The sequence below is a fragment of the Rattus norvegicus genome, chromosome 6, assembly GCF_036323735.1.
Source record: "Rattus norvegicus strain BN/NHsdMcwi chromosome 6, GRCr8, whole genome shotgun sequence".
Classification (NCBI taxonomy): Eukaryota; Metazoa; Chordata; class Mammalia; order Rodentia; family Muridae; genus Rattus; species Rattus norvegicus.
This window is the reverse complement of record NC_086024.1, coordinates 119,193,119-119,265,207: the sequence shown is the minus strand read 5'-3', so window position 1 is coordinate 119,265,207 and position 72,089 is coordinate 119,193,119. Positions and strand designations below refer to the sequence as shown.

General features: G+C 36.4%; 1 pseudogene; it reads right to left on the bottom strand.

Moving 5' to 3' along the window:
• Positions 1–53,871: 53,871 nt before the first annotated feature.
• On the bottom strand, positions 53,872–53,954 carry LOC120093496 (U4 spliceosomal RNA; annotated as a pseudogene).
• Positions 53,955–72,089: the final 18,135 nt, after the last annotated feature.

Sequence of the window (72,089 nt, the reverse complement as noted above, 5' to 3'; positions counted from 1 at the left end):
TGCAGCAAGGTAAATTGATTTACCCTGGTAGTACAAACAAAAGGAGAAATTTGAATAAAGATCTAAGGTGAAAGATAAATAAAGATCTGAAGAATAGATACTAATGAATGAAATATATTAATGAATTATTTATTAAGATATTTAGGTGGAGCTGTTGAATAGATATATTGATAAATGAGCCTAGGCTTTAGGGAAATATTAATGTTTGTTATTAATTTGAAAGTCTTTGGCATATTATAATTAAAAAGTGACCATACTGGGTAAAAATCTTGAAGAAGATACTACAAGGAAAAGAGAAAGGTTCCTACATGTTAACAGCCTATTGCAACTTGATATGCTATGTTTGGCTGATATCACTGGGAGGATTGCCCTTTTCTACAGGAACAAAAATGAAGAATGGATCTGTGGGAAAGGAAGTTGGGGGGAATGTGAGAAGAGAAGGAGGGAATTGCAGTAAGGATGTCATATGTGAAAGAAATTAAATTTTAGAAATGTCAGCAGTACAAGGATGACCACTCTTCCTATATCTATTCAATATAGTACTCGAAGTGCTAGTTAGACTAATCGGACAACAAAAAGATCAAGAGGATACAAATTTGCAAAGAAGAAATAATATTTGCAGATAATAAAATAGCATTCATAAGTGATCCTAAAAATTCTACCAGATAACTTCTCCAGCTGATAAAATTAACTTAAATACATCATGAGCCTTCCTTCATACAAACAATAAACAGGCTGAGAAAGAAATTAGGGAAACAACTCCCTTCACAATAGCCACAATTAATATAAAATACCTTGGGGTAATACTAATCAAACAAATGAAAGATCTGTATGACAATAACTTCAAGTCTCTCAAGAAAGAAATCGAGGAAGATCTCAGAAAATGGAGAGATCTCCCATGATCATGGATTGGCAGAGCTAACAGTAAAATGGCCATCCTACCAAAGGTGATGTACAGATTCAATGCAATTCCCATCAAAATCCCAACACAATTCTTCAAAGACATGGAAAAAGCATTTCTGAAATTCATCTGGAATGGAAAAAAAAGAACATAATAATAAAAACAATTCTTAGCAATAAAAGAACAGCTGGGCGAATCACCATCCCTGACCTCAAGCTCTACTACAGAGCAGTAGTGATAAAAACTGTATGCTATTGGTACAGAGACAGACAGGTTGATCAATGGAATAGAATTGCAGACCAGAAATAAAAACACACACTTATGTACACTTGATCTTTGACAAAGAAGCCAAAAATATGCAATGGAAAAGTAAAAGCATCTTCAATAAATGGTGCTGGTCTAACTGGATGTCTATAAGCAGAAAAAATGAAACTAGTCCCATATTTGTCACTTTGCACAAAGCTCAAGTCCAGTGGATCAAGAACCTCAACATAAGACCAATTATACGTAATCTAATAGGAGAGAAAGTGAGAAGGAGCCTTGAACTCATTGACAAAGGGGTAACAGAACTCCAATAGCTGAAGCTCTAAAATCAAGAACTGATAAATGGGACCTCATGAAACTGGAAAGCCCCTGTAAGGCAAAAGACATAGTCAATAAGACAAATCTGCAACCTATAAACTGAGAAAAAAACTTTACTATTTTCATATCCAATAGAGGGCTAATATCCAAAATATAGAGAGAACTCAAGAAGCTAACCACCAAAAAATCAAGCAACCAAATCAAGAATTAGGGTAAAGAACTAGAAAATTCACACCAGAGGAATCTTGAACTATTGAGAAGCAACTGAAGAAAAGTTCAAGGTCCTTACTGATGAGAGAAATGCAAATCAAAGCAACCCTGAGACTCCACCTTACACCAATCAGAACACAGGTGAGAACACATGTTGGCGAGGAAGTAGAGAAGAAGAACACTCCTCTATTGCTGGTGGGATTGCAAACTGGTACAGCCACTCTGGACATCAATTTGAAGGTTCCTCAGAAATTGGAAATAGACCTAGAGACCCAGCAATACTACTCTTGGAAATAAACCCAAAGAATGCCCCACCATGCCAAAGGAGCACATGTTCTGCTCTGTTTATAGTGGCCTTATTTGTGACAGCCAGAAGCTGGAAACAACCCAGATGTCCCATGACAGAAAATGGATTCAAAAAATGTGATTCACGTAAACAATAAAATACTACTCAGCTATTCTGAACGAGGACATCCTGAGTTTTGAGGCAAATGGACGGAATTAGAAATTATCATCCTGAGTCAGGTAACTCAGACCCAAAAAGACATCACTGTATGTTCTCCCCAAGTGGATATTAGCCAAAGTGAGGGGAAAAAGTCCAGAATACTCAAGATACAGTAGACAGAACTCAAAAAGGTCAACAAGGTAAAGGGCCCAAATAGGGATGTTTCAGTCCCACTAGGGAGGGAGAAGAAAGCAATCACAAGGGGGAGGAAGGGAGGGACTGGGGAGGGAAAAAAGACAAGGTGGAAGAAAGGAACATGATCTGGTATTGGGTGAGGGCAAAGAACTGGAGCCCTGAGGGACAGCAGAAAGAATGGAAACAGGTGACCTTGGGAGGTAGGTGGTTGGAATTGCATCTGGGACCTGGGAGGTGAGAGACTCTCAGGACTCAAAGCAGGGGGTTGGGGGTTAGATGAAATGGCTTACAGTGGGGAGAGGGAACTTGTAGAGCCTACCTCCAGCAGAAAGACAGGGTGTCAAGAGAGGGATGGAGTTGCTGTCTGTCAGTCAAAACTCTGACCCATAATTGCTCCTGCTTGAAAGAACTGCAGGGATGGAAATGGAGTAGAGCCTGAGGAAAAGAAGGTCCAGGGACAGGCACAAAGGAAGATCCAGCTCAAGGGGGTTGGGGGTAGGCCTGACACCCTTACTGAGGCTATAGAGCACTCACAAAAAGGGACCTATCAAGACTACCCCGAAAGACCCAACCAGCAGCTAAAAAGAGTCAGGTGCAGATATTAGTACCCACCAAATCAACAACAGACGCTGACCCCCGTGGTTGAATAGGGAAAAACTGGAGGAAACTGAGGAGGAGGGTGGCCCTGTAAGAGGACAAGCAGTCTCAATTAACCTGGATCCCTGAGATCTCTGACACTGGATCACCAACCATGCAGCATACACCACATGATACGAACCCCCCAACACTTATACAGCAGAGGACTCTTGGGTCGGGTTCAGTCAGAGAAGATGCATCTAATCCTCAAGCGAATGGAGGTCCTAGCTAGAGGTCTGGTGGGGTGGGTGGGGTGAGGACACATTAATGGAGATAGGGATGTGGGGAGGAGGTATGGGATGTGGACCAGTAGGAGAGTGGACCAGGAGGGGAATAAAATCTTGAGTGTAAAACTAAAAAAAGGAAATTAAATAAATTTTAAAGAAGAATATAATACAAGATAATTTTAAAAAAAAAAAAAGCGTCAGCAGTAGGAAGAGGAAAATATAAAGACAAAGTCTAGCCTGTGAGGAACAAGCAAACCCCAGAGTCAGCTGATGTCTAGAAAGCAGCCTTTTGCTTTTTGCTATTACATAAAAATCATATTGCACATGCCTTATAAAAGGAATAAAAACAATCATAAAATCTTTAGCATATTGTATTCTAAGGCTGCAAGACTAATTCTGTGTGTAACTGGTCAGTCTCTTACGACCGCTTAGTAAGATAAAGGAAAGTTCAATGACCTTCATTTTTCTTTTTTTAAGTTTAAATAAAAAAGTTTGCTTTTAATTCAGTTAACTTAGATATACTTTATTGTTCTCTCAGATCAAAATGGCATCAGTGGATAAGATAAAAATATAGTAACAAGAGTGTGTTATCAGAAACTTCCTGTGGCTGGATTTTCCCATCTCCTTGTAAGAACAGACTCAGGCCCTGGGACACCAAAAATGCTATCTAAAGAGGGTGGAGTGGAAATAAGAAAATGAAGAATTGGTAGAAGATCTTTCGTAGATATCCTAAACACAGTATCGCACAGTAATGCTGTCCAGCTTCTGAGGCTACCTTTTCTTTTCTTCTCTTTATTCTCTTTTCTTTTGCTGCTTTCTCTTTTTTCTTTTTCTTTTCCTTTACCTTATATAGAAATTGTACAAGGATTCAGTTTGCTGTCTATAGTCAATAACAGTGCAATCAATCAGGTCACATGTGCAAAAGTAAGATTATAAGAGGTAGGAATTGAAAACAAAAATTATTTTCTAAATGGTTACCTTATAATGATACAGTAACGTTAGGAATAAGTGGTTCATGGGTTATAGTTATATGAGGGGGGGAGATACAGAGAGCGAGAAGGATGGGGTGGTTATATCTAAAGGGGTAAGGGAAATTACAGAGTCCAAGATCCTTAAAGATCCTTAGTTGATGTAATTGTGCAGCTTATTCTTATAATAACACTAAAAAAACAACTTAAAGAAACCTTACAAGAAGGAAGAGGGAGGACTGCAGGGCACTGTTCTTCTCTTCTTCTCTAGAACCCATATCAAATATCAAAGCTTTGGGTGATTTTAATGTGACTTCTGTAGGTTTTATTCACCTGTCCTATATGGAAGAAAGTTTGAGGAGGATAGAAGGAAATGACTAGGAAAGGGTCAAAGCATCCTTCCTGATACACTGCATTGATGCCATGTATGTGTACTTTCACTCACACATCAGAGAGATATTCTCTTTTTCCATTGGTTCCATAATGTCATGAACAAAATACATTATCAAGTGAAAATCCCTGTGCCTTGTTTGGGATATCTCTTTTAGACATTATTTTTTAGAAGCCATAGCAGCCCAACAAATAAAGTCTATTTCTCTTTGTTGCTCATATGAAGTAGACACTGAGCCCACCCTGTTCAAAGGTCCCACACAAACATCACAGAACATAGAGAAACCTGTGTATGAATAACTTAGATAGACACTCCCTACTCTCTGCCTAACTGTCCTAATGCTAGAAAATGTAGTGCAGGATGCTGGGGGATAAAAATCAATAGCTGTGTGTCTACTTTTGAATCATTAAAACTACAGTAAATCAATTTCTAGGAAAGACATGCTTAATAGTGCAATAGTGATTTGACTATTATCAGAGTTACTACCCACTTTGTGATTAGATTTAATGGCCATTCCACAAGAAGAAACCATACCTACTTTTGGCTTCCTGGTCAAGAGCCTGTGGCTGGAGCGTTCATAGACCCAGTGATGGAAAGTACCACTATTATTTTGTTAAATAAGTGAATGGTTTCTTGAATACATTAGTGCTGCTGTCAGGTGGTTTTGGAGAAGTCTCGCTGCAATGAACAGGGAATAACAAAAACGTGCAAATGGTCAAAGTGCCAATAATAAGTGTAGGTGGACTCCTTGTGTCTAAATTGGACATGAGCATCATCCCCTCAAAGACTCAGGGATAACAGCAGAAAAAGGAATTGAAAGAGTGGATAAGCTGGTAAATGAGAGGGTGTGCTACAAGCAGCTATATTTTGGTCACAGCATAGCCACCACTGTACTCATGAGGAATAGCTCACAGTGGTTGCTGGGAAGGCTGTATTATTTTTCTCCATGGTTTAGACACTGATAAATTGTTCATACTTTAGTAAATATTTCACATTCATGCCCCTGCAAGCAAATCTGATTAAACTTAGTAGGACTAAAGAATAATCTGGTAAAATTAATGTTATAAATTATTACTGTACAATGATTGAGGCCCCTTCTCCAGTCAATAGTATATCTGGGAACAGTAAGCTCTTGCAAGTTAGTGAGACAAAAAAATGATCAATTTTATAAAAAAGAGTTGATTTTATTAGTAGGGATATAATTGATTTAGAAGGAATTCAATCATAGGAACCAATCTGGAACAAGCAAAAAAAAAAATTAAGGAAAGAAGTCACTGCATAAATAACAGACAAATGTGACATTTCTGAGAATTACTTATGCCAAAATTTACTATTAAACCTCTATCTTAAGATGCAATATCCAAAGACAGTGAGTATGTGAGATGGCAATTTACAGCAATCCCCATACTACCAAAAGGCTGCATTTGTCTTAGTTTCAATACTAATATCAGAAGAAGAGGAGGAATAGGGAGAGGAGGAGAAGGAGGAGGAAGAGGAGGAGGAGGAGGATGAGGAAGAGGAGGAGGAGGAGGAGGAGGAGGAGGAGGAGAAGGAGAAGGAGAAGGAAGTGTAAAATCCACAGTTTCTATGAAAGACCTCATGGAAATGTGTACATTTCCAACCTAATATGTTCATATTTTAAATATTTTATCAGTTATCTTACTCATTTACATTTTAAATGTTAACACACTGTGCTCATTTTTTAAAATTTAATTTATTTAATACTATCATAAATTTTCAGACTAGTCTCAATCAATAGTTTGGATTTTCAAAACATTCCATTCAAAATTCCGGTGCGAAAACTGTAAGCCAGGTTGGTGCCCCTTCTTCCAGAGGAACGTGTCCACAATTTTGGGTTTCATTATTCATGAGGATGTCGGTTCAATAACACGGTCCATGATTTTGTATGGAATGAGCCTTCCAACTGCCTCCATGAAGTGAGGAAAGGAATTAAATTAAAGTTTAATGTCACTTTTTATAACAAGTTGGGACTTGTAGAGAAGATGTATTAGAGGGTGGCCTTTAAAGTCTGGTGTATTTATTAGGCCTGGAGACTGTAGAAATAATGTCATGCACAATGTCAAGGTGGGGCCTTTCCTCCCAGGAAGAGGAATTATCAGGTAATCAGAGCAGATAGCCATTTTCACTGCGGCTATCAGCCTGCATTCAGTTCTCCTGGCTTAGAATTTTCATTACAGTTTAGTTTAGAAAGGAAGTCCAAATTTGTGGTACAGACATGCTGTCGAGATACAAATATAACTCAAAGAATGAAGAGCCCATATTTCCAACCAAATACAAGGTTACTGAACTATGTGAAAGCTCTCTGTAGAGGGGTTAGGTTAAAGGATAAACTATTGTTATTAAAAAGACCAAAGAGATTATTCCCCTCTCAGGAATAACCTGGGGCAAAACAGAGTAATCACTTTCTTTTCACAAAGCACTTTTATCTGAACCTGGATAGGATCACTATTCTGGTGCACACTACTAAATGAGTTTCTTCAGAGCCTACTTTCATCCATAATTTTCAGTTAAAATTTAGTAATGGCTGTTCGGCATGTACTAAAAACCTACCAGAACTTCATGGAGTTACAAAATTTTCTAGTATTGAGCACATATGACACAATAAGAAAAAAAATTAAATTTTACTTTAATCCTTTAAAGTTGACACAATTTTGTGAAAGTTTAATAATTAAGGTTTTAGTGACTTGAAAAAGTTGATTGCTATATAAGTGAAAAATTGAGTACACATACCAATTTTATTGAACTGTTTAATATATTGGTCAGCTCATATAGTCTACTGACTTTCCTATGGGGCTGAGGATATTACCGAAATAATAAATATATTCTAGATGAATTTAAGAACTCTATGCAAACAATATTGGCTTCCCAGTAATTAATTTTTTTAAAAATTGTAGGTGAAGGCTACCTCACTTCATTAATTTAAAACACTGGGCACCCCGGGGTCCAGAGTGCACCCAGATCTAAACTGAACTGGTCAAACAGCTCCCTGCACCCAAATCCCAAGGGTGGGAGCTAGGCCATTATAGGTGTAGACACCCCTGAGAACTCTGCTCACATTCTTGACTCAAGAGGAAAATACCTATGACCACCTGGGCCCCCTGTGCATAGGGACCTAGGAGCAGTAGGGGCAGGGTCCTTCTGGTTGTTGCCCTCATGGAAAGATGAAAGCCAGCAGACAGGAGCAACTACATGCCTGAGAGCAGAACACTCTGTTCTCATAAATGGCTGAAAGAAAACAGAAAAAGAGATCTACAGCAGTCCTGACATACAGGCCTACAGGACAGTCAAGCCATTGTCAGGAACAGCAAGACAAGTTAACACCAGAGACAACCTGATGGCAAGAGGAAAGCACAGGAACCCAAGCGACAGAAACCAAGACTACTTGGCATCATCAAAGCCCAATTCTCAATTCATCAATTCATCAAAGCAAATACTGGATATCTGAACACACAAGATAAGCAAGATCTAGATTTAAAATCACATTATATCATGATGACAGAGGATTTTAAGAAGGTCATAAATAACCTACTTAAGGAAATACAGGAAAACAGAGGTAAACAAATAGAAGCTCTTAAAGTGGAAACACAGAAATCACTTAAAGGACTACAAGAAAAACAACAACACCAACAAAAAAAAAAAAACCAAAAAACCAAAAAAAAAAACAAACAAAAAACAAAAAAAACCAACCAAACAAACAAACAAACAAACAAACAAAAAAAAAAAAAACCAGGAGAAGGAAATGAACAAAAACATCCAGGACTTCTTAAAAATGGAAATAGAAACAATGAAGAAAGCACAAAGGGAGACAACCACGGAGATAGAAAACCTAAGGAAGACATCAGGAGTCATAGATGCAAGCATCACCAACAGAATACAAGGGATAGAAGAGAGAATCTCAGGAGCAGAAGATACCATAGAAAACATTTGACACAACTGTCAAAGATAATATAAAACAAAAAAGCTCCTAGCACAAAATATACAGGAAATCTAGGACACAATGAGAGGTTCAAACATAAGGATATTAGGTATAGAAGAGAGTGAAGACTCCCAACTTAAAGGGCCAGTAAATATCTTCAACAAAATCATAGAAGAAAAATTTCCTGACCTAAAAAAAATGATGCCCATAAACAAACAGGAAGCCTGCAGAACCCCAAATAGATTGGACCAGAAACGAATCTCTTCCCATCACATAGTAGTCAAAACACCAACTGCACAATACAAAGAAAGAATATTAAAAGCAATAAAGGAAAAAGTCAAGTAACATATAAAGACAAACCTATCAGAATTACACCAGACTTCTCAGTAGAGACTATGAAAGCCAGAAGATCCTGGACAGATGTCATACAGACCTTAGGAGAACACAAATGGCAGCCCAGGTTACTGTATCCCGCAAAACTCCCAATTAACATAGATGGAGAAACCAAGATATTCCATGACATAATCAAGTTTATACAATATCTTTCTACAAATCCAGCCCTACAAAGGATAATAAATGGCAAAGCACAACACAAGGCGGCAAGCTACACACTGGAAAAAGCAAGATAATAATCAAAGAGAAGAAAAGCACACAAACATAATCTCATCTTCAAGTATGAAAACAACAGGAAGCAACAATCACTCTTACTTAATATCTCAACACCAGTGGACTGAATTCCTCAATAAAAAGACACAGATTAACAAACTGGATATACAACGAGGATCCAGCATTTTGCTGCCTACAGGAATCTCACCTCAAAGACAAAAAAAGACACTACCTCAGAGAAAAAGACTGGAAAACCACTTGCCAATCAAATGGTCTGAAGAAGCAAGCTGAAGTAGCAATTTTAATATTGAATGAAATCGACTTTCAACCAAAAGTCATCAAGATAAGGAATGACACGTGATATTCATCAAAGGAAAAAAATCCACCAAGATGAACTCTCAATCCTAAATATTTATTCTCTAAATACAAGAGCACCTACATACATAAAAGAAACCTCACTAAAGCTCAAAACACACATTACACCTCATACAATGATAGTAGGAGATTTCAACACCCCATTCTCATCGATGGACAGATCATGGAAACAGAAATTAAACAGAGACATAGACAAACAGAAGTTAGGAACCAAATGGACTTAAAAGATACTTATAGAACATTCTATCCTAAAACAAAAGGATATACCTTCTTCTCTACACGTCATGGTATTTTCTCCAAAATTGACTGTATAATCAGTAAGAAAACAGACCTCAACAACTGCCAAAAGATAGAAATAATCCCATGCGTAGTATCAGACCACCACGGGCTAAAGCTGGTCTTCAATAACAATAAGGGAAGAACATATACATGGAAGTTGAACAGTGCTCTACTCAATGATAACCTTGTCAAGGAAGAAATAAAGAAAGAAATTAAAGACTTCTTAGAATTTAATGCAAATGAAGGTACAACATACCCAAACTTATGGGACACAATGAAAGCTGTGCTAAGAGGAAAACTCATAGCTCTGAGTGCCTGCAGAAAGAAACAGGAGAGAACATACATCAGCAGCCTGACAGCACACCCAAAAGCTCTAGAACAAAAAGAAACCAATATACGCAGGAGGAGTAGAAGGCAGGAAGTAATCAAACGCAGAGCTGAAATCAACCAAGTAGAAACAAAAAGGACTATACAAATAATCAACAGAATCAAAGTCTGGTTCTTTGAGAAAATCAACAAGATAGGTAAACCCTTAGCCAGACTAACTAAAAGGCAAAGAGAGTGTGTCTGAATTAACAAAATCAGAAATGAAAAGGGAGACATAACAACAGAATCAGAGGAAGTTCAAAAAATCATCAGATCCTACCACAAAAGCCTATATTCAACAAAACGTGAAAATCTGCAGAATTACAGGGCAATAGTAATAAAAACTATATGGTATTGGTACAGAGACAGGCAAATAGACCAGTGGAATAGAATTGAAGACCCAGAAATGAACCCACACACCTATGGTCACTTGATTTTTGACATAGGAGCCCAAACCACACAGTGGAAAAAAGATAGCATTTTCAGCAAATGGTGCTGGTTCAACTGGAGGTCAACATGTAGAAGAATGCAGATCGATCCATGCTTATCACCCTGTACAAAGTTTAAATCCAAGTGGATCAAGGACCTCCACATCTAACCAGATACACTCAAACTAATAGAAGAAAAAGGGGGGAAGAGTCTCGAACATGTGGGCACTGGAAAAAAAATCTCCTGAACAAAGCACCAATGGCTTATGCTCTAAGATCAAGAATCAACAAATGGGATCTCATAAAACTGCAAAGCTGCTGTAAGGCAAGGGACACTGTTGTTATGGCAAAACGGCAACCAACAGATTGGGAAAAGATCTTTACCAATCCTACAAATGATAGAGGGCTTATATCCAAAATATTCAAAGAACTCATGAAGTTAGACTGCAGTGAGACAAATAGCCCTATTAAAATTGGGGTTCAGAGCTAAACAAAGAATTCACAGCTGAGGAATGTCGAATGGTAGAGGAACAACTAAAGAAATGTTCAACCTCTTCAGTCATAAGGGAAAATCAAATCAAAACAACCCTGAGATTTCACCTCACACCAATGAGAATGGCTAAGATCAAAAACTCTGATGACTGCAGATGCTGGTGAGGATCTGGAGAAAGAGGAACAATCCTCCATTGTTGGTGGGATTGCAGACTGGTAAAACCATTCTGGAAATCAGTCTAGAGTTTCCTCAGAAAATTTTAGATTGAACTACCTGAGGATCCAGCTATACCTCTCTTAGACACATACCCAAAAGGTGCCCCAACATAAAACAAAGACATGTGCTCCACTATGTTCACAGAAGCCTTATTTATAATAGCCAGAAGTTGAAAAGAAACCAGATGCCCTTCAACAGAGGAATGGATACAGAAAATGTGGTATAACTACTCTGCTATCAAAAATAATGACTTTATGAAATGCACAGGCAAATGAATGGAACTGGAAAATATCATCCTGAGTGAGATAACCCAGTCACATAAAAACACACGTTGTATGCACTCCTTGATCAGTAAATCATGAATTACCCTAAATGCACAGAACACATGAAACTCAAGAAGGATGACCAAAATGCAGATGCTTCACTCCTTTAAGAGGGGAACAAGAATATCCTTGGAAGGGAATAGCAAGGCAAAGTTTAGAACAGAGGCTGAAGGAACACCCATTCAGAGCCTGCCACACATGTGGCCCATACATATACAGCAATCAAACTAGATAAGATGAATGAAGCAAAGAAGTGCAGGCTGATAGGAACTGGATGTAGATCTCTTCTGAGAGACACAGCTAGAATACAGCAAATACAGAGGCAAATGCCATCAGCAAACCACTGAACTAAGAACAGGACCCCAGTTGAAGGAATCAGAGAAAGGACTGGAAGAACTGAAGGGGCTTGAGACCCCATATGTACAACAATGTCAAGCAACCAGAGCTTCCAGGGACTAAGCCACTACCTAAAGACTATACATGGACTGACCCTGGACTCTGACCTCATAGGTAGCAGTGAATATCCTAGTAAGAGCACCAGTGGAAGGGGAAGCCCTGGGTCCTGCTAAGACTGAACCCCCAGTGAACTAGATTGTTGGGGGGAGGGCGGCAAGGGGGGGAGGATGGGGAGGGGAACAGCCACAAAGAAGGGGAGGGGGAGGGGGTTGTTTGCCCGGAAACCGGGAAAGGGAATAACACTCGAAATGTATATATGTATATAAGAAATACTCATGTTAATTTAAAAAAAAAGAAATAGTGAGTGTTTCTACTCATCTTTAAAGGTTACTTTTGCTAATCATCTTTCTATGTTTATAAATTTGATCACCTCCATTATAAAACAATCAAGATTTTGATGTTTCCCTTATTTCCAATAATGTTAATTAGCATCACAATTCTTAGGTTTATTTTGTTTGTAGAATTTTATTGCACTTAATGTATGAAGACTTAATAAATCCACTATTAAATAATAATATATTCCTTTAGATATAATTGCAAGGCTAAAACTATTCTTTAAATTACCATTATACTTTTTAAAAATGAAAAAATAAATCTCCTTAGTAATGATTTCTTAATTCATTCTTCTGTTTTAATTTTAATACCTACTTATATTTATGAGACTTTCAGTATGTACAAAAATGACATAATTTCTAATATGAGATAACTAAATATTTCATTATTGAAAAATAGCTCAAATTTATCAACAACTTTTTACTGAATGCATTTGGTAATATTTTATTGTATATAGATGAGTAGCTTTTAACCTGTGTTTCAAGATCCCTTCAACAATAATACAAGACAGTAGCAAAATTACAGAATCAAAGTAGCAACAAAAATAAATTTATGGTTCAGGTTCACCACAACATGGGAATCACTGGTATAGAGGAAAATCTACTCACCTGTAATTCCCTATAAACTGAAGTAACAATCTGAGACATACCTCTGTTATACAAATCTCTAAGCCTGTGATTACCTTTCTCTGTTTCTCATTGTCCTAAATTACCTTTCTCACCCCCCACAGTGTTTTTCTGCAGAATGACTCTTTGACATTCAATATCTTAGGGTTAAACCAATAACTAATAAGAACATTTCATGTCTAAGTTCATGAGTTTTCTGCAGGAAATAAAGTGAACCAGATATGATCATTTACATTATTTTTATCCAAGATCTAAGATATCATGTGAGACTTTTTCTGGGAGTTCAGGAAACACACATATTCAAAACACCTGCCTTCCATATATAAAATCCATCACAGACTAAACTATGATTCTACTACAGTCCTACTTGGTGAATCAATGATATTTTTAATATGGCTGCTTACTGTAAAATAGCTAGGGTTTTCTTACTGGAGAAGAGATGACTAAAACGAAGCTTCATTAGTTAAAGCTAGTCCTGAAATTTGAGATACTAATAAAAGATGTTGCTTCTGATCTTACTGCCATGTTTGCAATCCCTGATCTTACTGGAATACTTGCCGCAAGCTCAACATATGAACCAGAATGTCCTCTAGGTAACATGGCTTTCTTCAGTTGGTTGAGTTTCCTTTACTGGGTGTTGTTTACCTCTTCCAAAATCATATAGCTCTCAGTTTTCCAATAGACATGAATGTCGTTTACTTCCTGGGTCTTATGAGACTTCTCCCTCATCCTGAAGGAAATATTTCAAAACAGAGGAAACTTTTATACAATATAAATTCTCTGGAGTCATAGCACAAAAATACATTCCAATGCTCAGAGAACAAGACTTATGTAGTATTCAATTGAGTCAGACAAGAAATATTTAACATCTAGACAAGTGATTTTGTGAAATCAAATGTCCAAGTAAAATCAGAAAGTACAAAGTAATATTACATTTTAAAAAACAAATTTAAAGTCAAATTTCTATGTGTGTGTATATGTGTGTTTGTGCATGTGTGTGCAAGTAAAAGCCAGTATATTGTACAAAACTTTTAAAGAACCATATTTAATAAAATCATAAAATACAATTGCATGTATTAACATTTTGTTCAGATTTAATATAAGTTCTTATATTGTTTGATGGAATATAATGTGGGAACTTAGCCATGCATGAGGATAAGCATCAGGCCATGTACAGTCAACAGACTATTATTATCAAAGACACTATTTTTTTGGTAAAAGCCAAATCAATATAGTGAGAGTTTCCTTAGGTTCTTTAAATCATTAAAGGATTTTACAGATTGAATTAATCATGATTCTATGTTCTCTCATATGCTTGAATTATCAGTGCAGAAATGAAGAGTTTAAGTTGCTCTCTATTTGAGTCCTCAAAATCTAGGGGACAACTTTTAAAATAAGTGGTTCTATGGTTCAGGTATGTCATTGCATCTTTTTTATTACAAGCACTACATGTGGGACAAGGGATTCAATTTGGTTCCTTAAACAGCCTTTAGTTTGAGTGCATGTAGTCATTAGCATTAACTTGTGCTTCCCGCTGATGGGAGAGATAATAGAAAAATATAGTTGATATGACCATGACCGCAGCACACATGAATTGGACTCTTTTTATACAGAGAGTTGATCTGGGAAAATTACAAAAGCAGATCAATATTTGAACTGAATGCTTATTTTAAGCAAGTGATATCACTCTCCCTAGCACAAAGGGAGCCCTGGAGTAGCTACAGATGTGGGGCTTGAATACCAAAATGACATCAGAGTCAGTTGTGCTTCTGCGCTAAGTGGTTTTCAGTACATTCAAGCAAGTTGTGTAGCTCACTTATTTAGAAAGTGAAAATCTATAACAGCCTTTCAAATCTTTCAATACGCTTATGAAAAATTACTTTATTTCTGGAAAAAGGAACCCAATTAGTGATTTCTTTTCCCCATGGTCTGAAGTATGTTTAAATCATACTTGATGTCTTGGTGGTTCTTAGAGTCTCCAGTTAGTGCTATTTACCTTGTCACTTCTTGTACCTTAGAGAAATATATTTGTGTAGCTGAATAACTACACAGTGTTGTTGAGAAATAAATTTTTATTTAGAAAAGAATATAAATTTGAAAGTATTGCCTACTCTATGTAAATTTAAATGAACTTTATTTAAAGCGCATGCATTATACTATGTTAGAAGGACATACTATAATTATTGAAATGAACATTAAACTGAGAAGTTGATTACGTTACTCAAAGAGCACATCATTGGATTTATCTTAAGTAACAGAAGTGCTCTGAGTTAATTAAGCTTGCTGTAGGCTAACCAGAAATTATGTCATATTACAGAAAGAGTCCCAAATGCTAAGAATTCAACCTGTTCTGGACAATAAAGCAAGTCAGCATTATAAGGATTGACACAGACACCATATGAACAAAATCATAATATGTGCTCAGTTGCTTCATTAAAATATTGTAAATTCTAGATTTCTAAGTACAAGGCTTTACTATCAATTATAGAAATTAGATGCAAAATTTCCAGGTTTTGTGATGTATGTGTTGGAATTCAGTAGCAGCTCAAGCCTGAAGCTTAACTAAACTGAAAGATGTTTAGTAGGCTTCTAAATGATTGCAAATGGAGGCAGAGGTTCAAATTCCAACTTCTTGGCTATATGCTCAGTTAATTCAGGAGAGAGCTTCTACTTTAATACTTTTTCTCTAAAGAAAATTGTGTTTACCTCAAAGTTCCAAAATAAATAAGATCTCCTTCCCCTCTCTCTCTCTCTCTCTCTCTCTCTCTCTCTCTCTCTCTCTTTCTCTCTCTCTCAACCTGAAATATTTTACTATGTTTGTTTATTTTGAATATATAACAGTTTTCCACCAAAGTGAAACAAATAATGTACAAAAATGGAATTTTATATCTCTGAAATCTGAAAACCAGGAATTCAAGAAAGGGTATGAAAAACTGGCTATTTAACAAAGGCTTATTCCTGATTCTTCTTTTCTGGCACGTGAGAAGGATGAACAATCTTCCTTGGGTCTATTTTAAAAGATTATTAATTTTATTCATATAGACTCTGCCTTTATGATACAATCACCTTGCACAAACTTCTCCTCCTAATTATAAAACATTGAAAGTTGAATTTCTACATATAGTAGAGTGATGGTGAGGAAGCCCAAATTAGAGCTTAGTAATTATACTGTTATTTTTAAACTGAATCCTGATATGCAGTAAATAAGCAGCAATAATTCATTTGCTACCCTTAATACTTTTAACGCTAGTTTGTGGTAAGAAAATAAAGGATAAGTTTTATGGAACAAAGATACACAAACAAAGGTTTGAACCATCTTCAGTGGACTTTGGAAAATTCAAAAGTAAAGGTCAGTCAGACAGCAACAGAAGATATGGTGTTTGTGTGTGTGTGTGTGTGTGTGTGTGTGTGTGTGTGTACGCATGAGAGAGAGAGAGAGAGAGAGGGAGGGTGGGAGGGAGGGAGGGGGAGAGAGAGAGAGAGAGAGAGAGAGAGAGAGAGAGAGAGAGAGAGAGAGAAACACAGACAGAGAGACTGAGAGACAGAGAGCTCACTGAGCTCATCCCAGGACAGCAAGATATATAGCACTATGAGACATACAGTATTATCAAAGTAGTGTAAATGTAACATAGGAAGAATCATAGAGAATGAAAGTGACTCACACACAGTTCATTAAGAAGATGCTTCCTATCTTGCTGTTATGGCTAACATTTAGTTTACATAACAACTGATATGAGCAATGAAATATTTGCTTACCTCAATTAGAATTTGTGGAGTTTTTTTGTATTACTATAGTAGTTAAATCCCAAGACAAATTGATAATTACTCAGAACAGATTGTAGTCAATGTGAACAGATCCTGATCCTTCCAATACTCTGTGAAGCATTTTTGTTATGTAAATGTTCCAAATATCTTGTGTATTTGAAAAAGTACGTGGAAGTCCAGTAAAGTTCATATTTAAGGAGTAGAGTATACTTGCTGGATAGAAAGTAGGTCCTTAAGATCTTTGAAAGGAAATCCTAGTGTGAGGAATAGACTGCTTCTCGATGAGTTATTGGACATGGTGGCCTTAAAGATCTTTCAAACTTTAAGAGTCATCATGGTTGGTTGTGTTAGAAACTGTTGGTAGGGAGGTAAGGCTGAAGATAATACATACTTGAGTAAGGTGATAGAAAACTAAGCTGTGTCTGAGCTGGAAGATCCTTTCCCTTTAGTTAGTTTTAATATGGGTGAGTGAGAATAATGAACAAGTGGCCTCCTTGCTTACAGATTACGTGCGTTACTCCTAAAATGCTAAAAATATTTTCTCACTAATGTAATTACCACACTAATGAAATCATCTGTAATCTGTACTGGTGGTGGACTTAAGTACTACATCCATGCCTTAAACTAAACAGCATATGTGGCTGGGAAGGGTCATAATAGATATAAATCATCTTGTCAAGTTGCCTTCTAAATCTTTATGTCATGTCTATATATAACAGTTTTTGTCACAGGGTGAAACTACTTTTGCCATGTTGGTTATGATGATACATAGATTCATAATCAGTCACTCTACAGAGAACATATGAGTTGCAATGGTGTGGTGATCAAGTGCTCAGTCACAAATGTAAGAAAGTAAACACACATTTATGTCAATTCTTATGTGGTTCAGGAACTGCAGGAAAGAGGAATAGAAAAAGATGAAGAGTGGTCTCCATCTAAGCCCAGAGCTGGGCTGTTCTACAGCCCTTGGACACAAAAGCTGACCTCAGAGAGCTGGTCTTCCATGATCCATCCCACTCCTAAGATCACAGCTCACAGGCTCACAGGCTTATAGGAGGGACAAACTTCAGTCAGAGACAGCAAGACTAATATCCAAGATAATCATATGGCAAGAGGCAAGCAAAAGAACCTAAGCAACAGAAACCAAGATGACTTGGCATCATCAGAACCTAGTTTTTCCACCACAGCAAATACTGGATATCCCAGTACACTGTAAAAGCAAGATTTGGACTTAAAATCATATCTAATGATAATGATAGAGGACTTCAAAAAGGACATAAATAACTCCCTTAAAGAAATACATAAGAACACATGCAAACAAGTAGAAGCCCTTGAAGAGGAAACAGAAAAATCCCTTATTACAGGAAACCACAATCAAACAGGTGAAGGAAGTGAACAAAACCATCCAGGGTCTAAAAATGGAAAGAGAAACAATAAAGAAATCACAAGGGAGCTAATCTGGAGATAGGAAACCAAAAGAAGAGATCAGTAGTCATGGATCCAAGTATCACCAACAGAATGCAAGAGATTGAAGAGATAATCTCAGGAGCAGAAGATACTATAGAAAATATTGACACAATAATCAAAAATAATGTAAAAGGAAAAAAAGTCTTCTAACCCAAATCATCCAGGAAGTCCAGGACAAAAATGAAAAAAACAAAACTAATGATAATAAGTATAGAAGAGAACCAAGATTCCCAAATTAGTAAATATCTTCAACAAAATTATAGAAGAAAACTTACCTAACTTAAAAAAAGAGATGTGCATGAACATAAAAGGAGCTTACAGAACCCCAAACAGATTGGACCAGAATATAAATTTCTTCTGTCACATAGTAGTCCAAACACCAAATACACAAAACATCAACAAAAAAGAATATTAAAAACAGTAAGGAAAAAGGTCAAGTAACATATAAAGGCAGACCTACCAGAATTACACCAGACTTCTTTTTTTTTTTTTACAGGCTTATTTCTGGGTATGCCTTTGTCTGGTGTGTATTTTGTTCCTTGGTTTCTGTTTTCTTTTTCTTTTTTTTTTTATTAACTTGAGTATTTCTTATATACATTTCGAGTGTTATTCCCTTTCCCGGTATCCGGGCAAACATCCCCCTCCCCCCTCCCCTTCCTTATGGGTGTTCCCCTCCCAACCCTCCCCCCATTGCCGCCCTCCCCCCACCAGTCTAGTTCACTGGGGGTTCAGTCTTAGCAGGACTCAGGGCTTCCCCTTCCACTGGTGCTCTTACTAGGATATGCATTGATACCTATGAGGTCAGAGTCCAGGGTCAGTCCATGTATAGTCTTTGGGTAGTGGCTTAGTCCCTGGAAGCTCTGGTTGCTTGGCATTGTTGTACATATGGGGTCTCGAGCCCCTTCAAGCTCTTCCAGTTCTTTCTCTGATTCCTTCAACGGGGGTCCTATTCTCAGTTCAGTGGTTTGCTGCTGGCATTCGCCTCTGTATTTGCTGTAATCTGGCTGTGTCTCTCAGGAGCGATCTACATCCGGCTCCTGTCTGTCTGCACTTCTTTGCTTCATCCATCTTGTCTAATTGGGTGGCTATATATGTATGGGCCACATGTGGGGCAGACTCTGAATGGGTGTTCCTTCAGTCTCTGTTTTAATCTTTGCCTCTCTCTTCCCTGCCAAGGGTATTCTTGTTCCCCTTTTAAAGAAGGAGTGAAGCATTCACATTTTGATCATCCGTCTTGAGTTTCATTTGTTCTAGGCATCTAGGGTAATTCAAGCATTTGGGCTAATAGCCACTTATCAATGAGTGCATACCATGTATGTCTTTCTGTGATTGGGTTAGCTCACTCAGGATGATGTTTTCCAGTTCCAACCATTTGCCTACGAATTTCATAAAGTCGTTGTTTTTGATAGCTGAGTAATATTCCATTGTGTAGATGTACCACATTTTCTGTATCCATTCCTCTGTTGAAGGGCATCTGGGTTCTTTCCAGCTTCTGGCTATTATAAATAAGGCTGCAATGAACATAGTGGAGCACGTGTCTTTTTTATATGTTGGGGCATCTTTTGGGTATATGCCCAAGAGAGGTATAGCTGGATCCTCAGGCAGTTCAATGTCCAATTTTCTGAGGATTCTCCAGACTGATTTCCAGAATGGTTGTACCAGTTTGCAATCCCACCAACAATGGAGGAGTGTTCCTCTTCCTCCACATCCTTGCCAGCATCTGTTGTCCCCTGAGTTTTTGATCTTAGCCATTCTCACTGGTGTGAGGTGAAATCTCAGGGTTGTTTTGATTTGCATTTCCCTTATGACTAAAGATGTTGAACATTTCTTACACCAGACTTCTTGAAAGAGAGTAGAAAGCTAGAAGATCCTGGACAGATGTCATATAGATGCTAGGAAAACACAAATGCCAGCCCAGGGTACTATATCCTGCAAATCTCTCAATTACCATGAATGAAGAAATGAAGATATTCCATGACAAAACAAATTTGTGCAATTTTTCCACAAATCCGGCCTTACAAAGGATAATAGAGGAACACTAGACAAGTAGGGAAACTACAACCTAGAACAAAAAAGAAAGTCATCTTCTTTCAAAACACCCAAAAGAAGATAGCCACACAAACATTTCCACATCTATCAACAAAAATAATGAGAAGGAATAATTATTCCTTAATATCTCTAAGTATCAATATACTCAATTCCCCAATAAAAAGACATAGACTAACAGGCTGGATATTTAAAAATCCTACTATAAAAGCATTTACTTACTTGACAAAACTGGAAAATCTGGATAAATAGACAATTTTCTAGACAAATACCAGGGAGGAAAGTTAAAACAGGATTGGATAAACCATCTTAACAGTCTTATAACTCCCTAAGAAATAGAAGCAGTCATTAAAAGTCTCAAAAAAAAAGTCCCATGACTTTTGGGTTTAGTGCAGAATTCTACTGGACCTTCAAAGAAGGTCTCGTTCAATACTCTTCAAGCTATTCCACAAAATAGAAACATAAGGAACACTACACAATTCATTCTTTGAAGCCACAATTATTCTTTTTTTTTTTTTTTGTTCTTTTTTTCGGAGCTGGGGACCGAACCCAGGGCCTTGCGCTTCCTAGGCAAGCGCTCTACCACTGAGCTAAATCCCCAACCCCCCACAATTATTCTTAAACCTAAACCACACAAATACCCTACAAAGAAAGAGAGCTCCGACCAATTTCGCTCATGTACATTGATGTAAATATACTCAATAAAATTCTAGCAAACCAAATCCAAGAACACATCAAAATGATCATTCCTCATGATTGAGTAGGCTTCATCCCAGGAATGCAAGGATGGTTCAATATATTGAAATCCATCAACGTAGTCTACTATATAAAAAAAAAAAACTCAAAGAAAAAAATCACATGATCATTTCATTAGATGATGAGAAAGCATTTGACAAAATTCAACACCCCTTCATGATAAAAGTTCTGGAAAGATCAGGGATTCAAGGCCCATACATAAACATAGTAAAAGCAATATACAGCAAACCAGTAGCCAACATCAAACTAAATGGAGAGAAACTTAAAGCAATCCCACTAAAATCAGGGGCTAGATAAGGCTGTCCACTCTCTCCATATTTATTCAATATAGTACTTGAATTTTTAACCAGAGCAATTAGACAAAAGAAGAGGACAAAGCGATGCAAATTGAAAAGGAAGAAGTCAAAATATCACTATTTACAGATAATATGATAGTATACTTAATTGACCCCAAGAATTATAAAAGAGAACTCCTACAGCTGATAAATAACTTCAGTGAAGTGGCTAGATAAAAATTTAACTCAAACAAATAAGTAGCCTTCTTCTACTCAAAGGATAAACAGGCTGAGTAAGAAATTCATGAACTGACACCCTCCATAATAGCCACAAGTAATAAAAAATACCTTGATTTGACTCTAACTAAGCAAGTGAAAGATCTGTATGACAAGAACTTCAAGTCTGTCAAGAAAGAAATTGAAAATCTCAGAAGATGGAGAGATCTCCCATGCTCATGAACTGGCAGTATTAATACAGTAAAAAATGCCATTTTTCTGAAAGCAATCTACCAATTAAATGCAATCCCCAACAAAATTCCAACTCATTTCTTTGCAGAGGTAGAAAAAGCAATTTTCAAATTAATTTGGAAAAGTAAAAAAACCCAGACAGCTAAAACCATTCTCAAACATAAAAGAACTTCTGGGGGAATCACTATCCCTGAACTCAAGCTATATTACAAAGCAATAGTGATTTAAGAAAAAAAAGGCATGGTGTTGGTACAGAGACAGGCAGGTAGATCAAAGGAATAGGATTGAATACCCAGAAATAAACCCACACACCTATGGTCACTTGATCTTTGGCAAAGAAGCTAAAACTATCCAATGTAAAAAGACAGCCTTTTCAACAAGTGTTGCTGGTTCAACTGGAGATCAGCATGTAGAAGAATTAACCATTCATGTATTCTTGCACAAATTTCATGTCCACATACCTCAAAGACCTCCACATACAACCAACATTAGTAGAATAGAAAATGGGGAAGAACCTTGAACACATAAGCACAGGGGAAATTTTCCTGAACAGAATATCAATGGCTTATGCTCTAAGATAAAAATTGACAAATGGAACTTCATAAAATTGCAAAGCTTCTGTAAGGCAAAGGCCACTGTCAATAGGACAAAACAGCAACCAACAGATTGGGAACAGGTCTTTACCAATCCTATATCTGAGCTAAAATCTAATATATACAAAGAACTCAAGATGTTAGACTCCAGAAAATCGAATAATCCTACTAAAAAATCGGTCACAGAAGTAAACAAAGAATTCTCAACTAAGGAATACTGAATGGCTGAGAAGTACCTAAAGAAATGTTAACATCCTTAGTCATCAGGGAAATGCAAATCAAAACAACCCTGAGATACCTCTTCACACCAGTCAGATTGGCTAAGATCAAAAACTCAGGTGACAGTAGGTACTGGCATGAATGTGGAGAAAGTGGTACACTCTTCCATTGATGGTGGGTTGTAAACTGGTACAACCACTCATGTAATCAACTAGGCCATTCCTCAAAAAAAAAAAATGGACATAGTACTATGTAAGGACCCTGCTTTACCAGTCCTGGAAATACACCTAGAAGATGCTCCAACATATAACAAGGACACAGACTCCACAAAGTTCAAATTAGCCTTATTTATAATAGGCGGAAGCTGAAAACAACCCAGCTGTCCTTCAACGTAAGACTGGATGCAGAACATGTACATTTCCACAAGGGAAAACTTCTCGGCTATTAAAAACAATGACTACATGAAATTCTTAGGCAAATAGATTGAACTAGAAAATATCACCTTGTGTGAAGTAACCCAATCACAAAAGAATACACATGGTATGCACTGATAAGTGGATATTACAATAAAAGCTTGGAATGCCTAAGAAAATACTCACAGATCTTATGAAGCTCAAGAAGGAAGACCAAAATGTGGATGCTTCATTCCTTCTTAGAAGGGAGAGCAAATTACTCACAGGAGGGAATACAGGGATAAAGAGTTGAGCAGTGATTGAAGCAAAGGCCATCCAGACACTTTACTACCTGGGGATCCTTCCCATATGCAAACCCCAAACCCTGTCACTATTCCTGATGCCAAGAAGTGCTTGCTGACAGGAACCAGATATGTGTGTCCCCTGAGGTGCTCTACTAGAATGCAACTGATACATATGAGAATGCTTTCAGCTAACCATTGGATTGAACAAGGGGACCCCAAAGGGAGGAATTAGAGAAAAGACTGAAGGAGCTGAAGCAGTTTGAAGAAAAACAGTATCAACCAACCAGACTCCACCTGAGTTCCCAGGGACTAAATCACCAACCGTTGAGTACACATGGAGGGACCCATGAGTCCAGCCACATATATAGCAAAGGATGGCCTTGTCCAGCATCACCAGGAGTAAAAGCCCTTGGTCTTGTGAAGGATCACTACCCCAATATAGGGAAATGCTTGGATGTTGAGTTGGGATTGAGTGGGTGTGAGTGGCAGCGTCCTCATAGAAATAGGGGAAGGGTGTGGGGTGAGGACAGAAAGGGAATAACGTTTGAAATGTAAGTACATAAAATATCCAAGAAAAATAAAATTAAGTAAAGAAAAAAAGAAAAATGATGAAGAATATGAGAAGAGTGGCATGTACTTAAGATTTTCTCCAAGTTGAAACATTGCTTTCCGGGAAGACAAAAGAGACTCATTAAGTCTCAAGAAACTATCCAAACTTTCATACTTCAGGAATTCCTTTCTCATGGTTGTACAAGGAGTAAGGAATTGTTGGAAGAGAGGAGACTCTTAGGTAAAGCTGCCTGAAAGCTGGATAGGAAGCTTTGGGAATTTGCTCTTAGGAGAGAACAGATATGTTTCAGGGAGCGCTTGGATTATTAAGTTTCATTTTAGTTATCTATATTGAAGATAACTCCTCGTTCATGCTACTCTAAGTAGCCCCCAATAAACTAGCTGGTTCCACAAGCTAGACTTGGGTAGAATCATTTCTTTGGTGTGTTTTTACTGCCCTATCTGGGCTGAACTGTTATTCACTCAGACCTCTTCAGAAAACTCATTCACTACAGTGTTTTTCATTCATATGCCTTTAACATAGGAATCTCTAATAGGGACAGAAAGAAGGAGCTTTTAAGAGGAAATCCATGAAAGAAAAAACAAGGCTGGGGTAGATAAAAAGTGGAAAATAAATTCATTTTCAAGCTTCAATTATTGCTATCCATCTTGAGGTAGCCAGACCTTGCTTGAATGTACTGGTTTCTAAGTTATAAGGAATGCCTCCTTTGTTGTCTGTGAATATGACCTAATTCAGACAATATGAAAAGTTGGAAACTATTCATTAAACAATTATTCCATTTTATTTGTTATTATATACTTACAACTCATCACCTGAGTTTGCAAATATTACAATATGTATTCTGCACTTGGGAAATTGGAATTTCATCTTATCTCCTCCTTTGACATTATATTTCTATTTAAATATTGATAATAATCATTTGATACTTTCAAGAACTCTTTTCAGCTGCACCCAAAGACATTCATTGAGAAAAGTTGATCATTTCAAGGTAAGTTACAATCTTTTTAATCAATTTTAAAACATGTCTTAGGCCATTATTATATTGGAAATGAAGTTAATCTAATTATGATATGGTTTATGAATACCAGCAAATCCAAGAACACTGTAATGAAAATTCATTTTAATATACTCCCATTTCATATTTTCTAACATTTATAATTTGTTTATTGTATTTATATAGTTCTTATTATACAAATAGCCTGAGACATTGTTCAAAGAATATTAAGACAATGGTTGTTATCTTGGAGGACTGTGAAAAATTGCAGCCAAATCACAAAGAGTTACTTGTACAGAGACAAAGATCCAACTAGAATATTTAGCAAATTATGTCTGTTTAATATGTGTTGGATTACTAAATCCACAAGCAAAGATTTTGATTATTATATCTTGATTTTTAACTCAAAATAAGAAAAAAATAATTAGGCCTGATTTACTCTTGTCCTTAACAAAAATCCCATTGATTTTTCATATACCTATTAATAAAAATAAATAGCTTAGAAGTTATTTTCAGGGTCAGAAGAAAGTCTGGCACACACAACTACAAATTTCCTCTTCATCTCTGTCATGTACCACATTTGGTTTTAGCTGTTATAGATGTATTTTATATGTGGAAAGAGTTTTCCAATTACATTGTTGGCTGATTAGTGTTTGAAATTTAAATTGGAGTTTTCGTTAGTGTTTATGGACACCAGCACAAAGCTTTAAATATCCTGCCTAATCACTGAAGATTTCTCTCTGTCAGCTGTTTTGTCTTGAAAATGGAAGAGCTTGAGATCTATAAATTCAGGTAAATTACCCAAAGTCATCCATGCTGGTTCTCATATGAAAGCCTATATTAATTCTTAGCTTAGCACTTTTTAATCTTTAAGACATTCTGTTTAATAATCTTTTATTATTTACTGTTTCCAAGCAGTGTGGGAAGAGGGTATTTCTTGGGATCCCATCTCCTTTGGAACCTGGACACTATTTCATTCATGGTTCTGTTCCTTGTAAGAAAACATATTTCAAATGTTATTACTTTTCCTGGTTTCCTGTCCATCAGCTCTCTAACCCCTCAACCTCCAGTTCTATATGGGTGTTCCCCTCCCCTTTGAAATGTAAATAAGAAATACCCAATTTAAAAATGGAATAAACAAACAAACAAATAAATAAATAAATAAAGACATATAATGCCCTACAGAGTACAAGTTCACCAATTTTGGGTTTTGTAACATATAGAAGTTATCATGCAGAGGTCTTATGGTGATGAATACCTTATTTAGTTTGTGGTCTTGTTGTTACAGTGAACCTTCTTTATGATGTATAGAACTGAAACAATTTGAGTCCTGTGTTTTTCACTGATGTTGATTCTCTCATTCTCTGTTCTCTGGTTTGGGTCTCCCTATTTGTTTAATTCCAGATCCATTTTTACACTGCAAGGATAAAAGAGTTAAATGTCATACTTAAGATGATCGCCGTTGTTGGCCAGTATTTTGACTCTCTACTCTTTGCTATGTTTTATCGTCTGTAAATAACTTAGATATAAGGTGAGAAAATGAAGAGGATGTGTGGTTTCCCTGACAACAGACCTTAATTCTGATTATTGATGGCTTGAGCTTGGTCTGCCTAATTAACCCTGCTCTGCCTCAGTTAACTCACTTGTAAAATTGAGGTCATTTTCCTGTCTACCTCATAAGAGATGATGATTTATTGATAGTGTTTTTATTAGTTCAACATTAATCATTTTCAAAAGTTCCAGAAGTTAATAAAACATCCACATACACACATACACACACACACAAATGCAAACACACACAACCAAACACACATAAGTATGTGTAAACGCATACTTGCTCACTCATAGCTAAACATATACACAGAGATATACTTGCATATGATACACATACAAATAGACTTCCAGACCATATGATGGTCAAGAAGAAAGACCAATGTATGGATGCCTCAGTCCTACTTAGAAAAGGGAACAAAATAATCAAGGGAGGTAGAGAGTAGGTGGGACATTGGAAGAAGAGAGGAAGGGAAGAGGAAAAAGAGGAAAATGAGGAATAAGTGTGTAAGGACAAGCGTGAGATGTAAAGAGGGTTGGGAAATTGAACAGAGGAGTGTAGCAATGGGAGACGGGTTATTGAAGATAGTCAACAAAAAGTCCTAGATGCCAGGAAAACAAGAAGCTCCCAGGACCCAATGGGGATGACATTAGCTGAAATAGGTGACAAAGGGGAGAGAGAACCTGTAGAGACCATATCTACAGGTTAGGCAAGGTCCCAGGTTTGAGGATGGGGCCACCCACTCATCTCCAAATTTTAACACAGAATTGCTCCTGTCTAAAGGAAATACACGGATAAAGTGTGGAGCACAGACTGAATAATGGCCATGCAGAGACTGCCCCACCTGGGGATCAATCCCATACGCAGTCACCAAACCTAGACATTATTGCTGATGCCCAAAATTGCTTGCTGACAGGAGCCTGATATGGATGTCTCCTGAGAGGCTGTGCCAAAGTCTTACTGATACAGATTCGTATGCTCAAAGCCAACCATCACACTGAGAAGGGGGACCCCAATGGAGGAGTTAGCTGAAGGACTGAAGAAAGTGAAGGATCTTTCCAACCTCGTAGGAAGAACAATAATATTAACCATCCAGACATGCGAGAGCTCTCAGGAACTAAACATCCAACCAAAGAATACACATGGAGGGACCCATGTCTTCAGCTGCATATGTAGCAGAGGATGGCATTGTCTGGCATCAAAGGGAGGGGAGTCCCTTGGTCCTGTGAAGGCATAATGCCCCAGAGTAGAGGAATACTACGGTGGTGGGGATGAAGTGGGTAGATGGATGGTTGGATGGTGAAGCACTCTCGTGGATGCAGGGGAAGGGGTGTAGGATAGGGGAGGTGGAGAAGAAACCAGGAAGTGGGATAACATTTGAAATGTAAATAAACAAAATAACCAATAAAAACTAAAACTAAACTAAACTAAAACAAATAGACACCTACACGAGTACACAACCAACACAGGATTCATATAATAGATATGATAGACAAACAGGTACATACACACAAGAACAAACACACATAGATACATAGACACACATGATCACATACTATATGCACAAACACATGATATACATGCACATACAAACAGAGATATGCTTACTATATATATATATATATAATATACACATATGCACACACATCAGAACATATAACACTGAGATACCTATATAAATAGATAGACACGTATAAACTTTCACAGACAAATATACATAAACACACATGGCTTTGTTTCAAATCGCATGTGTCTTGAAATGTGATAAATCTTGTTCTTTGTCATTCTGACAGGGATTTCAGTACATGGGGTACCTGCCTCACCAAAGTATGCAAAATTTTTGCTTGCCGATGCTTTGTCATATTTCCTAGTATGAATTTTGACGTGTATATTTAGTCAGAAGTGTGTCTGCACTCTCTTCTCCAATAAATATCAGATTTCTGGAAACAAATACCTAGCCTTTAACTACATCATATAATGGTATGTTACGTTCTAGATCATCTGTCAATAAACCTCATTCCTCACACTCAGTCGAATCTATTGGATCTTAACTGTCTCTTCTTCTTTGGATTCAAGCCTTTTTCTTATTATATTAAATTTAATCATTTTTCTAGTTCATGTAAGCATGATAGTTTATCTCATGGCAATGTAGCATGACTGAAGCCTATACTATTCGTGTATTCTCAAAATAATTTTTCAAATTTATATGTATCATCATATAATACATAAGTGCCCTCTGTACCTTTTCAAATACTAAATAATTGCTTTTATTTTGCCCTGTTTTCATCCTCGCGGTAAAGAACACAATTGGTGTGTTCTTTTTAGTACATATATGCCATATAGAAACATTTAAGTGTCCCTAATAGATTTGCATATTCAATGAGAAGTATTAAAGACAGTATAAAATCTTTTAGTGCTAGTTTTGTATTTATCAAATTAAATGCTAGAAAACTCCACTGTTGACTTTGCTAGCAAATTCATGCATTTTTGGTAATAACTTGAATTTATCAGTAAAAATTGGAAAAGAAGCAGGTCCGAGCACGTCTAACTCATAAAAACAGGCAAATTTCATATTTCCTACCAATCTCATCCATCTAATGAATCCCTTCTCACTATTTTATCTACTTGCTGTCTTGACTTCACATTCCTCTGTTAACAAAAATGTGCATGACTCCAATATCAATCATTTGTAATCAGTGATTGACAAGTTGGAAGCTATGTTAGTAGTAAGTATATCCAATATCATAGTCCACATTTGCCCGCATTTGGAGTAATGGCAGTTATGATTAGAATCTCCTGGGAGTTTTAATATTATTTCAATCTAATAATATCTAGGTAGGACACAAAGTGTTCATAAACTGTAAATAATAAAAGCTTTTAGTACTGCTTCATCCTTTCCCCCACCATCGCTCCCTCAGTGCCTCTGCAGGAATAATGAAAGTGAAAATGCATTAATCACTCTGTTAGCTATTTTTCTCGTCACTGTGACCGAGTATGTGACTGAAGCAATTTAATGAGAGAGAATTGACTTAGGCTCATAATTTAAGAGGGATGTAAGAAAGAGTGCTGGAGGTGTTCGCGGCGCGGCTGCTCTCTAACGCCAGTGCCACCTCTCGCTTGCTGAGCTCCTGCCAAAGAAGAAAGTGGGTAAGTAAGGAAGTTCCCACACCATGGCTCATACAAAGCAGACTGCCTGCAAACTCATCATTGGCAAAACACTCAGGGAAAAATTGGCTACGAAAGCCGCTCTCAAGAGTGTGCCCTCTACTGGAGGGGTGAAGAAACCTCATTGGTACAGGCGTGGTACTTTGGCCCTCTGTGACGTCAAATGCTATCGGAAGATCAAAAGTTCACTGAACTTCTTTCTAATTCACAAACTCTCCTTTCAGCGTCTGGTGTAACAAATTGCTCAGGACTTCAAAACAGACTTGAGCTTCCAGAGTGCAGCTATTGGTGCTTCGCAGGAGGCAAGCGAGGCCTATCTGGTTGGCCTTTTTGAAGAAACCAACCTGTGTGCTCTTCGTGCCAAACTTGTAACAATTATGCTAAAAGATATCCAGCTAGCAGGCCACCCACATACGCGGAGAACGTGCTTAGGACTCCACTGTGAGGAGAAACATTTCATTCTCAAAAAAAAAAAAAGTTTTTCTCTTTTTCCTGTTGTTTGTAGTTCTGAATGTTAGATATATTTTCCATGGGGTCAAAGGTACCTAAGTATGTGATTGCTAGTGGAACCACAGGGGACAGAATCCGGCATCAGCAGTTTCTCCACGTTCATTTGTGTGTGAGATTTTAATATAAATGTAAGATGTAAAACATAAATGCAAGCAAAACATTTCAGTGAACACATTTCAATAGTTCAACTTTGTAAGAATTATAAATAAACCTGTTAAAATTCTCTGGACAGTGCCACCATTTGGATTTTTTACAAATAAGTAAATTTCTTAATGATGAACAAAAAAAAACCGCCAAAATTGTGGAAAGGCAAAACAGTGAAGTACAAAATGGCTGATCCCATGATCTCTGCACCCATTCATTTGGGAGAGATGAATGGGTAAATAGTGCTCACATACATGGACTTATACACAGACCTAAATACACACACACACACACACACACACACACACACACACACACACACACATATACATATTATACACATACCCAGAACAAGTACAGAGAAATAATGAAAAATAGAAAGTCTATGATCTAGCCCATGAAAAGAAAAGCATCTCCAAAGGAGTTAGAAAATTTGCATGTGCTCTCTTCTTCTTTTATCTATTTCTTTCATCTTTATTAAATTGGGTATTTCTTATCTACATTTCGATTATTATTCCCTTTCCTGGTTTCTGGGCCAACATCCCCCTAACCCCTCTCCTTCCCCTTCTCTATGGCTGTTCCCTTCCCCATCCTTCCCCCATTACCGCCCTCCTCCCTCTCTTCTGCAGTATTTCATGTCATCATTAGACAAAGAGGAAGCACATTGCTCTGATTGCTCTACTGTTACGCTACTGATTCTACTCTGTGGGAGTAATATTTCAGAGTTTGGTCTACCCTGATTTTCTTGGGAATTGCCTCTCAATAAAGTTTAAAGAATCATCTTCTCTCAAACAGTATTAACTCTAAATAGAAGGTTTTGTTTGTTAATGTACTTGATAGCAAGAAAATTCATGTATCATGATGCTGATATGGGGTAATAAATGATTATAATACCAGGTTATGAAGACAAAGTAAGACATTGGGACTCAAGTCAAGACAAATCCAAATTGTGTAAGTTGAGAGTTGCGTAACAGCCAATGTACTCAAAGCACTGTAACCGGCTTATGTCATTGCTTCGTGGAATTGATTGGAAATTGGAAATCAGAAAAAAAGAGGGTAGTTTTTTTTTCTTGAAATCACATATGCTCCCCAGAAGAAAGAGGGAGGTGGAATGGAATGAGGAACTGTGGAAGGGCAGACCTGTGGGAGGTAATGACTGGAATGTAAAAAATAAAAGTAATTAAAAAACAATAATTAGAGATTTAAAAGAAATTATATTTGAAAAAATAAAGCTAGGTAAGTAAGAAACAGAAGGGGTAGAGATCAAGGTTAGAATACTTGATATTTTCCTAGGGAGAAAATTCCCACTTATCATCAGCATGTATCATGAAGTTTAATTCAGTCACTTTCAGCTGGGGTAATACATGAACTTGCAAAAAACAAGAAAATTACAACTTCTTGCTGAATACAATGCTAAATTAAAAGAGAACTTAGATATGAAGCTGATACCTGAAATATATAGTGTTTTCAAACTTCAAAAGAGTGGCACAACCACAACCTTTTTGTGTGCCTGTATTAGAGTGTGTGTGTGTGTGTGTGTGTGTGTGTGTGTGTGTGTGTGTGTATTTACAGGCTATTTCTCTGTCATTTCTTACTCCATTTATGCTTTTCCTTCATTACAGAACTAGTTTCAAGTCTCAACAAATGCATTGCACCTAGAGTGTCTGTGTTGCAATAGTTTATTAAGAGACTATATACCTGACTTTAGTTTAGTCCTAATTCTGACCTTTTCCCATCTTCCATCATTGTGTTTCTCTTCCATAAGAAAATAATAACAATCAATGTTAATTGAAGTTAATCTTCAACAAGTTCTCAGAATTATGAGACAGTTTTCACACTCTAGGAACAGAACTGTGAAAGGAAGAGATAGTTCTACTTCTGAGAAGCACACAGTCAAGAACTGGTAAGATATTTTCTTGCTTCTCTTTCTTCCCAACCAGTATTTTCCAGGTCAATGCTTTGGCTTTGGACTTGTTCTTTTTGTCTGGAATTGGCTGAACACACAGTGGCCATCAAACATTCATCAGAACAAATGTGATTGTTATGTGACCTTGTTATGTAACTAGGGGAACTGTACAACTTCTTCACTGATCAGTCCAAAAGGGCCAGAAAAAAGAAAAGAAGTAAAGAAGGAAGCAAAAATGAACAAATGAATAAAGACTAGGGTTATAAGTCTTTGACTTAGGTTGTGTGAAAGGCTGGCAGGAATACAGTCCTTTAGATGTTAACCTACCATTTTCTCTCACCTACACCAAGTCTGCCAGATGTTGTTATTACAGGAATCACATTAGAAGCATGTGCCCTTGGAGGGCATCAACATGTAATCTTTATTTTAATAAGTCTTTGCAATGGAGAATGCAGGGGATGAACATATCCCATATAGAAGCACATCTCTTGGTCTGGCAAATGGACATGCACAGAAAAGACTGTGTCCTTGTCTGAAGTATTTAGAAGACCACCCTCAACACACCCTTCATTCTGATAATATAACAAGCTAGTAATACTTTATGCAAAAAACAATCAAACAACAACTACAATAATAATGACAACAAAAGAGTAGGCCAGCTCTGAGGTTTGACTTATAGCTAAAACTCTCTAACCTACAGTGTACTATCTGTACACTGTGTACACTGAGTGTTAAGCCACTAAATTTTATCTGTTTGTAGGCAGTATACTTGGCTAAATTCTATCTGGTTTTCAGGCAGTATACTTGGCTATATTAGGGATATTTAAACATTATTTATCTCTGCAAAGCACGAGAATGGCTCTTCTGCCACGGTTCAGGCAATATATATTACCATGTAAGACAGTACAAAACTCAAAAAATTGGGAATCACTTTAAATTGTAATATACTTCTATTTATCTGGTGCAGAAAAATAAACAGGAAAGGAAAAATGGTGATCTTTCCTCTTCTTCTTTTCATTAAAAGGAAGATAAATGATTCCATCTGAGAAATTGAAAACTTGAGAGTTCATTTAGGTCAACCTCCCATTCCGTGCAGATATGACCAGTGTAATCATTTTGATAGTTGTTCATCCAGCGTGAACTTCAATCTTAAAGTGACTGTCTTCTTTCCTTGCTTATCCCATTGACAGTAGTCCTGATAGACTCTCCTCCAGCATATTGAGAATAAATTCAATTTCCTATAATTTCTAAACTGTGAAGATGATCCTTCTCAAAGAATTGTTCTCTTCTCAGAGAATACCAAATTTGCCTTTTCAATCCGACCCTTAGTTCATTGGAGAAAACTTGTGTCGAAATTATTTCAAGGTTGAATTCCCAAATCTTTCAACGTGCCTTCAAACATTCTGTGTTTTCTTTATGTATGGCTTACTATTTAATCAGGTATCAGACACCATTACGATCAATAATCAATGAAGACAATATTAATGTATAATTTGTTCATACAAAATGCCATTACCTGCTGACTTTGTATTTAAATAAACAGTGTGTTCTTCAGGTTATTTCAAGAAAATGACACATTATCTTTTTTAAGTGTTTTGGAATATGAAGCCAGTAAGGACCATTGGTAAAGAGCTACTTGTTATTGGAGAATGGTACAATAATATTCTTAAGTGTACATTTGGAACATTTTTACTTACTCTTATTGCTGTGCATATATTTCATTTGACACTATAGTAATTTGAAATGTTGCTAATTTGTTTGAGGAACTCCTGTTAACTGATTCTAGTCTTCATTAATTCTGATTTCCTTACAGAAAATGTTTCATGTTGTATATTATATTAAGAAGTAATGTCAAGATCCTGAAAGTTAAGGTTCAATTAAAACAACAGAAATCCATCTAATTATTTCCATCTTTATAATACTTCCTTATTTTGTTTATAAAATTCACTTCTTCTTTTTCAATTTTTCATGAATTCCTTCTATATAATTTTGATCTATAGTATGATATAATATCTATTATCAATAAATTAAAAGATGTGAGATAAAAGTGAACTTTCTGTAAGCTAGGCATGCACAAATATGAAATGACTTTTCTCTGTAAAGTTTTCGTGTATGTGACACTTCCTGACTCTGAATCTTTTGACTTTAGTTTACTAGAAATTCTGAAGTGACTACTACACACACATTGAAATATGGGGGATTCAATTTCTGTCAAAGGACTATCTCCCCTTTCAAATACCTATCTGGGTCATTCTCAATAACAGTACAAATAGAAGAAACAACTTTCTCTATCATTTCTTATCCTCTTGTTCAAAAGGCATGGGTCATTGGCTACCTTTTAATTTTAATTAAAAAAATAAAACCCAAGGCTCTCCCTTATCCTTCTTATTTAAATACATCAGATTTTTATCATAAATTTAGAAGAATCTGCATAATTTCCGTCATAATTATGAATGTGAAGTTTTAAACCAGAATTACATAGACATCATATTTATCTTAAAATATGGAATATTTAAAAGTCTTTTATGCTCTCAGTGTGTTTTTCACAGATCACATCATGGTTTCTACTAAACTAGATGTTTTGAGTAACTCTTTGTCCTATCATAATATTTCTGATGAATATACTGGCATACCTAGACAAATACATAATATGTGCATTGCATAATGTCTTAGGGATACTGTGCCATTTTGTATACTTTTGACTGACTATAGTTAAAATCTTCTGACTTCAGTTTTAAGTGTTATTACTAAATGTATATAATATTCAAATTTTTAGAAATTTATTACTAATTCTCTGAGAGTTGTACATGATGTTCTTTAGATTATCATTACTTCCCATACAACTTTGAGATTTCTTCTTCTTGCCAGTTTTCTTTCCCCATCATGTCCAGTTTGTGTTGCCTATCTAGTCTCAGGAATGGGACCTGCCATGGTGTGTGGTCAACCTAACAGAGGGTTACATCATTAAAAAATTCTGACTCTTCATGTCTCAGCAGCCACCAAATGGCAATAACACTTCAGATACCAGTGATGTTATATGTCCACCTTCTATTGCCTATGTTGGGATTTTTTTAATAGCTGTTGCATGCACATTCCTTGACCAAGTATCAAAAGAATATGTGGTGCTCATTCTTAAATGGGATATTTAAATTGCCTTCCATGTAAGGCTCAGGGATCTACATAGAAGTAGGACAGAAAATAAGAACGAGAGTGCTGTGTAACTTTATAGATGCAGTGTTTCTGGATAAAGCAGGATATATAAACGCGATTATGTTGATAGTTGGCATAGGACCTGACCCAGCTCCAAGAAAACAGTATTCCACAGTAGATATGAGAAGGTGGATGTATAACCCACCATTAGCTAAATACCATTATTGGTATTTAAGAGGTGCCTAAACAGGGAGATTTGATTTTCTTTAATTATATGAGCCCTGGTTTGCCATACAAAGCGGGCTTCATAGGGAGAGAAAAAATTCAATCCCAAAGTTTAATGAGAAAAGATGGGAGCGAAGACAAGGTACAATGGGCGAAGTTGCAGGGCACAAATATGTTCAAATACACATAATTCTCAAAGAACTAACAGTATTGTAAGAGAATATGTCCACATTAAATTTTGGAACTAAACACATTTCCATCAATGAAATTATTTGGATTACGTTGAATTACATAATATAACTACATGCCTTTTTTATATTATGAAACAGTTTCTTCTGACTCTTATGAATCATTTAATACTGTCTATAGAGTTGACCTGGGAAGCAATCTGGGGAGTTGAGTTGCATGCAGTCAGTCCCCTAAGCCCCACTGTCTAACTTTAGGCTTATTCTTCAGTCCACAGGTGTCTTGGAGGAAACCAGCAGTGTCCTGTTCCCCTTAGAAATATTTGAGGGTCCCAAAACCAACCAACTTGGAAGCCTGCTCTATCAGTCCCTTCCCAGTCAGGTCCCCCAGGACATAGCCTGCTGTGATGAGTTGCACACAGTCCTATGAACTCCATTTGCTATCTCTAGGATCACTCTTTGATCTTGAAAACACTTGTGAGACCCTAAGAAGTATAAGAGAGATCCCAAGAACTGCCATCTTAAAATATTTTCCAATTAATCCCTTTCCAGTGAGGTATGCCTGAGACACAGCTAACAGAGTCCAGTACACTGACCTGTTTGTCCGGCCCACAGTTCTGTACACTTTCCTGAAAAGAAGTCCTGCTTTGATGAGGATCATCTAACCATGACCAGAAAAAAACAATATACCTAAAGGACAGCATAAGAAGATAATCAATAAGACCTAGGGCAATATGGCACCACTGGAGCCCAGCTATTCTGCTACAACACACTCTAGGATTGTTAAATCAGTCACATTAGGATTACTATACCCTAATGAAACTGAAGCACAAGAGGAGGATCTTTTATCCAATCTTAGAAAGATGATAGAGGCATCTTAAAAGGACATCAAAAAGTCATTTAAGGAAATATAGGAAAATATGTTCAAACTGAAGAAAGATATGAATAGAACTGTGTAAGACCTACAGGAGGAAATAGAAGCAATAAAGAAAACTCAAAGGGGGGAGGGGTAATTCTATAGGTGGAAAACCTAGAAAAGAGAACAGGAACTTCAGTCGTAATCATCACCCATACAAGAGATGGAAGAGAGAATCTCAGGTGAAGAAGATAAAACAGAAGAATCAAAATATTGGTCAAAGAAAATGAAAAATCTAAAATGTACATGACACAAAACATCCAGGAATTTTGGGACACTATGAAAAGACCAAACCTAAGAATAATAGAAAAAGAAGGAAAAGATTCTGAGTTCTAAAGCTTAGAAAACATCTTGAACATTTTATCATAGAATAAAATTTTCCTAATCAAAGGAAGAGATGCCAGTAAATGTAAAAGGTACTTACAAAACACCAAATGGATTGGACTAGAAAAAATATCTTTCTGATATGTAACAATCAAAACACTAAATATACAGAACAAAGAAAGCATTTCAAAAGTTGAAAGGGAACAAGCCCATCACATATAAAAGCAGACCTCTCAGAATTAGCCTGACTTCTCAACTGAGACTCTAAAAGCTAGAAGGGCCTGGAGAAAAGTGTTACAAACCCTAAGAGACCATAGAAGCCATTCCAGATTATTATACCCAGCAAAAATTTCAATCAGCAGAAATGGAAAAATCAAGATATTTCATGACAAAAGCAAATCTAAGCTGTACGTTCCAGTTAAATACCCCTAAACAGGAAACTAGAAGGAAAATCCACCCCAATGACACTAACAACACTCAAGAAAACACAAGAAATAAAAACTTTCACACAACTAAACCTAATAGAAGAGAACCACACACATATACTACCATCACCAACATCAAAATAACAGAAACTAGCAATCATTGGTCGTTAATATCTCTCAACAGCAATGGATTCAATTCTCCAGTAAAAAGACACAAGTAAATGAAATGGATATGGAAACAGGAACTATTATCCTGCTCTATACAGGAAACATATCTTAGCAACAAAGATAAACACTACCAAAGAGTCAAGGGCTGGGAAAAGGTTTTCAAAGCAAAACGACAAAAGAAATGAGCTGGAGTAGCCATTCTAATATCTTATAAAATAGACTTTCAACTGAAGGCAATCAAAAGAGACAGGGAAAGACTCCATACTCATCAAACAAAAAATCCACTAAGAGGACATCTCAATTATAATCATCTATGCTCCAATTGTAAGACACCTTTTTTTGTAAAAGAAACATTACTAAAGCTTAATTCACACATTGAGCCTCACATATTAATAGTGGTAGACCTCAACACCCTACTCTCACCAAAGGAAAAGTCATTGAGATATAAACTAAACAGAGAGAGAAATAACAAAACTAACAGAGGTTATGATGCAAACGGAACTAATAGGTATCTACAAAACATTTCACCGAAACACAAAAGAAAATATTTTCATCTCAGCAACTCATAGATCCTTCTCCAAATTGAGAATTAAATCGGTCAAAATCCAAGCTTAATCAGTTACAAAAGATTGAAATAATCCCATGCATCCTATCGTATCAACATGGACTAAAGTTGGACTACAAGAGAAACAATAGAAAGCATGTATATATATATATATATACATATATATATATATTCATTATAAATATATATAGTATATATATATATTCATTATAAATATATATATATTCATGGAAACTGAACAACTCTCTACTCATTCATTATTGGGTCAGGGAAGAAATAAAGAAAGAAATTAAAGACTTCCTATAATTTAGTGAAAATGAGGAGTCAGCAATGTTGTGTTCTGTTGGAACACTATGGCAATGGTGCTAAAGAAAATCAATAAGCACCCTCAGAAAGAAATTGGAGAGCTCTCATACTAACAAACTAGAAGTACATCTGAAGGCTATAGAAAAAGAAAATAAGAAGCAAACCCTACCAGAATGAGTAGATAACAGGAAATAACCAAAATCAGGGCTGAAATCTATCAGGTAGAAACAAAGAAAACAATACAAAGAATCAACAAAACCAAGTAGTTATTAAATGATCTCTCCTCCCAGTAAAAAATTATGGGCCAGATGGTTTTAGTGAAGAATGCTACCAGACTGTCAAAGAAGAACTAATGTTAATACTCCTCAAACTGTGTCCACAGAACAGAAAAAGAATACTGCAAAAGTCAATCTATGTGGCCACAGTTAGGCTAATATCTAAACCACAGAAAGAGTCAACTTAAAGAGAATTTTAGACCAATTTTCTTATTAATATGGATGCAAAAATACTCAATTAAATACTTGCAAAGCAAATCCAAGAACACATCAAAGACATCATCATCATGATCGAGTAGGCTTCAATTCATGGATACAGAATTGGTTTAATATCTGAAAATCTAAACATTGAATTGAACACATAAACAAAGTGAAAGAAAAAAAATTTGAGAAATTTTTTTTTGCTAAAATCCTACAACCCTTCATGAAAGAGACTTGAAGAAAGCAGAGGTATAAGGGGCATATCAAAATACAAAAAAGGCCATACACAGCAAACAAATAGCCAACATCAAGCTACTTGTAGAGAAACTTAAAGTATTTCCACTGAAATTGGAAACAAGACAGGAATGTCCTCTTTCTCTTCCTATCCATTCAATATAGTACTTGTCATTCTAGTTAGAGCAATAAGACAACTAAAGGATATTGAGGGGTTACAAATTGAAAAATAAGAAGTCAAAATATTCCTATGTGCATGTGATATAATAGTATAAGTGACCCCAATACTTCTACCAAAGAACTCCTACTGGTGATAAACACCTTCAGCAACGTGGCTGGATACAAAATTATCTGATCAAAGAAATCAGTAGCCTTCCACTACGCAAGATACAAACAGGCTGAGAAAGAAATATGGGAAACAGCACTCTTCACAATAGCTAGAAATAACTATAACCCAGTAAGTGAAAGACCTGTATAACAAGAAGAAAGAAATTGAGGAAGATATTAAAAGATGGAAAGATTTCCCCATGTTCTTTGATCCTTAGTTATAACATAGTGAAAATGACCATCTTACCAAAAGCAATCTACACCGTCAATGCAATCCTCATCCAATTTTCAATACAATTCTTTACAGATCTTGAAATAAGGATTCTCACCTTCATATGGAAAAACAGCAAGCCTAGAATTACTAAAATGATCTTGAAAAATAAAAGAACTTCTGGAGATATCACTCTCCCTTACTTCAAGCTGTATGACAGAACAAGAGTCTGTCGTAAAATAAAAAACTACATAGAGGAGAGCAATAAAATCAATATAATACCTGTACAGATACATACAGGTTGATCAACGGAATCAAATAGAGACCCAGAAATACACACACACACACACACACACACACACACACTCCTATGGATACTTGATTTTTGACAAAGAAGTCAAAACCATACAATGGAAAAGGGAGAGCATGTTTCAAAAATGGTGCTGGTTTAACTGGATCTCTGCATATAGGGGAATGCAAATAGTTACATATTTATCACACTATGCAAAAATCAATTTCATATGGATCAAAGACTTCAATGTAAAATCAGATAACACTAAATTTAATCAGAAAGAAAGTGGGGGATAGTCTTGAACTCATTGGTACAGAAGACAACTTCTTGAACAGAACTCCGATGGTCCAGAAAATTGGAAATAGATCTAACTAAAGACCCAGCTATACCACTCTTGGGCATATACTGAAAAGATGCTCTAACAGTTCACAAAGACATGTGTTCAACTTTGTTATTCATAACAGCTTTATTCATAATAGTCAGAAGCTGGAAATCATTTAGATGTCCCTTAATTGAAGAATGAATAAATAAAATATGGTACATCTACACAATGGAATATTCTTCAGTTATTAAAGAAGAAGACTTCATAAATTTCACAGGCAAATAGATGGAACCTGAGAAAACCATCCTGAATGTAGTAACCTAGTCCCAAAGGATGTGGATAGAAGGTACTCACTTATAAGTGGACAGTAGCCATAAAACACCATGATGTATTCCACAGTACCAAAGAAGCTTAATAAAGAAGGCCCAAGTGAGGAAGCTTGGATCTCACTGTGAAGGGGGAATAATATAGTTAGTTACAGAAGGCTGATCGAGGGAGGGAATTGGGTAGGAAAGGGGATAGTGAGGGAAATGTGATATTCAGGATCAGGTTGGGGGAAGGACAGGAGAGGTAGCTATCTGTCCATGAAAATGCAACTGACAGGGGTGAGGATGTAGGGGCCTTATCCAGGCCTAGACAGAGACCTGGGATAAGACCAGGAATCAATGTGGCTGTTCTTAGCTGTGACTTACTACACTGGAAATATGGATTCTGTACATCTGCCTCCTGTAGTCATGCAGGAACCCCAATGGAGAGATAGACACCAAACCATCCAGAAAATGTTTAGGCCAAAATTTATCCTGTCTACAAGTAATGCAGGCCTGTGGTACTGAGCAGAGACTGAGGAAATAGCCCAACAATTACTAGTCCAAATTGAGACCCATCACATGGGCAAGCACCAGTTCCTAACACTATTAATGATACTCTGTTGTGCTTGCAGACAGAAGCATGTTGATCTGAAGGGTTTCACCCGGCAGCTAACTCAGACACATTCAGACATCCACAGCCAAACAATGGAGCCTGGAGACTTATGGAAGAATAGGAGGAAGGATTATGAGTCCCGAAGAAGGATTATGGGTCCCAAAGAAGGATTATGGGTCCCGAGGGGGATAGGAACTCAAGTAGACCAACAGATTCAACTAACCTGAAGCCCTGGGGCTCTCAAAATCTGAACCCCCAACCATATCACGTACTCTGGCAGGGTCTAGGCCTCTCTCCCCATATGTAGCAGATGTGCAGCTTGACCTTCGTGTGGATCTCAAACACTGAAGCTAGGGCTATCCCAAAAGCTGTTGACTCGATGTGCGATATGTTCTACTAGCTCGGCTGCCTTGTCTGGCTTCAGTGAGAGAAGAAGCACCTAGTTTCACAGAGACTTGGAGTACGGTGCAGGAGGAATAAAAGGGAGACCCATTCAAAGAGAAGGGGATAGGAGATGGAGAAGGATTGAAGGGTTGACTGGAAGAGGGTCAGTGAACAGCATGTAATGTGAATAAATAAATAAATAAATAAATAAATAAATAAATAAATAAATAAATAAATAAATAAAAAATAAATAAGAAGGCATGCTTCCCACGGCAGGTGCCTGGACATCATAGTATTCCGTACAATGTGGTAAATGTTCTTTAATGCAAAAGAGGTGATCATACCCAAGGGACAGAACTTTTTGGAGAATGAAACTCTTTTTACAATCCCAGCTCACACCTATACATTATATTCCTGGACTATAGCAGGGATTTCTTGGGCTAGAAAGGATGAAAGATATTTAATTCAATCTTTAGCCACTGATTTTAATGGTATACATAGCAGGTGAAACTCGATTCTCATAATCTTGAGGTATTTTGTTTGGTCTCTCCTTTCATCTACAGTTAGCATAACGATCTTGTAAAACCCTATTACCTAAAGGTACAGAAAGACTTGTGATGTAGTCTACACCACTTTTTATATAGAAATCCCTGCCATTCTTTTTCTACTTCATGTGCAATACAGGACAGTATATATGTGTTTTTGTTGGGTGAGAGTGAATATATGTGTTTTCCACATCAAATATCACACAAAGGGACTCAAAAGCTGCAGAAAGCTACATTAGTGTTGTTGTGAACTAAATCATTTCAAAATAGACATTAACTAGATCTTTACTTTCTCTTTATCCTTGTATTTCTTTTACATGGAGACAAATAGTACCTTGAATTACCTGAAAAGTGTGGAATCGAATATCAGAAAATACATGCTTTGTTTGAATGATTATGTGCAACGGTGTTATGACAGGTGTTGAATATACAATGAATAGCAAGAAGGTGATTTTCCAAACAGCGGCACACAAAGGACCTTCATAGATCATTCACAATTTTTACTTTTTGAATAAAGATTCACCATATCTTACTTTTTCTGTCCATGGGTGGGAAAATGCAACCTGTCATTAAATATGCTTTTGGTTTTCTTTCTGCTTCCAACAAATGTAAGAGAAGTGACAGGAGCAAATTAGTCAAATGTACAATGTTAGTTGGCATGCAATGAAAATGTACAACTCTGCTTTGCCTAATAGTGGGTTAACATTACCTAATTTAATATTGCAGTTTTGTTTGGAGTTTGAAGTGATAGAATATGTTCTGTTAATTTGTTTATTTGCGGATAATGCATATAACCTTTGAATAATTATTATATGACAACAGCATAACTATGAGAACACACATGAGATCTAGAAGTACCATCACATCTAACTATGTGTTCCTTTTGACCACTTTTCATTTTCTCCCAAAAGTGGTTATAAATCCCTTCAAATTAGTCTTCATTTTTAAATTTTTCAATACAGTTATAACATATCCTATAAGATAAAACACAGGGAGTCTTGCTTTCTAACTGGCTGGCCCTCTCATTGGTCACCTTTCTTTACCCATTCTCAATTCTATTGAGTCTCTGACAACAATTATTCTACCATCTGACTTTTCTAGTCTCCACATATGTGAATATACATTTATCTTCATAGGTCTTATATATAATTTAGCATGGTGTCGGTGAGGTTAATTCATGTTATCATAAACGATGGAATTTCAGTTTTTAGCCAGATAGCATAGGAATCGTGCTGAGTAAAAGAAGATGTGCCAGAGAAAGTGACCTGCTTTGTAATTTGAGATAAAAATACCTTTTTGGTTACGTTCATCAATAGTAATTAATATAGTTTGTTTTTCATTTTCATAATTGATTTACCTCCATTGCTTCTAATTATTCTTTCTGAAAGTTTATGGACTAAACGTTTAATTTCATTTCATTTCATTTTTAATTAGTTAATTCATTACTTAATTCTTCTGCAGTATTTCTAAATTGAGACTATCTAACAATGATTACAACCCACTGCTACCGATAATTCCCTCTCTGATGACTGCAGTACTCTTTCCCACTATTTATAAAAAAAATATAATTTGACATATTTATCTAAGTAGATTTAGCTAGCATTTGCAAATATAATTAGCACAGGACATAATTAAATAAACGATGTCCTTCCAGAAAATGATTTGTTTCTAAAATGGAAACCTTGATAGCATGTAATTAGAAGTACAGCAGCATGTTACATGGGCTTGCAAACTTCAATGATGTAATGCTTTTTCAATATGTTTTATCATGTGGTTTTCAATCCTCACTTCATCCTGGCATACTAAACAGACATCTGACATGGCCTAATATTTCAATTTACTTTATATGATTTGGGGGCAAGCCTATTGCATTTTTTTAAAGATTTATTTATTCATTACATATGAGTACACTGTAGCTGTCTTCGGACACACAAGAAGAGGGCATCAGGTCTCATTACAGATGGTTGTGAGCCACCATGTGGTTGCTAGGATTTGAACTCAGGACCCTGGAAGAGCAGTCAGTGCTCTTAACCACTGAGCCACCTCTCTAGCCCCTATTGTATTTTTTATTGAACATTTTTATTTACATTTCAAGTGTTATTCCCTTTCCTTGTTTCCGGTCCATAAACCCCTTATCTCATCTCCCTCCCCTTTTTTCTATCAGGGTATTCCCCCTCCCCACCTTCTCTCTTCCTTGCCCTGACATTCCCCTACACTGGGTTATCCAGCCTTGGCAGAACCAAGGGCTTCTCCTCCCATTTGGTGACAAACGAGGCCATCATCTGCTACATATGCAGCTAAAACCATGGGGCTGTTCGTGTGTACTCTTTGGGTAGTGGTTTAGTTCCTGGGAACTCTGGTTGGTTGGTATAGTTTTTCTTATGGGGTTGCAATCCCCTTCAGCTCCTTCAATCCTTTCTCTAACTCCTCCAGTGGCTACCCTGTTCTCAGTTCAATGGTTTACTGCTAGCATTCGCCTCTCTATTTGTCATGCTCTGGCTAAGTCTCTCAGGAGACAGGTATATCAGGCTCCTGTTAGCATGCACTTCTTTGCTTCATCAATATGAGTCTAGATTTGATGGCTGTATATGTATGGGCTGGATTCCCAGGTGAGCAGGCTCTAAATGGCCATTCCTTCAGTCTCTGCACCAAACGTTGTCTCCCTATCTCCTCCTATGAATAATTTTGTTCCTCCTTGTAAGAGGGATTGAAGCATGTGCACTTTGGTAATCCTTCTTGAGCTTCATGTGGTCCGTCAATTGTATCTTTGATAATTTTAGCTTTTGTGCTAATATCCACTTACTAGTGAGTGCATACCTTGTGTGCTTTTTTGTGATTGGGTTACCTTACTCAGGATGATATTTTAAAGCTTCTCATATGACATAAAATTGCAGCCAGAGTTAAGATCAACTGGTTTACTAAATTCAGGTATCTAATTATCCATATTAATTTAGGACAGCCGATGAATGGTATCTATCCTGACAGTATTGAATGGATGCCAAGAAAGGAGGAACCATTTTTCTTCAGGAACTAACCCCATGGTAAGTTATCCAATCATAAGCAGAAAGCAATAACCAGTTACACATATGTTCATGCAGCAGAATTAAATAAATTCATCAGTCTCTGTGTGTATATATGTAAAAATAATAATTAAAAAGTCATGAATTAGAGAAGGACTTGGTCAGGATACAAGAGGAGTTAGGAGGGAGGTGGAAGGGAGAAATGATATAGATATAGTACTCATTTATTCAATTTTCAAAATGTTATAAAAATTTTAAAACAATTACAGAAAAAACACAGAGGTTGTTTAAAAAACTGTAGACTCTGAAGTTAAAAAAGATGTCCTCAGAAGACTGAACATGCTGTTTCTATAGCTTTGGTAATATTGTTTAAATTTTCAAAATATTTAAAAGAACATCAGGTTTCAAATGCAATACTAACCTGTAGCAGGATCCGCAGGCTGCCTGTGTAAATGACAGATGCACAGCCTTAAAAATCATCTCCTGCAGGAATACCTAATTGATGACTGCCTGAGAGACCAAGGATTGCTGGTACAAACTGTGCCAGCCAACCAGGAGCTGCTGTTTAGAAGAAATGCTTCCTTGGGACCACAGGGCTCAGACAAGGGTATTAAAGGAGCTTGCAGTAGTGCTCAGAGGAACTTGCTGCTCACCTGCTTCTGGAGCCTGTGTCATTGGCTCTGTGCCACCTCACCTCCAACTGCCAAGGGCAGGTAGGGTCAGTCAGTGAGTAGTTCAGGGCTCAGGCAACACCAACCCTACTATATTATGTTGATGATTAAATGAAATAGCATGCACTATACCTACAAGCTATTTGATATGTAATAATACATACAACACTATATTTGGGATATAAAACAGACTTTCTGGTGATGTGATATGCATCAATTCGTAGAGAGTTTGCTTATCATGAATGAAGCCCTGAGTTTCAAGCTCGACACTATATAAATAGTATATGGTTGCACACAACTGTCATCTTGGTTCTCTAGAGAGGTAAACATTGGAAGATCAGAAGGTCAACCATGTATACTAGGGTGTTAGGTCAACCTGAATAGTATAAATTCTTTTTTTCATTAAATCAAAACCAACCAAACAAAACACACTAAGGTCAAATACTTTAATAAATGATTTCTACTCTTAGTTTATAAAACAAACCAGAAAGCTTATATTAATGCATGGATTATACTCATTTGGAGAAAATGGGGATGCGCTCAGGAGAGGTTGCTCTTGGAAACGGGTTGAGGAGGATGTCTGACAATCGACTGTAACTGTACGTGGTTCTGAGTGTGCTTTATACATGTTCTGAGGAAGTGGGTGCAAAAGCACTCACAACATAGTCACAAGGTGGAAAGTGCCAGTGGGATATCAAAGGAAGGTGCAGGAATAAAGAGAGGTCATAAGCCAAACACAACCATCCATGCCCTAGGACAGGGCTATACACCTCTCTCATCCAAGTATCAACAGGCCTAACCTAATTTAGCTTCTGAGATCAAACAGATTGAACATGTTCACTGGAATGAATATGTTTACTTATACTTTGAGAATTTTGTACACATATATAATGAACTCATAAAGTATCATGTAATTATGAGTCAGCTTTATAATATCTGTGTGGTGGGTGCGAGGCAGGCTGTTGCTATATAGCTCATGTTAGGCCCAAGCACATGTTCCTTCCTCCTCATCCTCCCAAGTGCTAGTTTACAGATGTGCCCACCAATACCACTATATATTGGACTGTGATAACTACAGTAGTATATGATGAATGAATGCAATCCAAGTTGAAGGACATGGCTCGACCAAAACGAAAAGATTTTTAAAGCTACAATAATGTCTTCTAAATGAGTTGAGCTAAGTTCAGCATGAGTGGTCTCTTTCTATACAGAATGTAATTTCAGTTACATTCAGCTCCTAAGGGGAAAATGAGAGAAAGTCTAGACTAAGGACAAGTAAAATATTATGCATTTTCAGCATTTATCCAAAAGGACTTTCCCTGCTGGACCCAGCATACATGAGTCATACTTACAATATGAAATGTAATTTAATTATAAGAAACTGCATCTCAGTCAGATAGACCACTGGAGAGCTTTCCTACCTAGTGCCCATGCCAGGGGAAGGGAACAAGCGTAAAGACATCAGTTTGGATATACAGAGTCATGTAAATTCCTGGCATGCTGGAATATGCTTATACCCTAGAGTTTCAGTCAGAAAGAAAAGGATCCTCAGAGATTAATGGACAAACTATCTACACAAAATTGTAAGTTCAAGGTTCACTGAGATATGTTGTCTATAAATATAAGGCAGAGAATGATAGGAAGAGATACAAGTCCAAGTCCATTGTTGTCCTGTACTTGTAATTGCTTGCTCCAGTACACACATGACACACATGCACACACATACACACACACACACACACACACACACACACGCACACGCACACACACAGCCAGGCACAGTCACACACATATACATATATATATATATAGATATAGATAGATAGATAGATAGATAGATAGATAGATAGATAGATAGATAGATAGATAGACACACAGGCACACACACAGAAACACAGGCACACACATGTACACATATCACATATGCACAATGTACATATACACATTAAAATTTTAGTTCTGTTAATGTAAGCAAAATCTCAGAAATAATATGCAAATGACTTAATTTTGATCTTACATTTATTTTCAAGTCCTTTTAAATACTGTATGCACAGGAGAATATTGTAATGTCAAAACAAGAAGGAAGATATTATTAAATGTGAAGTTTTCTTCATGATCCTGTAAGCATAAGTGTATTATTTCTTTCTTAAACGTTGACTGGATTTGTGCTTGTCATATAAGTACTGTTTGCTCACAGGATGAATTCAATTTCTTTAACAGCTATACTCATCCTGGGACTTCTGATTGCTTTTTGCTTTTTAAGATGTGTTTTCAAGAATTCTAAAGAGTGGTAGAAGCCAAATATTTCTTGTGATGCTTATTGCTTAGGTCTTTAAAATTTTTAGTGATGCAACACTACATTTCTTTCTTTTTTTCCTCAAATATTTGTTGAGTTCATTATGTTATTGGTCTTTTCAAAGGATAAACTTTTAGTTTTGCTGTCTGGGCTGAGTTTTCTTTCTCATTTCAATTTCAATGATCCATCATATTTTTATTTTATTTTCTTCTGCATGTAATCCATATCGTTAACCTTTTATTATCCCAATTTACTTATTCAGAAATTGAATTCATTGATTCTTGTATGAAATTGTTGCTCAAACTATTAAAGTTATATAAAAGGCAAAAGTCATGTGAATATTACAATAATTCTTATTTTTTTAGCCTCCTGTATAATGTCAATCAAAATATTTTCGGTGAGATCTAGAGCATTTCTATTCCTTCTGTTTTATTTTCCATTTAGTCGGTAATATCTCATTAGTCGCTGGTAACCACTATTTAATCTTTCTTTAAAGATTTGTTTTATCTGGAATTTTCCTTCCAATTAATCTACATAACATTGAATTTTTAATCAAATCTGTTCACTTAGGATATATATCCTTAAAATAGGTTCTTGCAGTAATGAATTTCATTTTATTTCTGAATGGCATTGCTGCAAATTGTCCTTTGTTTATCAATTCATTGAATAGATATTACATATTTTTTTAGTTTTTCTCAACTGTGTACAATGCTGCTATGAGTATTCAGGTGTAAGGTCCTATGGGACTATAGTTTGTATTACTTACACATAGATAGCTAAGTGCTTAATTACTGAATGACTCGCTTATACAGTAAGAGTGTTAAATTCTTTATAAAAGTTACAACTTCAAGTATTTTCTCTTTTTAAGGGAATATTTACTTTTAACTTTCTCCACAGGCTAACCAAAATGTGTGCTTGCCTACTACTTTTGGTGTATTTACTGAAATGGACAAATATTGACTTCCAAATGCAATTCTCATTGTAATAATGCAATCTAAAGTTTAATCATTTGGAACATTCTCCTCTGATTTTGTGTGTAACTGAAATTACAAACACTTTTTATGACCTACCCCTCTGGGACCTACAAATGTGACCTACAATACATAGGTGTTTAGGGAATATAATCAAGTTAAGAATGGTCAGAGTGAAAAAGAAGAGTCCTTAACAAAAATGGTGTCAGAGACATTTGCAACAGGAAACCACAAATATGGCGAGAAAAGGATTTTCCACAACCTAAAAATACCAAGGATGGACAGCATCCATATGACATTCCTAGGTAAAAAGAGGCAAGGCGGGGAACTACATATAGTATTCAGTAAGATGGTGGTCCTCTTGACACCTTGATTTTGGACTTAGTACTTGTAAAACAGTAAGTAGCAAATGTCTCCTGTTTAATCCATCTGATATCTGGAGCTGCGATTTAGTATCTATAAGAAACAGCTCTATATGTTGTCTCTTTAAGTTGGAATATTCACTCCCCTTATGAGTTCTGAGTACACTTTGCAGAGTCTAATTTAGCATCTATGCGATTTATAAATATTTTCTTTTCATTTGTGATGCTTGTTTGTGTGTCCATGGTCCAGGTATCTGGAAGAGCAGGCAGTGTTTTGAACGACTGAGCCATGTCTCCAGTTTAAACATCACAGTTTAACTGTGGCTGTGCTCCCATGAGATTAGTAAATAAAACCTTTGATGGAATTTTGGAAAACACAGCATCAGAAACACAGTTTATTCTAACTGGGGAAATCAGTGAAGGAAATATTTAAATTAGAAATTCCACCTACAGCAGTAGTACTCTAGCGGTTCTCATATTCATGTGACAATCTCTGCCTTTGACAGATTCTATCTCATTTGCTTTTAACCCCCTTCATTGTCACAGAATCTCACAATTTCATACCTCCTCTACTTTGACCTGTAAATAATTCCAAATTCCGAAAGTCATCAATTCCACTGTAACAAGTGTAGCTGGGTTTGCTGCTGTTTGGTTTTAAGAATGCTAAGCTCTGGATTAAAAAGATAAAAAGAGAAAGAAAAAAATCCATGCTCTGCCTGGCTTTCCCTGCTGAATAAAAGGCCGGAAAATAAATGTTTGCACCTTTAATGACCTCCATTGTCCTGACTTCACAGAATCCCCAGAGGGCAGCTAATCCTTTGGAACAATACAGTACAGATGTTTCACAGGATAAGAAGGCTAATTCCAGACCAATCAGAGTCACTCCAAATGTCAGCAAACCAAAATAAAGTTAAAATGTGTGATAAACAGACAGAGCTCTGCAGTTTGATCTATGGCTTGCTGGGTCATTCTTCAGGAAGGTGTTCCCTTTCTGCTTTGCTTGGGCCAGGGTTTCTCCTCAGTGGAACCAGCATTGTGCACAATATTTCATATTAACAATGTTCAGGATCTACTGTCGTGTCTTTAAAATCACCACAATCTACCTAGTGAACGGATGTCTAATCTCCCTTCACTCTGTGGAAATTAGCACTGGGAAAGAGTTTAGAAATCAATATTTTATATATGCCTGATAAATACTGCATTTGTGTTCAATGATTTGAAGTTTGGATTGAAGCAAAGTCCTCAAGTTTCCACTGTGATATAATAAAATTCCAAGGTCTAAAGGAAGTAATGTTACACAATTTCCTGGAATCCTCCAGATTAATGTGTAAATCATTGTCATGTTTGTAGAAAAGGGCAATTTCAATACAAATATTAACTACAGGTCATAAAATCATACAAGTAGATATGGTAGTAAACTTGCTTGTTTCTCATACACACACATGTATATATATATATATATGTATATATATATATATACACACACACCATTTTACAATTTCCTGTGTCAAAAACATATAGTGTTTTATTGTAATGTTTTCTTGATCCTGAGAATATTCAGACATAATAAATATGTTTTAAGGGGGATGGAAGACAAGAAATAAAATTCTTTGCTCTTTTAATAAATGTTACACTTAATTATAATCCATAAATATAGTATAAATATAAAATAATCTAGACATTATATTATAACATGAGCAATATAAACTATGGAGAAATGTTTAAGGAAAAACCGAGTAAATGTAGAAGTGATAGAAACTGCAAAAATTATCTTCATTTTCAAGGAAAACTCATTTTTCTATTTCTGGGATTATGATAAATTTAAAGATTTTTCTATTAAGTTAAATAACAGTTATCGTATGACCATATAAGGAAGCCAACAGGTGTAGTCCTTTTATGAAATATTATTACATTTTCTTTGTGAATCTAGAGGCTTTGCTTTTATTCTGTTTTCATTTGTTTCTTATTTTTAGTATTGTGAGCCAGCTCCTGTCTAATTGTGAGTAATGGAGAAGCAGTCCAAAGATTTTGAGGGTTTAATCTAATGGGATTATTAAAATAAATTATGAAAAACAGCTTATTTTACTAATAGCACTGAGAAATTCATGTCTGAAACAATATTTCAATAAGTTTTCAAATTTAAAACAAAGCAAGTAATCATATATTGAAATTATTTAGACATAAAAAAGGAAGATTATGTACCATATAGTTTAATATTATTTCCCTGAAATCAGTCTTAAACTATTATAACAGCTGAGATTTTTATGTAATCCCAGACCTTCTTTCATATTTTCCTGGGCTTTTCATGTAATGTGTCTCTTTAGAAAAAAATTAAGCAACATGTATTTTAATGTTTGTTTGCTTTTTTTCTTTTCTTTTTCTCGTTATAATGGGTAACTGTTTGTGAAAGAAAAAAGAGAAAAATAAAATAATTCTTTGTTTATGTAGATAGTTTACCCTGTAACTTTGTAACAATAGTCTGTTGACAAGTTTAATCATTCGGGTATAAAATAGCTATTAAGCAAAACTAGTGCTATTTGAGTAAAGGATATATATATATATATATATATATATATGTATATGTATATATATATATACATATATATATATATGAGTGTGTGTGTGTGTGTGTGTATCTGTGTGGGTCTGTGTCTGTGTCTGTGTATACAAAAACACACACACTTATATATATATACATATATACATATATACACATATATGTCTCTGTCTCTGTCTCTGTCTCTGTCTCTCTCTCTCTCACACACATACACACATACACACACATACACACACACACATGCACGCACATTCACAAAACTCAAAGAGAATCATAAAAATAAGCCTCATAGACACATCCCATGTTCTTCTCTCTCTAACTTTCTTGGTCTCCTTCCCAATGTCTGTTTTTCAACCACTGCATAAGAGCCTTAAGTCTCTCATTTTTATTAATCTACCAAAGTTTTTCCATTTAGAATTATTCAATGCTGATAAAGATAATTTGTTGTAATGTGGAAGTTAGAACAGAACAATAGAATATTAGAATTTTCTGGTAACTGACTAGTAAGTCAGTTCACTTATTTAGTAGAATGCAATTTGCATAGCATTTCCTCCTTAAATTCTCTTTGTTTGTTTGTTTTGTTATTGTTGTTTTCCAGAGTCTTATGTATCATAGGTTAGCCATGCATGACTTCAAATTTCTGCCATTCCTGACTCAAATTACTGAGTGTTGGAATTACCACAACCTCTCAATTTGTGAGGGTGAAGGAGATCGAGTCCAGAGTTTTGTGTGTGACAGACAGCCATGTACAGACTGAGAAACATCTCAAAAGACCAATGTTTATTTTAAAGGATGTTTTTGTTCTTCTTTTCACATTTTCTTACTTGCTCATTTGTTTCATCCCTTTTCATAAAGATCATTATTGTTACTAATATTATTGTTATCAATGAAACTCTGAATTCAACTTTCCCACTGGAACTATGGCTAGTTTAGTAACAGACTTTATTACTGCTTTTCTCCAACGAGAAAGCAAAACAGTGAGTAGAAATGAACACTAAAGAGATGGTTGTGTTTCGAGCTTGTTTTGCTGCGCGTTATTCATTCAGTCTGACTGCAAATCTCCTGCTGTGTGCCAGGACATACTTGCTCTCAGTATGTGCTTAGTCATCTTCCTGACAGCTGAAAACAAGCAGAAGAAACAAAGCCACAGACAGAGTTGCGAAATGTACCGTTAAGTGATGACATGGTCTTTGTACTTTGAAGATCACTTATGAAACATGGGTGAAGTTTTTAGGTGTCATGTGCATGCTGACTTAGCTGATTATGCTGTTCCCAGAAAAAAAAATTCCATACTATTGGTTAACAATAATAGCAACAGAAGAAATATTACCTAAGCCAAACATTTTGAAACTGTGGAACATTTGGAAGTGAGGAAACTACTTTCATGAATTAATAAACATTTGGATATGAAGATGAGAAAAACAATTTCATGTTTGGCATTTGCTTGTCTTATGCAAAGAACACAAAATAGAACATTCTGGAAAGGACATTTAAGAAACAAAGTATGAGAGCTTTATTAGATTAATACACTTTATTAAGAAATCTGTGATTCATTACCTTTAAAACCCCATTAATAAGGGTGTAGACAAACACTTTAAATACGATAAAGTTCATATGAATTATATTGAGACATTTTTGATTTCCTATTACATCAAATCTTTCCTACTCAAATGTTTTTTGTATTCTGTTGTGGAAAGCGTTTTCACAAATTTGGGGGATTAGGTTTCAATTTGAGCTTTTAAAGTGTTATAGTAAATAACAGTGATTGTTATTTCCTGTAACTTTTATGTTGGTGGTGTTAGTGTGTGTGTATATTAGTGTGTGTTTGTGTGTGCTTCCCTTTTGGTTGGAACTTTTCCTTCTGTTATTTTCTGTAGGACTGGTTTTGTGGATAGATATTGTTTGAGAAAAGTTTTCAATTAGCAATAATCGCGCCTCAGATAAACCTCATTGGCTACAATACTGCCACTGCGCAAAGCTTAGATATTGTTTGAATTGGAATTTGTCTTGAAATATCTTGTTTTCTTCATCTGTGGTGACTGAGAGTTTTGTTGGTTATAATAGTCTAGATTGGCATCCGTACTTTTTTAGAGGTTGCAAGGCATCTGTCCAGACACTTCTAGCTTTTAGAGTCTCTTTTGATAAGTTAGATGTAATTCTGATAGGTCTGCCTTTGTATATCGCTTGCCCTTTTAACCTTGCTGCTTTTAATATTTTCTTTGTTATATAGATTTTGAGTTTTAATTATAATGTGACAGGAGGATTTTCTTTCCTCGTCCAGTCTAATTGGTGTTCTATAAGCTTTTTGTATATTTACAGGCATCTCTTTGTTTAGATTGGGAAAGTTTTCTTCCATGATTTTGTTGAAAATATTTTCTGGGCCTTGGAAGTGGGACTCTTCCCTTTCTCTTCCAATTATTCTGAGGTTATATCTTTTCATGGTATCCAAGATTTACTGAAAGTCTTATGTCAGGAATTTTTTAGATTTAGCATTTTCTTTGGCCGATCAATTTCCTCTATTGTAGCTTCTACACCTGTGATTTTTCTCTTCTAGCTCCTGTATTCTATTGGCGATACTCATATCTGTTGTTCCTGCTCTCTTCCCTAGGTTTCCCATCTCCAGGATTCCCTCAGTTTGTGTTTTCTTTATTGCTCCTACTTCCTCTTTCAGGTTTTGAACAGTTTTATTTATTTATTTCCCTCACTTGTTTAATTGTATTTTCCTGTATTTCTTTAAGGAATCTATTCATTTCCTCTTTTTAAAGGCCTCTGTTATCTTTATAAGATTAGATTTAAGGTCCTTTTCTTCTGCCTCCACTATGTTAGAATGTCCAGGGCTTGCTGTAGAAGGGTAGCTGGGCTCTGAAGCTGTCATATTGCCCTGGCTTTTGTTGAATGTGTTCTTTTGAGGACCTTTCATCATCTGGATTGCTTTGGTCCCTGGATGTTTCTGTTGTAATAGGCATCGGGAGGGGGTTAACCTCTATGGTGCTGGTATGGCAGGCCTATAATGGGTATCCTTGGATTATCTGGTTCTGGATCTGCAGGTCTGTATGGTTCAGGCTCAGTAGTTCTGATGAAGGTGAGAAGAGAGGTGGCAGGGTAATGGCGGTCCTCCCAGGGCAGCTCTGCTTGCCCCAGAGATCTCAGCAAGCAGTGAGCATGGGTGGGGAAAAGGAAGCTTACCTTTTCAGGTTCAGCAGGTCTGATGAAGATGGGAGGATAGACGGCAGGAGCACTATATCTTCTCTTCAAATGTTTAAAATCAACAGTTTCTAATTTGTGAACGTCAATGTTATCACTAGAAATGAACAATATTAACTAACCAACTGGACTGCCCAGAACTCCCAGGGACTAAAACTCCAACCAAAGTGTATACACAGAGGAATTCATAGTCCCAGCTACATATATAGCTGAGAATGGCCTTATCTGGCATCAACGGGAGGGGAGGTACTGTGGAGGCTTGATCCCTCATCCAGAGGGATGCTAGAGCAGTGAGACAGGAGTTGGTGAGGGAGTGGGAGAGCACCCTCATAGAGGCAAAGGGGATGTGTGGAATGGAGAGGTTATGGAGGGCAACAAGTAAGAGGAGATATTATTTGAAATGTCAACAAATAAAATGATCAATTAAAAAAAGAAAAAAAAGTGTTATAGTAATAAGAAAACTATGCAACTAGATAACTATCTGAACACCTGCAAGGCCATCCATCATTGTGAAGAAATATTTTACAGCACTCAACATTTCTGCTTAGAACTACCAGCGGGAGAAAGTCTATTTAAAAGAATAGGAATTTTCTGGTCACGTGCCACATTTCCTTATCCATTGTGTTCCACACCAGGAAACAACTTGGCATGGGCTGCAGAGAGATCCATCAGCAACTGTGAAAACTTTATCACTTCCTGAGCTTATGCATGCAGGAAGGGGATGCAAAAACAATGATTTGTAAGAGGAAAGGATGCTTGGCCATCAAAAAATAGACGGTGTACATTTAACCCCTGCGTGCCATCTCTTTCCAGAGAGCAAACTAGAAACTCATTATACAAAAACACATAAAGCTCATCCTTATAAAGGACACAGATCTTCATAGATAAAATTAAACATGTTTATTCTTTGTCATTCCCATTTTGAATTTTCTGTGTTGGAACTAGAACTCATGGCTTCGTGGGTTGTTTCCACACTATGTTTCATATAAGATTTTAATAGGAGAATCAGACTCTATGGTGTCTGCTTTTCAAATATGAAGTCCTGAGTTTGAATTCTCAGTACCCAAAAAGAGGTAAAGCACACACACATGTATCCATATTGTGCATATAACAAACATATACACAAAGATAAAAATACACAACCTTTAAGTACTTATCACTGTGTATTTCAGATCGAAAAGGAAAAGAATAGGAAATATCATGAATACTTAGAAATGGTGCCAAAATATGAATTTCTAACCATAATGGTTAGTTTATTCATTATGAGGAGATAGGATTTTAGCCAGAATGAAAAATAAATGAGAAAGAATATTCTTGGATTCTGATTTCTAACAATATATTGAACATGTAGGTTGCTTTTCCCATTCTAATGACTGAATATCTGACAGGAAGTGAATTTGTGAAGGTGGGATTTGTTTGGGCTCACAGTTTAAGGATATGCCAGCCCATTATGACAGGGAAGGCATGTTTGTGGGAGTGTCTTGTGGCTGTCGGGATGGGAGCATGAAGCTCTTTAATCACATCTCCAAGTATCAGAAAGCACCTAGATAAGAAGACTAGCAAGTAGGTGTTGGTCTCTGTTTTTACTTTGTTATTCAATCAAGGACCTGAATTCATGGGTTTGTATTACCAACATTCAAAGGAACATGTGCCCTCTCAGATACACAACTCTAGAAATGCTCTCACACTTACTTTCAGAAGTAGATCTTGCAGATATTCTAGCTGTTTCTTAATGATCAAATTGCTAACTAAAATCAACCATTTTTACTTACCATTCAATGTGATTCAAGGATTATATTTGTTAATGTTATTTTTTTTATCTTCACAGTACTCAGTGGAGAATTAAGAAAACTGACCTTAAAAAGGGAAGGTCAGAAGAGCAAATACGTTAGAGGAATCTTTGGTAATACAGTGAACGTCATTGCATCGGCCTTGAGGAGTGGCTACCGTAGAATTAGATGTATCTATCAAAAATCTGTTAACTCAGAGGAGTATATCCATATACACTGCCATGACTATTGTATAATTTATTTGTAACTGTATTTATTAAATTAATCATCCAGTTGGTTTACTGTGTAAAGTGTAGTTTTGACTCACGAGTTTGTATTTTTTGGTGTATATATATACATGACCTTTCAGAACACAGTTGTTTTTATTCCTATGAACCTTACTTTACAGAAGCTTTTAAGACAAAAAACAGAGGGTATAAAGGGCAAGTCCTGATTAACCAATGAGAGCGAAAGTATATTGATTTTGTAAATCATTTAGTTGATGAATTAAGTGAGCAATTGGTTGCTTACTCTGATGTGGCAAATGTCTAACATACATAAATATATGAATCAATTTTGACGATTCTTGATGTTAAGGGATTTTTGTATTGTTCTCTTTCATAATTTATCTTATTGTTGGAATTGTCTCCAGTGCCTTACTTCATCAAGTAAGGCACTTGTCCTTCCATCTTGTCCTACTAAAGAAGAAAGGAAGAGAGCTAAGGAAGATTTATAAGAACCTTGAACAGAGACATCCCATATTAACGTAAGCATAAACTGCGGTTTGTTTCACTTCCTCTGTACCTTATCACCACAACATGGGAAATCTGACCACAATAATTATTATTGGCACTGGAAATAACTCCTATATCAGGAGAACACTATTTAAGGAAGCCCAGAATTACAGGCAAAACCACCACCAACAAAGGTATTAACACCAATGTGAAAAATCAGACATATGACAATATGGTAAATATTAAATTTACCTTGACTCCTAACCAGTTAAAAATATTCTTACAATAAACTATTACTTATCTAAATCTTAGCTATTCATGTTCTATGTGTATTGAGTTCTCAAAAAATATGACACATTGAAAAATGAGGCAAAAGTTTATCTGATAAGCCAAACAGGAATTATGATGAATGTTATATATAATAAAACTGAGCATTTTCACAGCCAGGAGCTGTGTTTGTGGTCTGTTCTGTTGCCAAAAACCATGTGGAGACCCAGGATCTGTGCTGTCACTGACTATGAAGAGCAAAGAGGCTACTTTTGTTGTGATAGTAGACACATAACTGATAGGTAGAGACAGGGAAGGCTTCTGAGAAAACAACTAACAACCCCCCTCAAAAGTAACATCCTAAACAGGAAGTCACTTAAGAGACCTCTTAAATAGTATGATGGGGATGATGGAGAATAATTCTTGACAACTGAAGGCATCTGGCAGAAGTATGATAGGTAAAAGACTCAGATCTATTTAAGATACAAGATACTGAGAATTTGACCATGCTCCAAGCAAGAATATAGATAATAGCAATTGGACTTACTAAAATTACTCTTATTTTTACCATTTGGGGATAGTCACAAGGAAGGGGTGAGCATGAAGGATTGGGAAGTAAATGTCATCTGGGTACATTATGTGAAATTCCCACAGAATCATGTGGGAATAAACATTAAAGGTATCAGGCAGAAAATGTAAAAACAATGATGAATCTCATTAAAGTCTGTAAAAGATAAGAACGTGCTACTAACTTCTTGTTGATAGGTGAAGTATGAGAATCAATAGTCTCGAAGGAACAGTAGTAGACACTTAAAAATTCTATACTCAGAGACAACTAAAATAGAACACAAATAACAACCACAGCTAAAGACAAAGCCAAACAGACAAAATAGCACATGAAAGAATTGCCCAGTTATCACTCGTATATTCTATTTGAAATACCAGAATGAAACTTCAGTCAAGGGGATCTTTGAAATCATGCTAATTGTATGATTTCTAAAATTAATGACAGACACCAAGAACTTTGAGAAAACTAAGAAAACAAACAAAACAAAACAAAACAAAATTACGATAATGCATGAGACCTAGGCAGTTTGCTAGCACTAAAGCAGCATCTGAAAGGAAAACAACACATAAGGAGAAAGGCTTAATTTCACGTACTAAGTATGGAGCTCACTGTAACTTTTTTTAGCTAGATATCACTTCCCCTAAGCTTTTCTGAATAGTGAGAAGATATGTGGATTTGCAAAGAGATAGGAGGTTTATGCATTGATGTATTATTTTTAACATTTTTATTGGATATTTTTATTTACATTTCAAATGTTATCCCCTTTTCTGGTTTCCTGTCCATGAACCCCTCTAGCCCATTCCCCCTCCTCTTTCTTCTATGAAGGTGTTCACTCACCCCCTTCCTGCCTCCCAACCCTGACATTTACCTGCACTGTGGTGGGGGTGGGGGTCCAGCCTTGGGCATGGATGTAATTTGAGTAGAATCATTTATGTTTGAAAAGTGGGGAGGAAGCTAAATTATAGTAACTTAGGTGCCCCCTGTTAGCATTTCTTCTTGGCTCCGCCCAACAGTAACCTGCCAATAGCCAGGTACAAGCCTGGATTTCTATATTAAGACTGTGTGGCCTCTATCTGCCTCTCTCTATCTCTGGCCTGTCTCTGTATCTCTCTGTCTCCCCACCCCAACCCCTGGCCAATCTTTCCATATGTTCCCAGCAGGCGTCTTCCCTTCTTTTTCTTGCCTGTCTCTTTCTGTACCCTTTCTTCCCCATACCCTCTTTCTCACACCCCAAATAAACTTCATTTTATATAGACCTGTCCTATGACTGGTACTTCACAGGATAGAGGCCCATGTGTCAGCACGGGCTTTCTAGAGCACCCCCCTCCAACTGAAACATCCTTCCAAATTTCCAAACATATTACCACCACCCCTTGTAGAATTTTAAAATTCAAAACAAATCATTACATTTTACAGCACAGTAATACAAAGGGTTGCATTCATGGGGATGAAAGGGTTAAGGAAGGATTTATTTCCCGTCATCAATTATCCAAGTCATTGAATGTGAAAACCACTCTTTTAAATCGAAATGTGAATTTACTCTAAATCATGATTTTTGCTTTTTACTGTCTTTGCAAACACCTTTCTGTAATTTGTACAATCTGAGCATAAACAATTTATCTCATTAGAATTGTCTAGGAAATGATCGCACAGGTGTGTGCAATTTAGATCTACAGTTAATAAGCCAGTCATATTTCCATGATAGCTTTTTTCTTCAATTAAATGAAGTTGATTTACTTTCACTTTACCTGAAATAGAATCAATACAATAGCACGACACGACCTTCAGTGGAGGTCTTTTTTTATTCTTAGGTTTGAGAAAACAATAGATCTTTTCCATTATTTGGAAATATACCCAATATTTCCAAAGGTACACATAGCTGTATCTATGTCTGAGATTTTAATGAAATTTCATCTATGCTAACAGACCAACACTTTTTGGGTATTGAACTCTTGGATAAATGTTATTATATATGCCAAGTCTCCATATCAACCATGAACAAAAATATCTCCCTGTTTCTGTCATTACTAAGACAGAAAATAATGGTACATTTTCTTGCATTGTTCTCAATCCCTGTGCCTCACTGTGCCAAGTTTGGAGAGAATAAGAAACAATACTGTTGATTTGAGAGTGGGGACATTCTGGGCAGCAGTATTTGTGACATCAGTAACTAGTTGTGCTGCTTGGAACAAGCAGTGCCACGTGATCTCTCAGTTTTTTCGTCTGGCAAAGATAGAAATCATGTTCATTCACAATGATTCACAGTGACAAGAAATTGTGATTATTATTTTTGACGTGTTTTTAGTTGTTTTTGTTTTGCTTTTGTCAGTTCGACGCAAGTTAAAATCATCTAGAAAGAGAGAAAGCCAATTCAGAAAACGTCTTCATCAAAACAGCGTGTAGGCAAGTCTGTGGTGGTACTTCATTAATTAAGGATTGAAGTCAGGTGACTGAGGCTAGGCCGTTATCCCTGGGCAGATGGTCCTTGTTTTATAAAATGTTGAAAGACCAACAGGTAACAAACCACACTAAATAGTGTTCCTCTCTGGTCTCTGCCGCGGTTCCTGCTTCAGACTCCTGCTCTGACCTGCTGCTCTGACTTCCCTCAGTGATGGAATGTTATATGTGAATGGTAAGATGGAAAGAACAATAAGAACAACAAAAACAAACAAAACATCACGTTTGAAATAGCTGGGACAATAGAGAGAAACCTAGGATAAGAAACAAACAAGTATTGTTTTTAATTGTCTTACATATTGGATACTTGAAGTGTGAATGGCCACTACTCTAATGTGACCTACAGACTATCAAGAGTCAATTCTGTGTGCTCCTGGGGTTAGTGGCCATTTCCTATAACAAGACAGAGAGAACAACTCTTAACACTTCTCGCAATGTCTAGCTCAATCCTGAACATGTGGGTGCTTACTTCTGTATATAACATGCACGCATGGATGTATTGAATGTATGGTGTAGAAGAGGAAGTAAAATAGTAGATAGTCTATTCATCTTTTTTCCTTTACATAATATTATTTTTCACAAATAATGCTTTCTACATCTTTCATTATTTTTCGCAATATTTTTGCTGTTTTAAATAAATACTTGATTTTTAAGTTTCTTTCATTTTTATTTTACATCCAATATCCATATTCACTGCTTCTCAGACTCATCCTTACCTTCTACCCTACTTACCCATCAAATTTCTTGTTCTTTTCTTTTGTTATTGTTATTCCAATTTGTTTTGCACAAATACTATTGTCTATGGGGCCTCTCTATGAATGTGGTCAATTACATAGTAATTTCCGTAAACGATATCATCTCTTTATCAGCAATTATCAATTGCTAGAAGCTTCTTAGCTAGTGCTGATGAATATGTAACTACTTCTAACGCATATACAAGGATTTTGTGTGATTTGAGTTTGTGTGCATTTTTCTCCCTGGCCTGGAAAGTGCCTAGATTAGCAGAGCCTTGAAGTGCCAGGGTGGTGTGATACTCAGGGGGACCTCAACCTCTTCAGAGAAGATGAGGAAGGGGAAGGCCAAAGGATTGTGGGAGTGGGTAAGCAGGAGGGGGACAGTCATCAGGATGTAAAGCGAATAAGTAGGAAGAAAGAAAGAAAGAAAGAAAGAAAGAAAGAAAGAAAGAAAGAAAGAAAGAAAGGAAGGAGGCAGGAAAGGGAAGAAAGGAAGGAAGAAAATTGTGAACAAGAAAAAATTAAATAAAAAAGATTATTAATAAAAATAAGATGTATTCCTTAATAACCTACTAGTAAAAATTCCCTAATAGTCAATATCAAACAAAATAAAGTGTGTGTAACACAATATTAAGAAATCATTTGAAAGTATTCTTCATGGAGAAATTTCTATTAACAAGGTTTAAAATAATCAAGTATATGAAAAAACGTATCAGCACATATGTTATGATCTGGAGAAAATAAGAATACTTGCTCTCAAAGATTACATCTGTTTTTTCCCCTTTAAATTGTGACATGCTTTCTCTGGTTGATAAAACTCTCAGAACATTCTAGTGAAGAATTTTTTTTACATTAGACAGAATAAATAATTGGTACTTTTTCAAACTTTAAAATACTCATTTTCTTTTTTTTCTTTTCTTTTCTTTTCTTTTCTTTTTTTTTTTTTTTTTTGGTTCTTTTTTTTTTTTTTTCGGAGCTGGGGACCGAACCCAGGGCCTTGCGCTTCCTAAGCAAGCGCTCTACCACTGACCTAAATCCCCAGCCCTGCTTTTTTTCTTTTATTGGATATTTTTTATTTACATTTCAAATGTTATATAATTGGTTTTTCTTATGACAAGATAAACCTTTCTTTTACCTCCAATTTTATAATTGCAATCAAATGAGTTTAATTGAAGTTTAAATACCCAGGGTGCAAATTCTGTTGCTTAGATTTACTAAACTATACAGAAAACGAGGGTAGAAACTTATTATAGAAATACAATAGTTTACAGAGCAATGACACTGTTTTACTCACTAGCTAAGAAGCAGAAAGAATCTTAACAGCCTTACTGACATTTAGATCTAAAATGCAATCATTGACATAGAATGATGTTATTATATAGCAAGTCAGCAGTCCTAGCAGAATGAGCCCCGTACTATATATAACTTGCCTTGCAAAATCACTAAAAAAAGGAGCTAAAAAACATTTATCAAATGGTTTTTGTCAGGGCAAGTACTGGGATAATGCAAACCTTAAAGGCCCAATTCCCTAGATAGACAAATATCTTTCTGCCTACTTTGCAAACCTAAGCAACTCTTAGATGCTCTAAGTGGTATACTGAACAATGTAATTTTGACTATGAAAATATTAGAGATTCAGTATAAAGATGAAGACCACTCCATCTGGGCTTTTCATAAGGCATTTCCTGTTCTCTTGAAACTTAACTGGGGCTTATTTTAACTGGTCTGCGTGTTTATCGTGATCTTCGTTGCTCTTCCTTCAGATCCCAGCTCACAGGGAAAGAAAAGGATACGCGGCATACAAGACTAGCATTGACCAAGACAGACAAAAGCCCAGCTGTGTAAAACTCCCCAAAGCAAACAATCCCCCACCGCATTTCTAGTTCAGCTCAACAAATAGACATTCTCAAGTCATCCTAGACACCGTGTTTATTTTCCTGATGATTTCCTTGTAATCTGGTTCAGATTATCTTTGCTTACAGAAATACCCTTTCCCTCAAGATTAGAGACCACCAAGGAACTATACATGCAAACATAAAATTATCATTCCTATACCCTGAATTCAGAACTTTTGCCAATTTATTGCTATTCCAACATAAGATCAAGCAATATACAAGAGGCCGCCAACCACAAAATGTGACCAAAGTACAGCTAAATCTGTTATTCAGAGCTTTGTATGCAAAATACGAAGTTACAAAATTAATGGGACAGTGCTATGTTGTGTGCACATTTTAGAAAGTCACATTTCTGTATTTCTATACCTCCTAGGATTCCAAGGGATGTTTTTCTGACACGTGTCAACTTTCATGACACAGATACAAATGGAGAGGTTTATATAATTGTATAGATAGTGGAACTGGTGAATGGCTGCTCATGCTTTGCAGAAGTGGTGTGCTGATAGTTCCCAAGGTATATTTTTACTGTTCATTTTTCTTATTCTGGGACAAATTTAAAAAGGAAAACATCACTTTTCTTTAGTTTTCATTACATTAGTTTGCATCAGGGAATGTGATAATAAATTCTCAGTTTTTAATGAATCAGGGCTCATCAGAAAGAATCAAATTATGTGGTAGGTTGATAGTAGATAGGTATGTGAGAGAATGATAGATAGATAGATAGATAGATAGATAGATAGATAGATAGATAGATGCAGAGATACAGAAATACAGAGATACAGGTATACAGAGATACTGAGGTGCACAGAGGCATAAGTGATAGATAGATAGATAGATAGATAGATAGATAGATAGATAGATAGATACAAAGATAGATGCAGAGATAAATACAGAAATACAGAGATAGATAAAAATAGATGATAGATAATAGATGATAGATATATGATAGATAGATAGATAGATAGATAGATAGATAGATAGATAGATAGATTCAAAGATTGATAAAGAGATAGATACAGAGATAAATGATGGATTTTAGAAAGTTATCAAAATATGTGATAGAGATAAATAAGTGGCAGATACTGCAAGAATACATGCACACATAAATATCAGGTAAAGGAAGGAGGAGATTCACTATTAGAATTAGCTCAGGCAATAAAGAGTTCATGACAAATTAAATAGGATTTTGTCTTTCTGTAAGCTGAACAAGCAAAAGCATCCAGTGGATTATTTCATTTTCATCTTGAAGACCACAAAATCAGAAATATACCCTAGATGATTTCTCTCCCAGAAGCCAAAGAAAGAATAGGGTTTTTTTTTCCTTTTCTTTTTTTTTCCTGTGTGGTGGTGATAGTCTAAGAAGGCAACATGGGGGTGAAATATTCTCTTTTTGGCTCATAATTTCAGGTTAAAACTATGACAGCACTGATATCAAAGCGGCTGAAACACCAAACACCTAGTTATATCACATCTGTAATGAGAGCCACGGAGAGCGGATTCATACATCACTCTCCCATTCTCCATTCACAAGGTCTAGAATCCTAGTAAGGAAGTGGGCAACAACTCTTCCAACTTCAGTTACCACAGTCCAGAGAATTCTATCATGTTCAGAGGACAGCCTCACAGAAAGCTGTAAGTCTTTGAAAGTTGGTAAATCTCATCAATGGTAGGAAAATGACAAGGCACTTTCAGAAAGGTGCAAGAATGTGTTTATGTGTGGTTATTTTGTTCTCCTCAAGCCTTAACAGATAGTATGCTGCCTTTTCTCAACTGGGGTACAGAGAGTAGGATATTCTTTACTCAGCCTGGGTATGAAATGCTGTGTCCAGCAACACCTTCGCAGATACAACAAGACACCATGGTATATCATTGCCTGGTTATCCTCGCTATCCTTCAACTTAAGTTGGCATAGACAATGACCATTATAATTTTATCTCATTTGCATATGAACCTGGAATTTATTTACTAAATAGAATTAAAATTAACCCCCAAATATGTGTATTGTGTTCATGTTTAGAGGCATATCAAAAAACAATATTTTGTTTACTTTTACATGTTCCCCCTGCTATTAAAAATAGATTCTTGGGGCTGGGGATTTAGCTCAGTGGTAGAGCGCTTACCTAGGAAGCGCAAGGCCCTGGGTTCGGTCCCCAGCTCCGAAAAAAAAAAAAGAACCAAAAATAGATTCTTTTCTCCTACAATATATTCTAAAACTTCTCCTCCCTCCACTCCTCTCAGTTTCTCCAAACTTCCCCTCTCCTCCCCTTCCCTTCCCTCCCCTCCCCTCCTCTTCCTATCCCTCCAGGTCAACTCCCATTCTGTCTGTTAATAGAAAGGAACTGACTTCTGAGAGATCACAACCAGACATGACAAAATAAAATATAATAAGATGAAGCAAAAACTATCTTATCAGCATTCGACAAAATAACTCAGCGAGAGGTAAGGACTCTCAAAAGCGGACACAAGGGTCTAAGACCTATCATTATTATGGTCAGTAATATAATAAATATACTAAATTAATAACTAGAATATAGACCTAAAGGGCTAGGTGCAGACCCATGCAGGCACTTTGCTTGCTACAACCCTGGGAGCTCTAATGTGCTTTGCTTAGTTGATTCAAAGGGCCTTTTCTTCTGGTCTCTTCCATCCCCTCCAGCTCTTACAATCTTCCTCCCCCACCCCAAGATTCCCAGAGCTCAGAGGAGAGGGATTTTACAGACATATCACATTTATGCACTATGAATAATGTCTGGATGTAGATCTCAGCATCTGTTACTACCCTCTGCTGTGAAGCTGCTGTGATGATGACTGAATTAGGCACTGATCTATGAATATAGCAGAATTTCACTGGGGGTAATATATTAATACACTTCCCCCAAACACATACCTGGAAGGCTTGGTTTTATACCGTGTCTCTGTTCTAACTAGACCCTGGTTCTTACTCACCCAAGCAGTGACAGGTATGGGTTTCTTCTCATGTAGTGGGCTTTAAGTCAAATCAGAAAATGGCTGGCTATTGCCACAAGGTCCGTGGCACCATTGCCCTGGCATATTTTATAGGTAGGACAGATTGTAGGTCAAAGATTGTAGGTCCATATTTCTCTTTTGGTAGTTTTCCGGGTACCTTCCCGAACCAAGAAGACCAGAATATAGTGGTGAAGTCCAGATTGACTTCTCCATGTTCAGTGAATTATGTGAGTGTTCTCCTCAGCAAAATGCTACCACTGCCCAACATTGTGCCTGTGATGAATGGATCAATCAGCTTTCCAAAAAACAACCAAACTATCTGAGTCATCACTACAAAATGATGTATGTCTATTGTAAAATTCACGCATGAATTTCTTATTTTGTTAGAATTAGTGTTGAGACCATGCATGATATTGAGAAACACAAGAAACTATGTAATTTTATTAATTTCTGTAGTTCTATCTCAGGAGAAACTTAAATACTTTGGACAATGGAGTGGTAGCAATTTATTTGAATATGTGGTTATGAGTCTGACTGTGACATGTTTCTCTACCCGAGTATATTTAAAATGACATGCATGTATTATATGCTATAATATGAGTGTTAGGATAACATCATCTTCCTGTTAAGTAACCTTGTCCACTAAAGTTTAATTACTAAGTTGAGAAAAGTGCAACTGTTCTAAACCATTCTCATCACAAACAATTCAATATCCCACATACCTTTGTTCCAGCATGGAGTAAACACACAGTTAGCTACTTAATTTTTTCTAGCACATCATTAAATGAGCATTCCAAGACAAATGTTATTGCAGTACATAGGCATGACCACAGAAAGGCAACACCTTTAAAACTACATGGATTTGTTACTATTTGCATGCAGTATTTTTGTCTTATCAATTATAATGGCATCTGACATAATGCTCCTTGGAATTCAATTATTAGACTAGATGTTGGGCGTCACACTTTTGGCAGAATTAACTTTAGAAATCTTTGTATTCATAAAGAAATCCATCTGATATCCAAAAATTGTGAGAGAAGATCAGACACTAAAGAGTCTGCAAGAACAGCAATGTGCAGCCCAAGACTTATTTGAATTGCTCTGTTTCTAGCGTTTAATCAGTCTAGGTCAAGTTGACCCAGTTTGATAAAAAGGAAAAATAGAAGATTCTCAGTACTGAGAACTACAATTCCATAGTGTTCTTCAAACAGACAGATTTATGATATAACAGAAATTATAAGGGTTGGAAACTTTAGAAATTAACTAACATATATTTGTAGTCTCAAACACGTCTACCAACAGAAATTATCTTACTGACACACTCATATATCTTGTGTTTCCTCTGAGTTTTACGCAACTCCAATAGGTATTGTTTTTTTTTTTCTTTAATGGCTATAGGCAATGTATAAGCTTATGTCTTTAAAGGTAGCCTAAAGAACTATATTTAGCACTCATTTTACTTAACACTGAATTCTTCAAGAAGTAACGTCTGTGAAAGGGTTGTTTAGCTGCACCACAATTATGTCGAGAGACAATATGTGACTCACTTTCTTAATGATTTGAGTGATAAAGTTATTCAATCTATTTGCCAAACAACACTGATGAAGAACTAATCTTACATACATAGAAAAATAAAACACATGAGATTCTATAAAGAAAAGAAATAATGCTAAAACGTTATTATCATGCTGGTTGATGAGATAGATGGGTTTCTTCCTGAAATAAATTAGGAAAGTAATGGGCATAATCCCAAACATGCAAATTTGAATCATCCAAAACTATAAATGTGCACCTTGGACACACTTTCATTTCAAATTCTGATATTAAATAAAAGTAGATAAAAGATGTTTTAGAACAAATACCATAGTGTGTACTTGAGGAACCCATCAAGATACTTCCTAAATATTTAGAAATGCTTGCTTCCTGCCAGCAGATTGTTTAATGAAACACTTGCTCCTTCAAATCACAGCTTTGTCATGTGCTTCTGTGGTAAGACAAGGATCACCAAGCATAATTAAAACTTTCAATTTTATCAGATAAGACTTTGTGGATTAAAATAAAATTGGAATGAGAAGTTAGAGAAAAAAGAAAAGAAACTTGATGAACATTTCCCAGCAAGACTACTCCCCTTCTAAAAGTGTCTACTGACAAACCTGGAACCTTTGTTTAATCTTCCAAATCCACATGGTATCCAATATTCAACTTAGTTTTTTTATATACAAAAGCCTGGAGATTCAACCTTGAGTTTATACCCTGAGTTATACCCTCAGCTTAATGGGCTTCACTTTCAGTGTCTAGGGGAAAAAATACATCATAAACCTTCAAACTTTATTTCAATGCTATCCTGTTTCAGAAATACATATACTACTTTGAGGTAGACACCATGAAATAAGTTTTCTTTTAAAAATAAATAAAGCCATCTCCATAAAAAGTAGTTAGTACAATGCTCAGTTAGTTGAAGAAAACATGAGTCTATCACAAAGCAAACTATCAAAGTTAAGTAGTCCAGATAGGTAACATTAGAACTATTCCTCTTCTCAGGAGTAATGAGAATTATATAGATTCAGGGGGAAAGATACAATGAATATGTGGCCACAGTCCTGCTCTGAACTTGAAGACAGCCATTCAACAGTAGCATGCAAAGTGGATGTGGTATGTCAATATCCCAATGAAGTTCTTCATCTGATGTTTAGAATTCAACGCAAAAGAAAAGGATGCCCTATGGATGAAGCCTTCCACTTTGGAGTAGAACATAGGCTTTAAGGCAAAAGAGTTCATTAGGGTAAATAGAAACTAAAAGTCAGTAAACATTGCTACTGAAGTTAGCCCAGAGTCTTCCAGCTGGAAAAGAAATCATTTGATATCAAAGTAACTTGAAAAAGTTTACAATGTACACAAGGTGACAGAAACTTCAGTTTCCTACAGTGGAAAGTTTGAGCAACACAGTCCAAAAGGAGCTTCACACAGGAGTCCAAAAATACAACACCTCATTGGTTCTGCATTCAAAACTAGCCTTGTTCAGCATCTATGGTAACTAAATATTATGTGCACAGAAGCACCAAGATATAATCAAAATACCCTGCTCTCTAGTCCCAATAGAGTACCCTTATGGATCACACAGAGATTGTACTTCAAGGGGAATTTTTATCTGATGATTTTGTGAAACCGTTTCCAGTCCTCAGCAAATTATTGGCAATATGCAAATATTGGTAATGACAAAGTCAAACTTTTCTGGAAAAGTTGTCAAATTTTATATGAATGAAATATAAAGATGGTGTTATACTTTTTGTGCTTAACAAAACTTAATAATAAAATAATATTTATTTTTTATTAATTCTTTTTGCACTCCAGACTTTATCACCCTCCTGGTCCACCCTCTGACTGTTCCACAGCCCATACCTTCCCTTCCATCCCATTTCCACTCCTCACCCCTATCCAAGCAGACCTCCCCACTCCCTGGGGTCTCTAGTCTCTAGAGGGTTAGGTGTATCTTCTCTGACTAAGTCCCCAACCAGGCAGCCCACTGCTGTATGTGTACTGGGGCCTCATATCAGCTAGTATATGCTGCCTGGTTGATGGCTTAATGTCTGAGAGATCTCGGGGATCCAGGTTAGTTGAGACTTTAGTCTTATAGGCTTGCCCTCCTCCTCATCTTCCTCCAGTGTTCCCGGATTCAATCACAAGGGTCAGCAGCTTCTGTCCATTGTATGGGTGTAACTATCTGCATCTGACTCTTTCAGCTGCTTCTTGGTCTTTCAGAGGGCAGTCATGATAGGTCCCTTTTTTTTTTCTGAGCACAGGAAATAGCATAGCATCAGTAATGGTGTCAGGCCTTGGGGCTCCCCTTGAGCTGGATCCCAATTTGGACCTGTTACTGGACCTCCTTTCTCTCGATCTCCTCTCCATTAGTCCCTGCAGTTCTTTCAGACAGGAACAATTCTGAGTCTGAATTTTTGACTGTGGGGTGGCAGCCCCATCTCTCCACTTGATAGCCTGTCTTTCTACTGTAGGTAGGCTCTACAAGTTCCCTCTTCCCACTGTAGGGCATTTCATCTAAGGTCCCTCCCTTTGAGTCCTGAGATTCTCTCACCTCTCAGACCTCCAGTACATTCTAGAGGATCCACCTACCTCCTCCCTCCCAAGCTTGCCTGTTTATATTCTTTCTGCTGGCCCTCAGGGCTTCAATACCCCCCCCCATTTAAATGTATATCTCAGATGAAAGTTAATTATGTACATTTAGAGTAGCTATAAAGCCTTCTATAAAATTATTTAAAATTAAAATACACCTTGACTGTCTAGCTTTTTTTGGTTTTGATAATTATTACTACCAATGCTTCACTCAAACTAATATATGTGAGCTGACTATGGGTTGTGAGCACTGTCTAAGGCATTGGTAGTGGCAATGTACAGTCTTGTCAGGGATACAAAACTGAGACAGGAAAAACATTTTCTGCATGACAGAAATGGCAAGGTAAGCAGAAGGCAAAGTTAGTAAAGATAAGCTTGAGAGACATGTTGCCTGATGGCAAAGCCAGATTAGAGAGCAATTTGAGCTTCGTGAAAAAATAGCTGTAAAGACATGGTCCCACATTGTAGATCCCTGAGCAGGTAGATAATGGCCTCAGATACACACAGAAACACACACACACACACACACACACACACACACACACACACACACGTTTGCATGTGTACTTAAATGTATGATGCATATATCTCTACATATGTGTGTATTTATGCACATATAGGTATGCATATGTATTTATAAGTATGTATATGTATATATATGTGTATATCATACATGTATATGTATGCATATGTTTGTGTTTATGCATGTGTTTGTTTATACATATATACATGCAATACTCATATAAATGATATTTTATTTCTCATATTCTTACCATCTTTTATTGTAGAGAAGAGATGAGAATAACATAATGCAGGATGAAAAATAAAATAATGGGTTGGGGATTTAGCTCAGTGGTAGAGCGCTTGCCTAGCAAGCACAAGGCCCTGGGTTCGGTCCTCAGCTCCGGAAAAATAAAATAAAATAAAATAAAATAAAATAATGGCATGTGATTTAATGTCTGTTAGGTGACAGGCACAATACACACTAATTCCTAGCTTTATAAAGACCATAATTATAGGTATTGATCATTACTACTTTATTTTAACAGTATTACATTTGTATATGATGCACTAGTGTCACATTGACTACTCACTTCTCACTCTCATTCTGCCTCAAACCATAGAATCCCTCTGCCTAGTGCCCCCTTCCCTTTTTTCCTTCCTTCCTCCCTTCCTTTTTTATTTCCTCTTTCCTTTTCTTGCCATTTTGTTTCTGTTGTGTATGTGTTTTTCCCTTGCAAGTTTTGTACAAGATGTTGTGTTTTTGTGAATACCATGTAACATGTAGAAGGCAACATCCCACCATACTCCTCCCAATTTTTTGCCCCCATTGTCTTTCAAAGTTTTATTTCATAAATGTAATTTCTGGTACATTATGAGTAATGTCTTCTA